At 48.5% G+C, this 72,089-nt stretch overlaps 1 protein-coding gene across 1 annotated transcript; it reads right to left on the reverse strand.

Moving 5' to 3' along the window:
* Positions 1–18,164: 18,164 nt before the first annotated feature.
* On the reverse strand, positions 18,165–54,044 carry LOC122377517. The gene is made up of 12 exons (XM_043357606.1): positions 53,841–54,044; positions 53,282–53,399; positions 52,880–52,979; positions 52,143–52,271; positions 51,487–51,769; positions 50,932–51,073; positions 48,915–49,189; positions 32,552–32,764; positions 21,930–22,069; positions 20,452–20,574; positions 19,063–19,204; positions 18,165–18,799 (listed from the first exon to the last, which is right to left on the reverse strand). Exons 2-12 carry the CDS (start codon positions 53,382–53,384, stop codon positions 18,443–18,445), a joined length of 2,007 nt encoding a protein of 668 aa, XP_043213541.1. The 5' UTR covers positions 53,385–53,399; positions 53,841–54,044; the 3' UTR covers positions 18,165–18,442.
* Between the last annotated feature and the right edge of the window lie 18,045 nt (positions 54,045–72,089).

The following is a 72,089-nucleotide window of genomic DNA, read 5'->3' on the forward strand; positions in this document are numbered from 1 at the left end:
ATATAACCGCTCTCAGCGAACATGTCCGCTGAGAGCAGGGACGACTACACTGTTATGGGACACTCCTGTTATGGGTTACTCCTGGGAGGGTGGTTAAAAATGGTTGCGGATAGGGGTACCCGCGAAACACCGGTTTACTCGTCGGCCTCGGGTTAAATTGTTTTCAGTGTGGTATTGAACTTCATAATGGAGATAGATGTTTTTATCTTGCCTGAAACGATCCCTTGTGCGTTCCAAAGGCTTTGCGTTGCAACTATGCATTAAAAATAACATGCAGATTTTAAAAGCAGGTTCTGAGGCATTCACGCTCTTCTGCTGCTTTCTCTGAAAACGCTCGTCCAAAACAGAAAAATGTTTTTTTTTCGACAAAATCTAATTTCGAGTGCAGTATCGTCAATCAAACAGGTGCAGTGCATGACGTTGAGCCATGCAGCGTTAACTGCGACTCCGGAGTCGGAGTCGGTAAGATTTTGGTGACTCCGACTCCGACTCCGACTCCTACTCCAGCTCCGACTCCGCAGTCCTGCCGGGAGGTATGGGCCGGTGCCATGTTTCATATTCTTTTCTCGACAATGAGAACAATACTCGTAGCTGGGTTCTACCTTGAGCTCTCTTAGAGTCCAGGTACCGCATTAGCGGCCAACAGCTCACTTCATGGAGGACACTTGGGCATACCGTAAGGTGGGGCTATAGCCCCACCTTACTGTCTCAAATATATTTGAGACAGTGGGGCTATTTGAGACAGTTTTTAAAATCGCTATAAAATGAAGATCGTTTGATTTTTATGTGATATTTTTGCTCAGGAAGGTGTGGAATCGAGCAGTAAATCGTCTGAGCAAAAATTAAGCATAAATTTCAAACGGTTTTTATTTTATAACAATTTTAAATACTGTCTCAAATAGCCCCATCTGTCTCAAATAGCCCCACCTTACGGTACCTATATGTATTTTGGTAAACTCTAATCATGTTCCATGAAATAAGACAAATAATGTTTTCTGCTCGAATGTAATTTGTACTTACATTTTCGAACTTGTGCGACAAAAATAAAACTTATTGAAGAGGATAATTGGCACTGAATATTAACAATGATACAGTCGTCACGAAATGTGTCAACTAGCGCGATTGAATGTCCTCTCAATGAAAGCATCATTCATTGATTTAGGATCACCAGGGGCGGGTGGCCCGAACCTCCCGGCTAGGACGCCAGAATGCGCGTAGCATCCCAGCTCATAATCTTGTAAGAAAGCTTCAAATTGTTTATCCAGTCTTACTTTGCATGCTTTAAACTTTATGTCAGCTATGGGCTGACATAATATAAGGAGCCTGGTTTAAATTTATCATGAATTTTCTATATGTAGTGTACCGTATTTTACTCGAAGAGGGCAAAAACGCATTATCACCACTCATTGCCAAAGAAGACTGAGGAAGATTTTGGAAATCACGTGGGATATATAACGAAATGGCTGCTACCAGTTTTCGCGGTCAAATGTGTAAAAATACGCAACACTTCTTCAAAACTGCGATGGCCCGGGGGCCCATACCTCCTGGGTCTCCCTACGTAAGTGAAAATCGCAATCATTGTGACGCGTATTACTCTAAATTAACTGCCCACTTTGCTACATTCAGTGCCATATTTGTAGATATAAATGCAACTCACGTCTGGACCATTGCGCTCATGACTTCACTTTCGAGCAATATTTAAGGCGGCATGTCGCTTTGAAGGCCTTTTTCTGCCGTCATTACTGCGATTAACTGTCGTTAACATTCAATGGTTCATGTCCATGTAGCACACTGACAGTGTTATCGGGGCACGAACTCATAACTAACGCTCTAATTTTCACGTACCGTGACACTGGGTCGCCAATCAGACCCATACAAGGTGCACCTCCTTCGGCTGACGTTGCACCGTGCCTTTCCCACCCCACAGACTGAATTTATTTGGAAGGCTGCCTCCCACTTCCGGCGGGCTCCCGCGCTGCGATTTTGGCGCGCCGGGCGAGCGGAGCGCGCGGACCGACCTCCGGGGTCTGAGAGCCGAGAGGCGGTCCAGTCGTGTTGGTAGTACGGGCACGGCGCCGCCGGAACGGCTATAAATTACACCAATAACAGGCGGCCGCCGACAGGCCGGCCGCCACAGCGCGCAGAGCCGCCGCGTGGAGCCGCTGCTGAGTTGAGCCGCTGAGCTGAGCGAGCCTGCCGAGCCTCTGAGCTCAGTCCTATGAGCTACTGAGCTGACCTCACGGAGCAGCTATAGCTGAGTTGACCTCACACAGCTGATCCGTTGACCCCACCTCAGCTAAAATCGGTGTGATCGTCGGAGAGAAGCTATGAAGGTCATACTGTCTTGAAAGGCATGTGCTAAAGGTCATGCAATGCCAAATTTTACGCAGGAAACATGAAGCGATCAAATATCAAAAGCCAAATGCCATTCACGGTTCCTACCGTACCCCATTCCATTCGGTGGGTGCAGCATCCGATCACTGATCACCGTTCCACGCGTTCCGTGTTCGACACGAGTTGTGTTCGCCGCTCACACGAGCCGCCGTTCATGCCAAGGGGACGTCGTTCAGCGCTGTGGATCATTACCTCAGCCGGCGGCTGAACACAGGCGCTTTGGCCGGCCGCTCGCTAGTTGTCGGCCAATATACATGACGTACATTCCTGCTAGATTGAATTCTGTCAGGAAAGAAACGCATTGCACGCCGTCCTAAATCATGCCGGGGGCGGCGCCGGGGCTGTCGGCGGGCCGGTCGTGAACTCGGCGGCCGATCATGATTCTGCAGGGTATCAGCGGCCGGGCGGGCCCGCGGAGATTGATACTGGCCGGGTAACAATGCCCGCCCTGTGCCGGCGGCCGCCCGCGCCTCCTCCGGCCGGCCCAGCTTCCCCTCCGCGGCCGGCCGGCCAGACAGCGGTGATATGCAAAGCAGAGCTGAATGGATCTAATGCAGCCCTAAACGAGCTCTAACTCGCCGATAAAAGTCTGGCAGGCAGGTGTACGGAGCATCGCGCCCCGATCGGCCTTCGGGAGATGACGGGTGGGAGCTGCCGCACAGCGCTCCCCGCACTCTCTCCGCGGCTCCCGCTGCTCCGAGACGGCCGCTCTGTACTTTCTGTGCAGGCTATACACCATCATCAAACGTCCAACGTGAGTGGAAGAACGTGATCAGCCGAGGGCCTGAAGGCTGGAACAGTTTTCTCATATAATCAGGCCGTGCGTAAGCTAATGTCACGCTATCAACGTGCATGCGCCTGGGCTTGTTGACCTTGAATATATGCTGCCTGTAATGGTTAATGCCTTCGCAGTTCGATAGGCACTGGCTACATGAATATTTTATAATGTAGACATGCTAGCACACCTCACTTTTTATAGTTGTAAAATGACTAATGACATGTGCTGGTGAAGTTATGTTTAACCCTCGCCGGCACAGGGGTGGGGGGGTTGATGCAACACCCCTAAGGTTTTTCGCGAATAACTCGCGTAAAAAGCGGCCGATCGCGACGAAACTTTCAGTACCCTCGCATTGATCAATTTTAAACCTACCCTGAAAATTTCATGACCCTGAACCCAATGACCTTTGACCTGTGACCTCTTTTTTGTGACCATGTTTGGCCGAAATCGCGGTTCGGCGCATGTCGGCTCGCATTAGCCGCGCGTTTGCAAGCTTTTCGTGGTTTCAAACGTTCAAACATGTGATTTGATGTTGCTCCCATGCATTAGGGTGGGTGTCAAGGTCACCTGAAGGTCAGGTCAGGTCATTGACCTTTGGTGACCTCGGGTGACCTCGGTTCACTTTTTCGAGTTTTACATGTTTCTAGGCTAGTTTTTGGAGCTGAATTCGAATTTAGCAACCATTTGAACATTTACGAAGTAGTTTTGGTGCCTTCGTAACATGTTACGAAGCTGTCCGAGGCGGTTGACACGTATTACGAATACCCGTCACAACCCCTACCGGTTGACCTGACCTGACCTGACCCGACCTGGTCTAAATGCTTAAAGATGTCATCTCTGATCAAAACTAACACGATATTCGTGATCAGCACCCTGGAAAACCACATAGCAGCCACACTTTACGACTTTCTAACAGGTCCCGATTTTCCCGGTTTTCGGGTCATTGACCTGACCTGGAAGGTCACCCGATGATCTAGGACCTTAAAATTGGGTATCATCGGCTTCCTCTCGTGACGGGCAACACGCTCGTTTTTTCCGCGAAGCTCTAGCTCGATCAGGGGCCAAACGCGAGGGGGGGTCGTACCAACCCCCCCTTGTGCCGTCGAAGGACTCAAAATGGCCTGTGCCGGCGAGGGTTAAAAGTTTAAAATATTTAACCCTCGCCGGACCTATTGGTTTTCTACATACGCGCCGGCCGAGGGGGGGGGGGGCGGGTACGACCCCCCCCCCTCGCCGTTTCGCCCCTGGTGGAGCTAGCGCGTCGCAGAAAAAACGAGCGTGTGCGCCGTTACGAGACGCAGAGATTGGTACCCGAATTTAAGGTCCTAGGTCAACCGGTGACCTCTGAGGTCAGGTCAAGTGCCCCAGGGCACGGTTCAGTTTTTGGTGAATAACTTCGCCAAAAACGGCCGCAGAGCCGCGATTGTGGCGGCATCGTGTTCGCCTTGCTCAGGCGCGTCGAATGATATACTTTTTGTTCCGGTCAGGTCAACTTAGGGTGTTGACCTCAGGTCAAGGTCAGGTCAGCACCCCCAGGTTACGAAGTAGGTCGAAAGAGGTCATGTCGCATATCATTCGATTCGGCAGGTCTTCCTGAGTCCATTGGTGGCTTTCTCGACTCGCTAGCTCAATTTGATCGGGAGTTATTGACGAAAAACTAATATGACCTTGATGACGTCATAAATGACGTCACGCAAGGTCAACATTGCAAAAGTGACGCATCTAACCTTGCAAGGAGTGCATCAAATCACGATTCTGTGTGCTTGAGATAGTTGGAGATCGTTCCCGGCGCCAGAATAGCAGTTTTCATTTTTCCTCATTGACTTATAATGGTGAGGTCACGAAAATGACCTGACCTCACATGACCTTTAGGAAAAATCCGAGATATACAAGTTGTGAGACTCATAATGGATACTAGATCCTGCAAGTTTCATTTCCCTGTGACATCTCCTCTGGCAGTGAGGGCGTTGCGAAGTTGCGACATCTGAAGACCGTGCAGAGGTTCACTTATGACGTCATAGGTCAGTGACCTGACCTGACCCAAAAATGCGGTTGGTGTCAAAAGATGCGGCTTGGATCAAAGGTCAGGTATGCCAAGTTTCAGCTCTCTATCGCCAGCGTGTTCGGAGCTATCGCGAAAAAACCCTAGGGGGGGGGGCGGCACCCTCCCCCCCTCGGCCGGCGAGGGTTAAAATTGTTTTTGTCAATGCGTATTTTTTTTTCAGATTGAACGTATAGCCATGCCAAATAATTAACAACTTTTTATAGAATATTCTGTCAGCTTTATATAGCTTTAAAAGCTTAGCTTTAAACTAATGTCTCCTTAGTACCTATACGCTCAGTTTTATCATGTGGGTACATCTTTCTATTCCAGTGCATTCAGATCAAGTCACAGGTGCCGAGTCTACGAAAGGGCCGAGATGCGCGTATGGTTTCCTCTCGGTGCCTTTGAACTGCGTCGGGCCAGCAATGCGATCACATAAACCGATCAAACGACTGATCATTCCATTGTCAAAGTCGCAGAGCAATGTTGTTTCTCAATCTGGCTCGCTGGCCGCCCATTCACTGCACCATCGAGGTCCCATCCTTGACCGCGCCGCCGTACGATGGAATCAATGCGGCCTCGTCAAACATCAGCGTCAAATTCGTCACAGCCGCGGCGCCAACGCCGCACTTCCCGCGGCGATCAAAGTAAGCCGCAGCTCTCCCTTTAGAGCAGCGCCCGACACTAAAGACGCAGCTCAAACTTCTCAATCATCGACCCAAGGCGCGGCCGCCGGTCATTCTCCACGCTAAGGCTGCTTTACGTGAGATTGTTAAGAACGGGCTCGGGTTTATTTAGTTTTGTTGATAATCAAGTGCGATTGTAAGCGATGGTGTACATAGAAAGGGAAGACCAGAGCGAGCAAAAGTAAGCGAGCGAGTGAGTTAGTTCATTAGTGAGTGAGTGAGTGAGTGAATGAGTGAGTGAGTGAGTGAATGAGTGAGTGAGTTAGTGGGTTAGTGGGTCAGTGAGTGAGTGAATGAGTGAGTGAGTGAGTGAGTTAGTGGGTTAGTAAGTGAGTTAGTGAATTAGTGAATGAGTGATTGAATGAGTGAGTGAGTGAGTGAGTGAGTGAGTGAGTGAGTGAGTGAGTGAGTGAGTGAGTGAGTGAGTGAGTGAGCCGGTAAGTGGAAAGTGAACGTTCTGCCGCCCCACTGGGTTGTGTAAGCCTATACAACATAAACTGCTGGCGTCTCTGCGGTGCCGGTCGGCAGCTGACGCCCTGACAGCGGGGTCCCTGGTCAGGTCAGACCCGGGGGCGGTGTCAGCACCGATTTCCCACAACTGGCCAGCTGTCCCCCGCGGCGTCCCGGCGGTCCTGCCCCCCCCCCGCTGTGACCTGACCTTGACCCGACAGAGGCGCCGAGACGACCGGCCGTAACTCCGCAGAAGACGGGCTTGTAGGAGGGGCGCTGCCCGTGACCCTGCAATATCAGGCAGCGTAATGATATGACCCCATAACCCTTATGAAATAGACGCTTATAACCTAAGTCCTTAGTAAGGGATGTTATCATATACCCATGCTACATTTTTGTACCAAACTTTATTATATCATTGCACCATATCTAGCGGATTGAAGACATGGCTGTCAAGCAAGTGAAGTTTGTTCTTTGCCTTCTTTAAACAATCAATCATTAGCCATGCGATTATGCATCCATTCTTTTCGGGTCTGTTAAACCCAACGAACTTTGATACATGCAGTAGTTGACCATTGTTGTAAATTCAGTACCTATGTATGTATTGATCAAAGATGTCTATTACCGCCTAGCCTTTATCATCAAATATAAGAACAAATTGTGAGGATAATATAATGAAATGCCCATTAGGTACCAAAATTGCCCCTCTGATAGCTTCACGTCAACGTGGTCGTGGATGTAAAATCGCGATCAATAACCGTCAAACCATGACCGTTCCCATGACAAGTGAGGTGGCTGAATTCAGCTAATGGAATCGGCGCACGGTAAACTGTTCCCAAAGCCGCGTCCAAGAGACAGGTGGTGAGCATTGAACACACTGTGTGATGATACAATATGGTGGCGACAGCTGTCAGCTAGTAGCAGTCAGACCCAGCCATCAGCCCATCTGACTGTTCCTCGTTAGAATCAGGTATGCAATGCACATCACACAGGTTTCCACTAATTTGGGTCTCCACAGCTCGTTTTTACTCGTTTCTATGATTTTTTTATCATCCACCATCCGTCCACCGCCCACCGCCCACCGTCCACCGTTCACCACCCACTGTCCACCGTCCGCCGTCCACTGTCCACCGTCCACCATACACCGTCCCATCTGTCGTCTCTCCACATAAGTGGTCGGTGGTCGCTGGGGTGCATGTGTTTAGCGTCGCGTAACAATGGCGCTGGGACACGCGACGCTGACTGCGGACGCGCGGAGAACGTCTGTGAGCGGCCGTTTAGAAACGATGCAACGGTAGCTCTAGCTGGATACATGAATGGGCTCGGAGCTGTGCCGTGAAGGTGGATCAGTGTCTATTTAGGGGGTGGATTATCTTCATTCGTGTGGATGACGAAAGTAAATAGCTACATAGACGAGGTTTCTAATTGAAACGGGTCTAATGATGCATAATAACTTTAATGACGTAACATTACTTCCGACTTCGCTGAGCCTCAACTTGAGTTGCGGTTGGGTGCGTTTGTATCAATAGGTCAAACCCACTAGCTAACTCCTACACTCAGAAAACACTTTGAGAACATTTTTGAATAAGGGCTCATATGAGTGCCAAAACAGGGCTCAAATCTGTATGATTTTAAAATCGGGATCAGTTAGGCGCCCTTTTCGGGCTCAAAGTACATTAGCCCCGAAAGCGGCATCAGTTCGTCTTCCTTTTCGGGCTCAATTCGAGCTGCGTTTTAGGGCTCCATACGACATTCCGCCATTCCGTCTTTTGCTGTTTTCAGTGCCATGTGTTGGTGTACCTACCGCCGTGATTTCAAAATGAATGGTAAGTTATTAGTTATCAGTTATCGCTATCTTTTAGAAAAAATCAAGATGTTGATGCTCATGCCATTTTAATCCCTTATCAATTAAAATTGTGGTGGCATTTGTTCAGAAAAGGTCTGATCTACAATTGTGGCGCCGTTGATACGAATACGCACGGGTTTGATTATTCGTTTTTCTTGTATTTGCGCCACATGAAAGCATCATATCTGGATTCAGGATGTCAAATAGTGTAAGAATGTGCAAACATTTTGTCTGGTTCTTCGTGATGATGTGATTGAAGCGATGCTTTCAAGGGTAGGTAAGGATTTTGTTACTTGTTCATAATGGTTATCTTGATGCTCAACTAAAATTAATCCTAACCTTGCCTACTAACCTATTAAGTTAAACTTAGTACCAATACCTACCAACCTACAACCTATTTGGATCTTTCATATACTTATAACATGCTGCTGCTTCTGCTAACATGCTGCGGAATGCTGGTTGACATGATGGAATGCTGGTATGACAGTGTTCCATGTTTCAGAATTTTAGGTGAATAACCATACATGATGGGGAAAATGTTTTCATCCTAAAAATATGACAAGTGGCTTTATTTCATCTTTGCTAAAAAAATATGTCAAAAGTTTGATTCAACAGCCAGCTGCCAGGTTACGCATGACTTGACAGTTGATGCATCTACTCTACATCATTTCATTTCAGATCCTGTGAAGGTTCTGACAAAATCTGAGGTAAAAATGGCATTATGCAGTTTTGCGGAAAGACTAAATCTATCTCATTTTGTCTTCAGATTTTTTTTTATTGGGACACCCAATTGAAATCCAATTTTAGAACACTGTGACACCATGCCTGTGTGCCAAGTAAGAGGAAGGGTCTACAAGTATACATCAAGATAACCAATTATGGACAAGTTGAGACTTGAGTCATGAGCTCTTATTTGTGGTTACAATACCTTCAACTGCATGATTTTGCACAACTTCCATACAGGCATCCAGACTGGAAAAGGTTCAAGTCCATACTTATTCTGGTGCTTGAATATGGCAGTTCAAAGATGGAAGGCATATGATGCTACAAAATGAAAAAAATAATTCAACTTACAAAAAATAGGTATTCATATCTATCCTAAACTAAACTAACCTAAACTTACCTAACCTAATCCAACCCAACCCAACCACCCCAACCAGCCCAGCCCAGCCCAACCCAGCCCAGCCCAGCCCAGCCCAGCCCAGCCCAACCCAACCCAAAACCTACAGTCTAAAACCTAGAGCTAAAACCTGCAGCCCAAACTGGAAAACATCCATATGGTACGCCGGACGCCCGTGAAGCCGTCATGCGCCGAAGTTCGGCGCAAGCTATTTTGCAATTTGCGCTGAAATTTCTGCATTATTTGCGCCGAAGGTTAGTGCCCTTTTGCGTCAAAATTAAGCCACTTATACAAAAAGCACGTTTACATCTGCTGGCCAAGGTTTTATAAACCAGACAGAACGCTCTGGGCCTTAACCACTCCTGACTCCCATGTTTGAGCGTCCAAATTAGTTGATGTTTCCATGGAAGCTGAATACCACAATACGTGTAGCGCACTGTAGCATCGTGCCGTGAAATAAGGCTCGGGACGGAAGTTCCGGGGTCACAAAAATTGGTGTGGCGGTGTTGTCGCGGCTGGCGGGCTCCAGCAAGGGGTTTAAGTTTACGACACCACTCTTGTTTCAGGAGAGGTGTCAGCGATTCGAGACTACTTGGGCATGCGGGCAGCGGGGTCGGCGTGGCTGCCTGCGGCTGCGGCCACACATCTTGGCGTCCTGGAGGCGGAGATGCTGATGGTGGCATGAGTCATCACTGGCTGCCCGATTTCCATGCTCCAAGACTCGCCGTGAGGGCCGAGGCGGGCGTCGTGCCGATGGAGAGATGAGGAGGGATGCGCTGGCATCGCGCCTACTGGCGAAGGCGCTCTCCCTCCCGTCGGAGGACCCGCCGCGTCGTGGCGGAAGCCCCCCCCCCAACCGTGACTGAAGTCAGTGACCGGCTGGAGAGAGCGCGGGGGAGCGGTGTGGGACCACTGGAGTGGCGCTGCCCGCCGAGGCGCGCTTATCCACGAGACTGCCCCCGTAGACGCCAACAGACGGCGTCACGGTCCACCTGGACCTGCTGCCGATCGGGGCGTCCGCGACAGCGAGGAGGAGTGCTGCGGAGGCGTGACTGGGAGCGCTCCCCCAGCGTGCGACGTGGGCCTGGGTCGACGGGTCTGCGACCGGGGGAGTAATAGGAAGGCGGCGCTGGGGTCCTCACCGAGCACCCAGACAGTACAACATTGGTACTGCGGGAGGCGGCGGGGAGGATTTGCTCCATTTACCGATCTGAGATGGTGGCGCCCAAAACGGCAAAGCAACATCTCCTGAAGCACCCGTCCTTCGAGGAAGACCCCATAATCATTTGCTCCGACTCGCAGGCGTCGCTGGCGACGCCACGAGGTGGACAAGTGGCCCAGACACCCCCCCCCCCTCATCCCCTAGGTGCCGCCATCTGGGAGTATATGATGGCCCTAGTGGCTGTAGGGGGCCGAAGAATCCACCATAGAAGGAGGGCGGCGATAGCCCGATTAAGCTGGGCGTCCAGTGGAGCCTCGGCTCTATCATGGGCATTGGGCAAGGACTCTGCGAGCACCCCCGTCTCCTCCATCTTCGACGGCACTCCAGTCAGAAAGCTGTCCCCACCCGAGTTTCCCAGCAGCATGGGCCACATGAAACCGAACAGCGCCGAGCCGCTCGACGCTGAGGACCAGGCGAGAGTAACAGTGAAAAGGTGAAACGCTCGAAACGGCGCGCGCCGCCGGCCGAGGGCGCCGAGCCGGCCCAGGCCGGCTGCGGGTCAAACAGAAGCCGTCTCCGCGGCGGCCGCCCAGTGACAGCGACTCGGACTGACGTCGAGGCACCGCTGCCGCCTCCGCCGACCAACCCGCCGCCCAGCAAGGGCAGTTTGAAGGCGGCTGCGCCGGTGAAGGTGGCGCGGCCTGGCAGGGGCCGCGGCCGGCCCACTCCCAGCTACCCGTCCCGCGAGGTGCTCAGTACCACCGACTCGTCCGATTCTGAGGCAGCGCCGTCGGCGGGCCGCCGCCAGCAGTGACGACGACCGGCTGGCGGCGTTCGCGCGGGACTTGTCCGACTCCTGGTACTCGGACTTGCCGCCCAAACTGGACGCCGGCGGCGTGAGCACCAGCAACGCCAATAAAAAGTCCACCATCATCCGGCTCTTCTCGCACCGTGTCAAAAGGACTACGCCGCGCGGCCGGCCGGCCAACTCGAATGAGCGCAGCGAAGGGCACACGTCCCCGACGGCGGCACTGGCGCCTCCCGCCGCGCCGCTGCCGGCGTTGCTGGCAACGCCGATCCAGGCCCATCGATTTCTACTGTTTTGTTGCCTACGTGCCGCTGCCGCCGCTCAGCCAGCACAATGGCGTGCCGGTGTTGCGCTGTCGGATCGAAAAGCGGCTCGTGCAGCGGACGGACGGGTGCGGCCCGCGCGATGAGCCGCCGCCGCACACCGAGCTGCGCCGCGCGGACGTGAAGGTGGAGCTGGCAGCGGCCTGCTCAATCCCCTCAACGGCGTCGACCGGCTCTCCGGCGATTTGCGGTCAGAAACGCCGCCGCTTCTGGGACCAAGGTGTCAGAGCGCGGCGCTGCCCGTGAGACGTTAAGTTAGCACAGGCAATGTCGTCTGCACTCCTTGCAGTTCATGTTGAATACACAACCATGTTGCGAAGTAATAGGCGCCGGGTTTTTCAGTTCATAGAACTTTTTCCCTGGCTATTACACCCCACAACCGAACACTGACACCTTGCACAAGTATGACTGTGTGTATGAATGTTAATAAATACATGAACCAATGTTGTGTTTTCGGTTCCAGTACCTTCTTTGGGCACCTCGGCAACAAGTAAGTAATCCGTTAGCTTTGCCACACCTAAGATAGGCTCCCACGTTGTTATTTGCTCCCGGGTTAACATAAACCGGTTTAACGTAACTTTTGCATCCCGGCCAAAATTGCCGGTTAACTGTCCCACCGCTCGAGACTGGCGCTAGGCTGGCCGAGCAAAAAAAAAGTTTGTCCGCGGCTTCGTCTTATTCGCAGCTGCTGGACACGGGGGAGGGGGGAGGAGGGGCTGCATCGGACGAAAAGCGGGCTCTGGTATTAACTGGATTTTTTGCCAGCTGGCGTCGTATGGTGGCGCTAGCAGAGCTTCTTACATATCAATGCTAGATATAAAAGAATGAATATTTACCAATCAATTTTTCATTTAAAGCCATTTGAAATATTTATGTCCATCCTACTACCGCGCTTAGGTATATCTAAAATTAAATACCTTTCGTGCGTCGCCAGCTGGCCAGCCAGCTGACGCAATCCAGCTTTTACCAAAGCCCCGAAAAGCGATGACGTGAGCCCTAATATTGGCTTCACCACACAATTTGAGCCCTCAAACTGGAATCAGGTGAGCTCGAAAATGGGGATCAGGCTGAAAACTGGTATCATAGTGAGACTAGTTTTAGAGCTTGACACCGATAATGGGTACTGACTGAGCTCTGTTTCTGCGATCAATGATACCGATTTAAGGGATCGTATGAGCCCATGTGGCGCTAGCTCAGAAAGTATTCTCGAAATGTGCTGTCTGTTTTGAATATGGTACATTAGCCCGAAAACTGGTCTCTGAGCCCGAAAATCGGGACACTGTTTTCTCAGTGTAACTCAAAAACTAACACTAACTCACTAACCTAATTAAAAAGCAAAGGTCTGATCATTTAAGATAAATAATGGAATCAGAATGTTTTGAATGGAAAGGTAATGCTAGAAATATTTCAGTCGGTAGTCTGCATCCAGTCGGGTGTGATCACGTCTTTGAGCTACAGCTGAGGTAAGTGCGCACTGCGCACCCATTATCCAGATACGAGCCACCACGCATTTCTTTGTTTCCTGGCTGGCAGACGGATCGACGAGAAAACAGCCACTTGTACTCGCTTAGAATTTCAGATGAGGCAGAAAGAAGCAGGGGTCAGCCCCGAGAATGAATGGGCACGCATTCCAGGCCGGGTGGGGCCGGCGCGCTGGGACTGCGCAGAGAAGGGTTTCGGACGCCACTCTGTTGCGGTACCCGGGCGGTCGGTGCTTTGTGTGAAACCACTGGAAGTCGCTCGTCAATTCCCGCAGCCATTGTGCATCCGCCTCGTTTGTTCTTGGTCAGGTAAACCCTAATCTGGGCCGGCCTGTGACCGAGGAATCTCGGCGGCCCAGTCCATGGTCGCCCACTCAGGCCTAAAGTGGATACTTCAGCCCGCATAAGCCGCGTCAGTGGAGTCGAGGATCGTGCTGGGGCACGTAGAGCCAATTAGCAGCGACAGAGAAACACCTGTACGGCCATTAGTCTAAATTCCCCGCGGATATAAACTTAAGAAGAGGCGGCTGCACCTGCGGTTCTTCCTACAAAAACAAATTAATTTGTTTTCGCAGCCGCTGCCTACAGCTATTTGAGATGGCATCCATACGGGCACTTATTTAGTTAGTCGGTGGATTTAGGATAGCCTCGAATGGCTAACGAAATAGCCATCGTTGCGTCACAAGAAGCAGCGCCGGCGCCGGCTCCGTGACAGATAAATTGCGTGAGATTACGGCCGCCTGTGACAGGTGCCGCACCGGCCGTCCTGCTGGCCTGTATTCACTGGGCGCTGAGGTCGCCAATTAAGCCATCTCGTCTGATGGTCGGTAGGTATATACCTGCCGATGCCCGGCGGGAAGGGCACACCCTCGGTACACATCTCAGCGCGGTGGCAGCGCGGCAGCACCCCGACAGGAACATTTACGAAACTTTAACGGAGTACGTGAAGCCGCAGACCCTGAATGGCGTGAATAGGTATGTATTCTGCTATCGAGCACGGCCTTCAGGTGGCCACGAAGGGTGCAACCTTCCAGATATATCCGCCCGTGTTCCCTCCATCGGTTGCGGTTTTAAGAACCCGATAAAGGGCAGCATCGTTAAGCTCAATGCTCGATTTGAGCTTATTTATTTATCTATTTATCTATTTATTTAATTATTTATCCATTTATTTATTTATTTATCTTTTTATTTATTTATTTATTTATTCATTCATTAGTATTTCGTTTCACCTGACAAACAAGTGGGCATCACGACAAGAACTGATAGAAAGAAACACAGATAAAAGCAAAGCTGCAAATCATAAGACATTTAATACAACAACCTCGATAACATTTGCAGCTCGCACTTACCCATGATTTTCACAAAATTCAAAATGCACATTCCAAGAAGACACATCACAGTGCTACATTCCTTATCGCTTAATAGACCAGCATCCGTGATCCGCTTTATTTTTAACCCGGCAGGCAGTGGACCTCCAGGCCACCTTCCGCGCGGTGGGGGGGGGCATTTTTTGCCCCCCCCCGTATCTCCAAAACTACTGGACGGATCCGGAAAATTCAAACGATGTTCGATAGCCCTGTCAAATTTGTTGAAGGAAACCAAATTTCATTGACCTCGGGGTCACCGATGACGTCACAGGTCAGGTCAAATATAAAATGTTTCATCGTTCACTGGTCTTCTAGAGAAAGCGCTATAACACCAAGGAAAACGCATTTTGTCGAAAATCAGCCATAGGGCGTCAGTTCTCTAGTACATATGTTGCTATTAGAGGTCACTGGTCATACCAGGTCAGGTCACAGGTCAGGTCAACAAGGGTCACCAAGGGTCACCACATGAACCAAACTTTACTAAGGTTGTGTGATGCATGTTTTATGGCCAATTTTTCATTTCCAACTAACTCAATGGTGTTGGTTATGAGACCATCAGGTGCAATTTAGGTCACTTTCTGGTGGAGGTCAGGTCAAGGTCAAGTCAAAAAGGTCAAATTTCAAAGTTGATAGTTTTGCATAAAATGGGTATTGATTCGATGCAGCCCGTCACGGGGAGTCTAATGGTGTTCTTTGTTTTGCGCTACGAGGTCTAGAATTGCTATAAATTGAGTTTGAAAATTTGACGTCATCAATTTAAACAGCTTTTTTTCACTATAACTTGGCCAAAAAAGAGGTATCGATCTCAAATTTGGTTTGTAGATAGAAGAAAGTAGGGACTATCACATATATTCATGTTTTTTTCGAAATTCAGAAAACTTTTTGGATTATTCGGTTATTATATTCAAAAAATCTATTTTTGATATTTCGGGGTGAAAATCCAAAGACTTCAAAAATCGGAGATAGCAGTTTTGTAGCCTTTCAATTGTACATCTTTTATGTCTATAAAAATTTTTTCTGTACTTCTGAAGCTGTAGGCCTGACAGCTCTTCCCGCGAAACCTTTCTTTTTTTTGGTCGAAAATGGCAGAAATGACGTCACTCTGACGTCATTAGTGGCCAACCTATCATAGCCTTTGGAAAATTTTTAGTCACAATGTGCAATAGCTGTTCACGGGAGGGTACTGAAAGTTTGGTGACGATCGGCGCAGCGGTTCTGGAGATATAACTGAATAACAACTGGAGATAACAACTGAACGTTGTTTCCACACGTGCTGCGACTGAACCCATTTCTTCGGACGCCGGAGAACACACTGGCCGATTACACTCGGTCGCTGTGTTGGTACACTGGGGGACAGCCACGGCGGCAACTATATGTCGTTTTCATCAATCCCAAAGGCGACAGGGTGTAGTACAAATTCGATGACGACGCGGTGTTTAACCCTCGCCCTGGCAGGGGGGGGGGTCGATGCGACCCCCCTAAGGTTTTTCAAAGATAACGTAAAAACGGCGGCGCGCAGCGCCGCCAAATTTGGCACAGCCTATGGGGCAACCTTTTTACATACGACCTGAAAATTTCAGGTCCGGGTGACCTTGGGTCAGGTCACCAGGTCAGAAAAACCGGTACAAGGTCATGGTCAAATTTCAATTTTCTTTTTGCACCTGTCCAACTCACAGTTTTGGACTGATTTCCTTCAAACTTTCAGGATGTGCTAAGTTCACCGAGTTTTACAACATATAGTTCGGGTTTTTTGAGGTCACTGACCTGAGGTCAGTTAGAGGTCATTACGTCGTAATGTTAACCCTCGCATGTGTGCGGCGTTTGCCAGCTTCTAATGTGTAGGGGGGGGGGGTCGGTTGGACCCCCCCCCTTGCCGTTTGGCCCCTGATCGAGCTAGAGCTTCGCGGAAAAAACGAGCGTGTTGCCCGTGACGAGAGGAAGCCGATGATACCCAAGTTTAAGGTCCTAGGTCATTGGTTGACCTTCCAGGTCAGGTCAATGACCCAAAGTCGGGAAAATCGGGACCTGTTAGAAAGTCGTAAAGTGTGGCTGCTAAGGGGTTTTTCGGGGTGCTGATCACGAATATCGTGTTAGTTTTGATCACAGATGATGTCTTGAAGCATTTAGACCAGGTCGGGTCAGGTCAGGTCAGGTCAACCAGTAGGCGTCGTGACGGGTATTCGTAGTACGTGTCAACCGCCTCTGACAGCTTCGTAACATGTTACGAAGTTACCAAAACTACTTCGTAAATGTTCAAATGGTTGCTAAATTCGAATTCAGCTCCAAAAACTAGCCTAGAAACATGTAAAACTCGAAAAAGTGACCCGAGGTCACCCGAGGTCACCAAAGGTCAATGACCTGACCTGACCTTCAGGTGACCTTGACACACACGGGAGTAACATCAAATCACATGTTTGAACGTTTGAAACCACGAAAAGCTTGCAAACACGCGGCTAGTGCGAGCCGACATACGCGAAATCGCGATTCCGGCCAAATATGGTCTCGGAAAAGAGGTCACAGGTCAAAGGTCATTTGGGTCAGGGTCATGAAATTTTCAGGGTAGGTGTAAAATTGATCAATGTGAGGGTACTGAAAGTTTCGTCGCGATCGGCCGCTTTTTACGCGAGTTATTCGCGAAAAACCATGGGGGGGGTCCATCCGACCCCCCCTACACATGCGAGGGTTAAGCCTATGGGAAAATACTAAATTCGGAAAATACTGGAGATATCCGCTTCGTTCTATCACTTTTGTGCTTTGAAACTACAGTACTTAACAGCAGGTCACTTGGTGCTTCTTTGTTTGGTGTACTTATCCATGGGTCAGGTCAAATGAGGTCAACTGAGGTCAAATGACGTTTTTGCCAATAACTTGACACATAATGACGCTAGAGCTTAAAAATGGTATCATTGTGTTCCTGGTGATCAGCCGAATCGAATGATATGCGATATGATGCAATTTAGTTAGCTTGAACTTAATTTATTAATTTAAGTTTACTTAAAATTTAAGAAAAACTTTAAGTACACTCAAGCAAGCTAAAAAGTATATCGTTCGAGGCGCCTTGACGTGCTGAGTTCACTGGTGCTTTTTTGCTATATCTTAATTAGATCAAAAGTTATAAGCGAAAAACTTTTGACCTGTTTTTAGCGAAATTTTTACATTTATACCCCCCAAAACCCCCCCTAAATATTGACCTAGAGCAACCAAATTTGCACAGGGGCGAGAACTCCAGGGGGCCCACCTACCTACCAAATTTGGTGTTTCTAGGTGCCATAGGAGCCAATCGCGGGGGGGGGGGTCGCATCGACCCCCCCCCTGCCAGGCCGTGTTATGAAAAATGCCCTGCCAGGGCGAGGGTTAAGGCGGTATGCTTCCCTTATCTTTATAAGGACGAGGAAAAGCTCACTGTGCGTCGCAGCACGTCTCACGAGTGCCTAACTGCTCGATTTATTTATGCAAGTCGTTATCATGTCGGGATAACTTCAAGTTCAGGGTCTCAAGAAGACGACACTTACATACTGGGCTGGAGAAGTCGATCAGCTCAACGCATGTCATTGTGCAGTGCATAGCCTATATCATGGTCATTTATGCCCTTGCTGCCGTACTAAATGGCTTTTTCTCCGCGTGAAGTGATGTCGGCGCTGACTTCGGTAATACTCTTTCATATTCAATGTGTAGGTAGTAAGTACACGAGCTCAAAACTATGTGTTAAAAATGATAGGTATATTTCCTTTAACATCATTGTTTCTCCTCAAACATCGGTTGCCATCATTCAGTATTAGCAAGCATCGGTAAACATCGGTTAATATTGGCTAACATGGGTGAATATCGCTGGAACCTTAAAATCGGGTATCATCGGCTTCTCTCGTTACGGGCAGCACGCTCGTTTTTTTTTTCGCGAAGCTCTAGCTCAGTCTCTAGCTCAGTCTCTAGCACCCAGTCTGCCGGCCGGTGACACAGTCCCAGTTGTTCGCTTCCCGGACCGATCACCCGAATGTCGGCCCTCGGACGCTGAGGCCCAGGTAGCCGCCGTAGCCGCCGGCCGTGTCGCCCTTGTGGTACAGTCCGAGCCCCGAGAGCCAGCCGGCCGGCCGCGGCGCCACCGGCTGAGTGTCCAGGAACGGCAGCGTCGATTGCGCCGCGTCCGCGTCCAGGTTGCTGGCCTCGAATTGGACAGTCTGCATGCCGGGCCGGCTGTCGGGCCAGCTGGGCGCCGCCGAGTGGGTGGACGGCACGGGTCCTGAGCGCAGTTTGAGCCGGGACACGCCGACGGCCGGAGGGTGGCCATCCAGCCAGCCGCTGGAGGAGGCCACGAGCGCGCCCGTCTCGGAGATGTTTGTCACCTGGGGGCGCGGCCGGCGAGTCAGAGCAGGGTCACATCGCCGGGATCACATCGCCGGGGTCACAGCGACAGGGTCACAGCGACAGGGTCACAGCGACATGGTCACAGCGACAGGGTTACAGTGACAGGGCCATGACCAGCACTGGGGTCGACTTCACCTGTCATTGGTGGTGGTAACAAAAGTAAGCAAGTAAGTAAGTCAGAGTGGCAAATCTCGCTCGTCTGATCACCCGGCGACCCATCGGACACAATGGCACATCCCACCTGAGCGCGGACGGTCAGATGGCCGCCGACGATGTGGAAGGCCGCTCCGGTGAGCACCTGGTTCTCCTGTCCTCGCAACTCCTGCAGCAGCACACTGCGCTGGGAGTAGGAGAGTCGCACGTAGTCGCGACCTTCCTCGTCCCTGTAGGACGGTACAAGGCACCGGTTAGACGCCTTTTAGCGCGACAGACGAGCGGGCGCGACAGAGCCCTGCACGTGTGAAAGTACGGTGCGGGATCTCCCCTTCTAATCGATCCCCAACGATGCACCAAAGTCTAGTGCAATTGTCCCAGCCGTTGCTGCGATGATAGAACCAGTCCCAGCACTTGTGGACGTGCAGTAGCACCCAAACCATGAGGTATTGACATTAATTGCCTGAGAGGCGTCCATGGAGCAGCAATGGTCACGCCATGCTGTGGATTGCTCATTAAATACATGGTGAAGTAGTTTGGTGAAGCCATTGGTGCAAGGCCATCTATAGAAGGTACAGTCACTCCCCCGCCGACCAATCAGAGACAGATCCTGAGTGACGTCACCCCTGATGCTCGCAAGGGGTACTTCATTCCTTTACAACGTAAAAATGACTAACTTCATTTGAAGATTATTGGTGACACTCTACAGATATCGCTCAGCCGTTGATGTCATTGAAAAGTCCGACCAATTTTCTAGCGATAAAAAAGAGCAGCAATATGCTAAGAAATGGCCGGTTTTAAAGATATAGACGATTTAAAAATCCTCTGCAGTTGCAGGAAAACAACCTAAAAACGCATCGGGCTTATATTTTTACTATGAATAAATCATTTTTCAGTAAGTTTTTAGATATGGTATCGATTTATTCAACAACTTTATTAAAATATTTTTATTACTTGGAACTTTATTTCAAAATAATATTTTCAAAAATGGCAACTGTTGGCAAGTAGCTTTGAATCGATTGTGGCGCACCGCGCCATTATTGTCCTGAGGCCCCCTTATGATGTCATCAAAAGTGGAGTGACATGGGCCTGCATTGGTGAAGTGAAGCAGAGGCAGCGAGGTCACTTAGAGCTTGACCCTTCCGCAAGGAACGAAATAGAAGAAATTTAATTGTATTCTTCGCATGAAAATGAAAGCTCACCATCTCTCATTCGGAAAACTTTACTTTAAACCGCGCATGACTGGGGTGTTTTCCACAATACAGGTGACAGGGGGGGGGGCTCTACAATCTACACAGTCAACTTATTTAGTTATCTCCGAAACTATTGAGCCGATTGTCAAAATTCAAACGGCATCTGAAGACCCTGGACGGAAAATATGTCAATGGTCTGTTGAACCGTGACTGCTAGGAAAAGGTGTCGCCATCTCGTCGAGCCGAGTCGGGTGAGGTGATTGTTGTGAGAGTAGCGCGCTCACCGGTCGGTGTCGATACGCCGCGCGATCGGCTGCCACTGGGTGGTGGACGAGTTGACGTACCCATCCGCAGCGGCCTCAGCCTGCTCCAGCTGGATGTAGAACACGTTGTCCAGCTTGACGAGCCTGAAACAAGCAGATTGACCCGCTCGTTGTAAGCGGGTCTTTCGTGTCCGGTCTCACCGTGTGGGAGGTTATGGTCTTATTTCAGCAAAACCCGCTAATGTCATGAATACTCTATTATCATGCGAACAGAGAGCTGCTGATATAAAAATACCATCAATTACCATTTCCGGTATTTTTAAAAAGCCGATCAATCTCTGTCTGTTGTCTGTCTGTATGTCTCTGTCTGTATGTCTGTCATGCTTGCTCGAATACGCTGCTATTAGTTGATATGTTAATTTGTGTGTTACCTATGGTGGAATACGTTAACGGTTAAATAGCTGTTGCCTGGGGGGGGGGGCGTTAAACGCCCCCACTTTTTTCGTCGGGCCATAGCATAAAAACGGCGCGCCGCAGGCGCGCCAAGTTTTGGGTACCTGTAGGGAATTGGTTGAAGTTTATTGTGACAAAGTTTCAAAAAAATCGGTCGGAAATTTTTTGAGATATTGAGGTTTTAGTGACGTCATGATTTCTGAGTTTTCGACCAAAAACGGCATATGTTCAAAAAATCATATAAAATCACAGAATAGACATACAGACATGCCGTAAACGCCATTAGACTCCCAATACCATGAACAATCAAATGGCTATCTTCGATCATTGATTATTGTTCCGCATTTTCCAAAATCCTGAACTGAATCTTGGCAATTTCTCGTGACTACTTCACGACCATGATACATGCATTTCTTAAATTGAACTTTTTGAGCCAAACACGTACAAATATGATAAAATGAATGTCACCATCGTGTTCTACGCCCCAAATTACCCATAAAACATGTGTCACAGGCTGCGAATATCAGTCTCGATTTTCGGGGATATGTGCTTACCCGGTTGACCTGACCTTGACCCTGACCTATGCTTGACTGACTCCTACATTGAGCTGACACTCTTGTAGGCCTTATATGATGGATTGTGCACCGTTTTGACAGAGTTTATGACGAGAGGCGCCCATTGCGAAGCCCTGAAGTCGATGCTACTGAAAGCTCGATTTCAGGTGTTTGACCTGACCTTGACCCGACCTGTGACATCAAAATTCAATTTTAAAGTACTCATCTGAAGCGTCTCGTCGCGTTCTTTCGTTTGCCGCCTCGTGCGTTTCGCTGCGCCTATCGGTTCTCGAGTTATCGGCTGGGGGCGTTTAACGCCCCCCCCCCCCCAGCAAACGGTGGGTGGCGGAATACCCCAGCAACTGCCGGGTTAATGGCATGTGCCAAAGAATGCGCGAGCCACCGTCGTTATCATCAGATAGTTTTAAGTGACCCTCTTTGACATACCGGTGACTTGCGGCATCGCAGCTGACCCCTGCAGCGTGACCTCACCTGACCCCTGTGACGATCTTGTTCTGGGCGACGTCGGCCGTTGCGGGCAGCAGGCTGAAGTAGCGAGCCGAGTCCGTGTCTTCATCGCACAGGCAGAAGCATGTTGAACAGTGCACGAACAAGCCCCATAAGTCCCACACCTGCAGTACGGATGTAGGTCGCTTTATTACCTCCACACCCAATGCGTACCCTGCATCATACATTTTTGCCCGTTGCCAACGGGTCAATGACTCAATATACAAATGATTTAACCCACGCCAGGTCGGTGCTCGACGCCAACCGCACCGGGCCTGGGGGGGGGGGGGGTATCAGAGCACTCCCGCCCCCTTCAAATCTGCTCCTGGGCCATGTAGCGACACGTGGTAAGCGCAATTCGAAGCGGCATGTTTGAGGAGACGTTCGTCCAAATCAGGCGCCTTTGAATTTTTCCCATTGGCTTTGACTTAAAATGAATAGGGCGCAAAACTGACCTGACCTTAAGTCTGTGATTTGCCTCCCCAGGGGGTCCGGAAGCGGTGGGGAGTATGTTTAAAAAAAAATATGGTTTAATAAAATTTCGTCCATCGGGGGTGTTTTTCTTTCCGAGATGGTTGCCGACCTGCGCCGTGCTCTGGAACAACCTCAGGTGAGTGTTTTCGGCTGGTAGATCCTCAAATGGTTGATTAACGAGTTGATTTTCTTGCTGTTTGATTTCTCTCTTGTTCAAACGTAATTACACACCCATTTTTCAATTGATGATCGGTCCGTTGGCTTCAAGCTGACCGATTCCTTTCCGCCACCGTTCCTTGCACCTGGGGCTCGTCACAAACAATATTTATAATGAGGCTGGCTTGTCGCTTGTCAACATATAGTCTTCCTGCCTGGGATGGTGTCTGCATCGTAAGGAATTTTGGGATGTGGAGGTCTCCCTCTATCAACAATTTTTTATGCCTCCCGTAAGGGTCAGCCCTTAGCCACCGTCTAATATAGATTAATTACTGATCAATCCCTCTGTTTCTCCCCCTTTTCTTCCTATTTAAAAAAAAATCACTTACATCCCCGTTTGAGGTCACCTTTATGCTGAGGGTCAAATCTCCCGCTGGTCCTTACTCTACCGATGCATACATCAATCTGTTCACCGACGCACACTTCCTTTCATACAACGCTCATCCCGCTACAATGAATTTCCTTCCGAGTTGACCTTTCGGCCCCTCCCAGCAATAATTCTACTCCCTCCAGCGGTGCATAGAAGTGCCATAAACGTAAGTTTTGCTTTTTTTGGATTCCGTGCTAAATGTAATGGGAAAAAATAATTATTGTCTCAATCTTACCTCACAACGACTTATTGCGCCCTATTGTAACCTTGGATCTCTTGGTGCCCGTCCTAGCACCCTCCTTTGGCCCCTCTCGGCCCATTTAGCCTAGAACCCTACATCACTTGACCCGGATTACTTGTCTAAAGGTACGACGCAGTGTAGCGACTGGTTATTAGCGTTCGTCGACGGGTGTGACTGGTTCTTTCTCTCCTGCCGCTCGCGGCACGTCTCTGTTTCCCTACTAAAACCCCGCGGCCGGACGTTGGTTACTGACCCTTGCAGCCCTTCTGTGAGAGACCGTCTTACGCGTTTTCACCTAACGAACCGGTGGACACCACCCCTGCCGCCCCGACGACCGCAGTCTCACTGGGCTCATAGACAGGTACAGGTCTCGCGAGATTAAGCGGTAGGTTTTGCACTTTTACATTTCCGGTTATATCTCAGAAACTAATCGATCTACGATGAAGCCATTTTACACGATCATGGCCGGCTTGTTACCCAACAAGTCGATCGCATCTTCAACACTTAAAAGCTTAAAACGACGAAGATATAGCCTGAAGTACACTAAATTTTCTAGGTGCAAAACCTACCGCTAAAACCCGCGAGACCTGTACCTACTCAGTACTCTCATGCAGTCATGGCACCCGCAAGTGGCGCCTTGAATCATTGACCGGTGTGATTCGAAAGACTCCATGACCGAATCTATCCTGCAATTATATCCGACCTGAACTGAATTCTGCCCAACAATAGTACAACCACCCATTCTTATTGTGCAGTGAATTCACACTTGAACCTCACACGTGGGTCTAGCAGGGCAAACAAGCGAATTGTGTGAGGTGTCTTACAAAATTTTACAAAAAGGGCAGTCAATATATCATTTGAAATTGAACCGAGTCCGGAGAATCAAATTGAGGCAATCTGTGCGCACACATTACTTACCAGTTCGCCACAAATACTTACGAACGAAGAGCTGTTGCGATAAGACTCGGATCAAATATTAAATTCATATTGCACTGTAAAAAAATGTCACGAGCCAATTCTATGACAAGGAGTGGGTTACACGGTCGTCCATTGTACCTTGCTGTTATATATAGGGACATTATCAGCCTGAGAGTTGTTAGTTAAAGAGTGGCCTCGTGAAACAATTGGTTACAAACGGTAACCTAATAACTTAAATGCTTCCCTAACACCCCTTCCTGCTTATCAACAGATTTCGCGCTGTGTCGGAAAACTACGCATAGTCTCATAAGTAAATCCGCCAGAAGCTTGTTGCATGCTAGTTACATGCGTGTTTCATTATCGTGTCATATCATTATTATGTCGGCTAATGAGGCACCGCCCTGCACGTGCTTTAAATATAATCCTGCGCACACGCCACCTAGTCGGAAACTCATCATCGGACTAGTCCTGGTAGGGTTTTCGTGTTGCCGAATGAGGCGAAACGACTTTGATTCGGTAGTGCCTCATAAATTCCTGCTACGGTGAGCAGCGACGAGTCTGAGACTGCTTCTAAAACGCGTCCTTCACTTCCGGCGCGGGGCCGTCATTTCCGGCCGCCATTGTTCAGTTCTGCGGCTGCCGGCGGTTGGTGCGGTTGTGTTGTGGCACGGTGCGTTGTGAAGTTCTCGGACTGGGATATTTCGAAGGTACGTTATATTGTATGATATTCACGTAGCAATGGGCGACATTTTATTTATTTTGTAATATTCTGAACACATGTTGCGTCATAGAATTCACCCCTGACCGTTGTGGGCCACTGTTTCGTTTGAATTCCGACTATTGGAAGACGGACTTTCTTTCAGTTGCTGTCTAGCATTTTTTCCAAATGTGTAAGCTACACATATTGCCTCACATTGATTTATCTTATACAAAAGTCAGTTGATGTAGATAATAAAGCCATCCTCACTGATATTTTAAAATCAGCAGTTAATTTTCTTTTCTGTTTGCAGAGCTGCTTAAAGTTGTGGGAGACTGAGGCATGAAGGTATACCGGAAGCCAGCGATATTTCTGTTGGTAAGCCTCGCCCAGAAAAAAAATACTTGCTTGAATCTGCGAAGTATGGCAAATATTTGATGGACTGCACAGTGCACAATGTACCTGACATGGCAGGATCAACTTGCTCACTCGCCTGTTGTAAGTGCCGTTGCGTCAGAGCCCGTGGAAGTGCCCGATCGTGTCTCATGCAACCGTATTATTTTGTGAATGTTATTGGTGGTTACTCGAATCAGCTTTTGCACCACTCCACTATGATATTGTAATATGTATATTTTAGATATTTTGTATCGTATGCTAATAAGTAATAAACGTTATTTTTGGTTATGTTTTTTTTTGTAACGTGGCTGGCACGCTGTCGTGGCTGTCGGAGGGGCGGCTGGGGAGAAGGGGGGGGGGTGACGCAATTGAGCTAGTATTACTACTGGGCAGCAATAGCAGGCGCTAGCTGGTTGGGTTACCAGGCGAGTCCTGCTAAGGAGCCTGATCGGCGTACCGATCTGCTGGTTTTGCCCTCGTTTTCAAACGAGGTACCGAATAACGAAACGAGGGGCTGACACGGGGGTGCTCGGTTTATGAGGCGTGGGCTTGTCAGTTACTAACGAAACAAGCTTGTACCCTCTTACTAGCTAAATATGAGGCGATTTTTACACGTCGCTGCATGCTCATTTTTGCGCCAGCGGTTATCCTACAAGGGGCTTGTAAGATTTTTTTACAGTGTGGTAACGCCACCCAATTTAGAATGAAAACTGATAAATTTCCTCAATCCACGCCGAATCCACGCTGCGGCAAAACCCAACATTTGAAAACCGGCGTTGTTCAAGGTTAGGGGATTGCGAGATCAAGATATGCCAACCGAACACGATCAAGTCACCGATATCAAGCTTCCGAAAAATACATCTCATACACACTGTTACCCTTATCAACTGTTGAAAGCGTAGTGGGAGCATTGAGTGTGGGAGGCTGTCGCATCAGCGCCGCGGGCAGCATCGGCCGGCCGCCGACTGCCCTGTCCTCTCCGGGGTGGACGGAGACCCACGTCTGGGATACGACTACGAGCGTCCCCGGCGGCCGTTTGTCCCAGTTCTGGGGCCATGCCGGCGCGTCGGACGGCACGGAGGGGAGTCGGGTCGTAGCCATGTGACTGCACGGTGGTGTATAACCCGCGCCCTGCTGGGGTTTTTCGCGAATAGCGCCGCCGTTTTTGGTACACCTTATCATACATCAATTCTACACATGTTGTGAAAATTTCAGACCAAGGTCATTCAAGGTCAGGTCACCAGGTCACTTGAAGTGACCTAACCTAATAAAAAGTTTCAATGTCTGTCATAGCTATACCGAGTGATCGATCGCTTTGAAACTTTCAGCGATTGCTAAGAGCAATAGCACGTACAAAATGTTGATCTCAGAATTTTGATATCGATGACCTAAGGTCAGGTCAATTTTGCGACCTCCCCATTATAAGTCAATGGGAGAAAATTGAAATGCGCCTCTTTTGGACGAAAGACATTATAAACACTCCCAAACACTGAATTACAAGTGGTTTAGACACACTGAACATGAAAATGGTGTCCGTGACCCCTGTTTATGCCCTGAGGCCATCTTAGGTCACGAATGGTATCTAACAGTTTTTCGCAAATAACTTTTTATAGAGGCATGCTAGAGCGATGAAAACGCATTAGATGTGTTCAGCTCGACGATACGGATCGACTGATATGCAGCATGACCCTTTCAGGTCAGATCATGACCTTGACCTGAGGTCAAATTTTCAAGTCGACCTTTCAAGGTCAAGTTATAGTTCAATCGATGCGTCTTGACAAGAGGAACACGATGCCGGTAAAAGTAAGCTCGTGCAAGGCTTGGGTCAAAAGTTATTGCAGAAAAACTGTTTCCAAAAAATCGGCTATTTTTGCAGTCTTTGCCCCCTGCAGGCAAAACCGTTGACGTTAGGTCAAATCTGAGAGAATTACTCAGAAAGGGCGTTAATAGGGCTATCGAATGCGCTTTTCTGCGGCGCTGTAGCTCTATTGGTTCCCGAGTTATACGTTGTCATCTTGGAAATTGTCGACATTTGACTTGGAAATCGGCGAAATTTTGCCTTCAATGACCTCTGGTGACCTGGCCTTTGACCTGACCAAAAAATTGACTGAAGCGATTTCGTCATTATTTTTGACGCTCTTTCGAACACCGCCTTCCGCGTATCGCTACGTGGCCCAGGAGCCGAGTTAGAAGGGAGGTGTTCAGACCCCCCAGCAGGGCGTGGAAATCCAGGACCCCCAGCCGGGCGCGGGATAAGGTCGTTCGATGAATACAGATTGACTTGTATTGGAGAAGCAACCTTTTACAGAAAGTTTAAAGGCGATGGTTTATTGGGTGTACATAGCTATAACGTCTAACGAGCATTCTAACTTTTCAGAGGTGAGGTGACCGGAGACAGATGACCTCACCTCGAGCTATCTGCAGTCTGCACTGTAAAAAGATGTTTACTAATTTACTAGTTATCCCGTATCCCAGGGGCGTAGGAACGTCATGAAAAGTGGGTGGGCCGCCCTGTCAAGGGGCCTCCTTTTCCAGGGGGCCTCCTATTTTCAGGGGCCTCCAACTTTTGCCTCGTCCTGCTGGCTGCTTTCAAGTATGACCTCTAAATCTAGCTTCTGAGATCGGGCAGATGTGCCCAGGGGCGTAACCGCTTAAGCGAACAGTGCGGAAAGTCCGCACCATTTTTAACCCGCGCCCCGTAGGGGGGGCCGAAACGGCCCCCCCCCTGTCCTTTTCGGTCGATATCTCCTAAACGGCTGGAGATATCGCCACGAAACTTTTAGGACCCCTCCGGGCATCAATTTTACACATTGTGACCAAAAATTTTTTTCAGAGGCTATGATAGGTTGGCCACAAATGACGTCAGAGTGACGTCATGTTCTGTCATTTTCGACCGAAAAAAGACCTTCGCGAGAAGACCTGTCAGGACTACAGCTTTGAAGATACAGAAAAATGATCAAGGCATAAAAGGTGTAGAATTGACAGGGCTACAAAACTGCTATCTCGAATTTTTGAAATTTTTGAGTTTTGACCCCCAAAAATCAAAAAAGCATTTTTTTGGATATATTCGCCAAAAAATCCAAAAAGTTTTTTGAGTTTCGAAAAAAAACGGAATATATGTGATAGTGCCTACCGTCTTCTATCTACATACCAAATTTCAGATCGATACCTCGTTTTTTGGCCATGTTATAGCGAAAAAACTGTTCAAAAATGATGACGTCAAATTTTCAAACTCAATTTTTGGCAATTCTAGAACTCGTAGAGCAAAACAAAGACCACCATTAGACTCCCCGTGACGAGCTGCATCGAATAAATACCCATTTAATGCAAAAATATCAACTTTGAAATTTGACCTAATTTGACCTGACCTTGACCTGACCTTCACAAAAACGTGACCTAGGCTGGCCCCAAAGGCTGCCTAACCCACATAATCGCATTTGTCATGTAAAATGGACCATAAAACATGTATCACACGACACATTCATATTGTGACCCCCGGTGACCTGACCTCGCTGTGACCTGACCTGGTATCAGTGACCTCAGATAGCAAAGTATGTGTTTGACGAACAATGTACCATCGATGGTTTTCAATAAATTACCAATTTACTCGCTTTCACAGCACATTTCTTGAATTGCCTGTGAACGGGTAAAATCTGACCTTTGACCTGACCTGTGACGTCATCGGTTTGACCTAGGTCAATGAAATTTGGTCACAAGGTAGTTACCGGGTGGGGCTATCGAACGCCGTTTGAATTTTGAAAATCGGCCGGTAACTTTCCGAGATCTTAGGGGGGGCCGAAACGCCCCCCCCCCCTACGGGTGGTAGGGTCCGCCGGTAGCCCTACGGGGCGCGGGTTAAAACTTGTTCTCCCTCCGATGTTTTAGAATCTATTTGCCGCAAGCGGCGCATTACCCCTGAAAACCCTTACACAAATGTCTTCCTCATAGGCGCCCTCTTTAGCATATAAGCGCCCTATGTACACTGTACAGTCATCAGAGACATCCCTATATGTCCCACAGTCGCCCCGTTGTCGCATACAATGTGCGCTTATCATAGGCGTCTCTCTTTTATGGACACTTGAAGGCGCCTCTCTTTGCCATGCCGGCGCCCCTGTTTCTTATGAATGCACCCCCATGGCATTGATCAATTGCATTTGCAGACCTCTATTGCATGTGGACGCCCATATATGTAGGCCTCAGAGACGCCCCTCTTTCGCATTGAGGCGCCCCTATGGGCTTCATAGGCGCCCCTCTATTGCACGTAGGTGCCCTACTGTCTCAGAACCGCTCCCCTTTGGCATGTAGACGCCCATCTTTCGTACGGAGGAGCCGCTGTGGTTCTTAGAGGAGACGGCATGGTGCTCCCAGACGCAGATGGGGCTCTCGGAGTCGACAGTGTGGGACCTTCAGTCGCTGATGGGTGCCCGCCAGATGTGGACCCTCGGAGACGCCGGTATGGGGCCCTCAGAGATGCCGGTATGTGGCCCTTAGAGACACCGGTGTGGAACCCTCAGATACTTCAGTGTGAAGCCCTTACAATTGCTGGTGTGGAGCTATGAATGCGCTGGCTTAAATCCCTCAGAGGCCCGTACATGGACATTAGAGCTCAGTGAGAGCTTGTGTGGTGCCTTCAGTGGCCTTGTGGAGCCGTTAGACATCAACATGGTGCTCTCAGGAGCCGGTGAGTCCTCAGAGTCATAGACATAGACATAGACATAGACATTTATTAAGGCGATCCACAGTGCTTGTGGCTATTACCACCTCTCGTCAAAGATACAAAGTCATAAAAAGTATGGGATGGAACTTACACGCACACAGGTGAATGGGTCAAATCGATAAAACGTCACAGTACGGTATAAAGTAAACATTAGTCCGGTGGTTTAGATAGGTAACGTTTGAGGTGGTGAGGGAACCCGGTCACAGGAAGCTCAGTTAGTATCGATGGTAGTGGGTTGAAGAGAGCAGGACCGCGACAACAGAAGCGCCTCTTCCCCATTTCGGTACGTGACCGGGGCACATAGAGGTCGCGGTCCTGGCGAGTCGTCCTGGTCAGTGTCCCCAAGGCTTCGCGCCTATTTGCGACAGTAACAAAGCCCTCGGCTAAAGCTTGGGGCTCGCCGTGATTGCGCACCTTTTGTACGAGACAGAGAGTGTGATAAGATGCCAGCTTCTCCGCGCTGAGTCAACCCAGCTCCTCAAGCAGGTGCGATACATGATCATGCTTTTTCACCAGTGTGGGGCCTTCAGAGCTCCGAGATACTGGTGTGGGGCCCTCAGAGGTGTCGGTGTGGGTCCTTCAGATGTACCTATAGAGCCTTGAGATGCACAGGTGTGATGGCCCACAGAGGCGCCGGTGTAGGGCCCCCAGAGCCACCGATATATGGCCCTAAGAGACACTAGTATGACCCTCAAAGGCGCCGCTGTGTGGCGCTCATAAACACTGGTGTGGAGCCATCACAGGCGGGTGGAGCCGTTAGAGGCCGGAAAGGGCCCTTCGATGCCTACAAGGAGCCTTCAGAAGCCGGCGTGGCACCCTTATGGGGATAAGCGTGTCTACTTAGGAGCCCTTGAGGTGCTCTCATGATCTCTGTGGGGCCCTATCGAGCCGAAATATGGCCACGGCCAGTTGCCGCCGCATGGCTCTTCGGACTATCATTCTCAGGGGCCTCATCTGCCTAGTTTGAATAGAAGGGCCTCTCAGACCATCAGTATCATGGGCCTCCTCTGGCTAGCATAAATTAGAAGGGCCTGTTAGACCATCAGTCCTATAGGGACCTCCTCTGGTTAGTATAAATAGAAGAGCCGCTCAGACCATTAATCTCAGGGGGCTCCTGTCGACAGTATAAATAAAAGGGCCTCTAAGACCACCAGGGGCCTCCCTAGAAAAGTGTAAATGTGGATAGAGGGCCCCCTCAGATTCATTAGGAGTGGACTTCTCTGACTATCAGTCTCAGGGGCCTCTTGTGGCCATTATGAATATAAGAGCCTCTCAGACCATCGGTCTCAGGGGCCTCTTCTGACTAGTGTGGATAGAGGGCCCTCCCAGACTACCGGTTTCAGGGGCCTCCAGTGGCCAGTTATATGAGCAGAAGGGCCTCACAGCCATCAGCCTCGGGAGCCTCTTCTGACTGGTGTGAATATGAGGGCCTCTCATACCATCAGTCTCAGGAGCCTCCTCTGCCTAGTGTGAATATAAGGGCTTCCCTGGCCATCAGTCTCAGGGGACTCTTCTGACTGGTGCCGGATTGAGGGACCTCCCAGACCGAAAGTTTTGGGGGTCTCCTGTAGCCAGTATGAATAGAAGGGCCTCTCAGTCCATCAGTCTCATGGGCCTCTTCTGCCTGGTGTGATTATAAGGGCCTCTCAGGTCATCAGTTTCAGGGGCCTCCTCTGACTACAGTGTAGATGGATAGACCTCCCAGACCATCAGTCTCAGGGGCCTCTTCTGACTACTGAGGATAGAGGGGCCTCCTCTGACTAGTGAGGGTAGGGGGCCTCGGCTAGACCGCCAGTGTCAGGGGCCTATTCTGACTAGTGTGGATGGAGGGGCCTCCCAGACCATCAGTCTCAGACCTCTGACTAGTGTGGATAGAGGGGCCTCCCAGACCGCCAGTGTCAGGGGCCTCCCCAGACCAGTGTGGATATTGGGACCTCCCCAGATCCACGAGGGCCTCTCAGGCCATCAGTCTCAGGGACTTCGACTGACAAATATGAACAGAGGGCCTCCTTGGATCCATCGCGGCACCTTGGAGTCCGTGCGTGGGGATTCGTGGAACTTATTTTTACCGAGTTTGTTTATTCTGGAAGGTGACGACGTCCTCTCAAATCGAGACGAGGGGCCTCGAGTAAAAAGTGGGTGGGCCAAAACACATGGTTGGCCCCCCCACCTCGAAAAGTGGGTGGGCACTTGCCCACCTGGCCCCCCCTGTTCCTACGCCTATGCCGTATCCGGCCACTTTTCACTAATAAAATGCGAGTTGACTTGGAGCCTACTCACATTTTGTTAGTAAAGTGAAGTCTACTCGCATTTTGTTAGTGAAAAGTGGCCGGAAGAAATTAGTAAACATTTTTACAGTGTGGGTCTGACATTTTGACAACATGCGCGGAAAAGATGAAAAAACAGGTGTGTCAAAAACCGCCGCCGCCCTTTTCGAGATATCCGTGGAAGCCCGCAGGGGGTGCCCGAACAGCCCCCGGCTCGGTGCGTGCTAACACAGCCATAGCATGTCGTAAAACACAAAATCAGTGTGTCTTCGAGACAAAAGTCAATTTGCTTCCGGTGCAGAGTGGCTCACCTCGGATGTGTCGATACAGCTGCCCAGTGCGCTGTCCTCCTTCCGTCCGTAGATGCGGCCGTCCGAGTCCTGGATCCAGTTGTACCGTCGGCCCGTGTTGGGGTCCGCGTTGCACAGCGTGGCCGCCGACATGACATAGCGACAGTCGTGCAGTGTACCGCGGCAGGGCCGTTTCTTGCAAAGCTTGTACGATGAAGAGCAACTATCAGTGCACTGAAAACAATGTCGTGACTTAGCCCACGCCCTTATTGGTGTTTTGCCAGCCCCAGCCGCTAGCGTATAATATATAGGGGAGGGGAGGGCCTTGGTACTTACCTAACACCTTGCCGTTTGGCCCATGACCATTGACCAGGCCAGAGCTTCGCGGAAAAAAACGAACGTGTTGCGAGTGACGAAAGGAAGCCGACGATACCACATTTTTACTCGCGCCGTCCTGGTGGTCTGAGTTTTCCGTGCTGTGCTAGGGGAAGGGGCGTTTTCACGCCCCCCACATCTTAAGTCTAAACTCGGCTCAGCTGGGCCATATAGCAACACATTTGAAGCGGCATTTGAAAGAGCGTAAAAAATAATTCCTTCGGTCATTTTAAGGTCATGTCCAAAGTCAGGTCGCCAGAGGTCATCAAAGGTCAAATTTTGCCTGTATTTCAATAATTTTCGAAAAGCCGGCACCTAACCCGCCTTTAGCTGATGGAGGGAGTTTAACTTTAACCTGCCGACTTTTTGCAATAACTCGGAAAATAATCACGTGATTAACCTGACATTTGCTATAGCTTGTCCTGCATCAATTTTACATTGGTTGTAGAAGTTTTGACCGAATTCATTGAAAGAACTTTGAGTTATGACCGGTTTTATAACGTCACTACACGCCAGTTTCGGCCGAAAAGAGGCATGGAGTAGGTATACGCTCTCTAAAAAGCGTAGGGGAGAGTGGGGCTAGTTGTTACAGGGGTAAGTTGTTACAAAGGAAATATCTTTAAAAGTACTCTTGATATGGCGCCAATATTTACGCTAGCAGAAAGGTTACGCACATTTTACATGTCACTGCAGGCTCAGACCTGGTGGAACGCCATGTCGCCCTGTAGGCGCACTGGGGTAAGTTGTGACAGCAAAAGTATTTTTTGCTGGCCAACACTTAGGGTCGTTTTTTTTTGTCAATGTTATTTGTGTAAGAATGTTGAATGTATGTTCACAAAATTAAGCGATGATTTCTTTTGTAAGATCACCAAGTAAAACGCACTAGCCTCTTCATGTAAACAAACATTTGAGTTCAGTCTTGTGAAAGTCGGCCGCCGCAGGGCCGGGGCATGTTTAAAGATGGCTACCCAAGACTGCTTATAGCGTGCTCCATTTCACCTGGGCGTAAATTTCGTGCAGAAAATCAAACTCCGGTCAGTATGGCAATGCATGGTGCCCTTGGCGTCGCAGTAAAGGCAAATCAGAGATTGAGCCATGTTTAATGAGCCTTTTCATGCGTGTGGAGTACAGTAATGGTTTATGCTTTATTGTTCTTGCCTTTCAATGAGAAAGGAAAGCATGTTTAGTAGGTATTATCCATTAGGGAGGCCAACGATCGGTTCCGATAGGACGGCCAATGACCGTTATAATGATAAAGAAACTACGAAAAAAGAAGTGTAACATGTTACCCCCAGGGGCGTCGCCACGGATTTTTGAGTGCGGGGGTCGGGTTTCCGGTCTTCGTCTTGATGGGTAGGGGTGTTTTTAGCCAAGTTTTTAGCCACACTCCCGGTTTTTTCGTGTGCACGGAGAAAAACCTCGGCGCAGCGCCGCGAAAGCAGCGGTATATCTTATTGTACATCATTTTTGCATCGTGCATAAAAATCAAGCAGAGGTCACCTGAGGTCAGGTCACAATGTCATGTCAAGCTCTGTTTTAATGCCTCTTAACCCTCGCCCATGTAGGGGGGGGGGTTGGTGCAACCCCCCCCCTGAGGTTTTTCTTAGCTACACGCCGAACCGTTTCAGATAGCCTGCTCAAATTTTCAGTACCCTTTGGGGCATCCTTTGCGCAACTTTTGGTAAAAAATTTTTGTCAAGGTCATGTCAGGTCACGGAGTTATGACGTCATAAAGGGAACAACCTCCGGTCAGATTTACGCTAAACTGGAGATTGCTTCACATTGGTATAAATGTCGACTGACCTGACACACTGATGGATTGTTTTAGAATCACAACTGGCTGATTTGACATTGGCACAATGTCCGTTGACATTTTGAAGGTTAATAAAGGTCAAGGTCAGGTCAGTGACCTCGGTTGACCTGTAATGACTTCTTGCACTTGTATGCCTTTTCGGGGTATTTTGATGCCCTGAATTCGAATTTGCTATCCATTTCAGGCATCGTCGGTTGTTTCTTGTAGTTCATTTTGGGTCAGGGTCAGGTCAGTGACGTCACACGCCTGACGTGACCCAATGCACAAATGACCTTGCAGACTTCCGATGCTCCCAACGCATCATTTTTAGAGTTATGACATCGAAATATACACCAAACGATAGAGAATTGATCAAGAATCACGATAGTGAAGGTTTCAAGTCGATATCTCTTACCGTTTTGCCACAATCGGCGCGGAAATATGAAAAAGTTGGATTTTTCCGAAAATTTGACCTTTGACCGGTCATAAGTACCTAGGTCAAATGTTGACCTAGGACCAAAAAATATACCACCAATCGCGAGATCTCGTTGAGAGCAATCCGTTGGTCTTTTCCGCTAAGCTCTACGACGCTCCGTTTTCAAACGCCAGGGGGGGGGTCGCACCACCCCCCCCCCCCCTGCATGGGCGAAGGTGGCAAAACACCGTTTACGGGCGAGGGTTAAAACTGCAATCTTGTCATTCCTATAGATTATCTCCTGACTCCTATAAGTCTGAAATTTGGTGTAATGAATGGGATTATAAGTGCCAACAGTTCATGAATCTGGGATTTTACATCTGAGAAGCGAAGTCAGGTCAAATAGGTATGTGACCTCACCAATCATGATAAGATATGGGAAAAAGCACGATGCCCTCTGCTTTGAAAGAATATGCTAAAAACGTTAGATACTGTTGTAGCCATGGCACCTTGTTCATTTTAGTGATAAGGTGCAGCTAATGACCAGTGGTGACTGAAATGGTCAGTCATTAGGTCATCAAAGGTCTCTAACACATTTTCGACAACAACTTTTGATGGAGACGTTGTAGAGCGATGACAGCACCTGGAGTGTGTTCAGCTCAGTAACACAGATCGATCCATATGCAGCAGGTTCTTTTCCGGTCAGGTCATGACCTTTACCTGATGTCAAGTTTTCTATTCAAGTTTTTAAGCTCAAATTGTAAGCCATGCGACGTGTTTCGACGAAACAAAAACGATGGTGATAACATGAATATCATGCACATTCACTGAATCATAGGTTGTTACAGAACAAATGTTTCGGCAAAATCCGTCAGTTTAGCTGTTTGGACTCTATGGTACACAAGCCATAGACCCGAAGTCATATCTGAGGCGAAGTTGGCGAAAGAGCTTTAAAAAGCTATCGAATACGCTTTCTGTGTTGCTGTAGCTCTTATTCGTATTTTGCGGGTCGCTAAGGTAAAATGTTTACCAACGTAACGCATAAGGCATGCTTTCGGCCCCTGATCGAGGTAGAGTTTCGCGGAAGAGCGAAAATGCTGCCCGTGATGAGAGAAAGCCGATGATACCCAATTTCAAGGTCTTGGCCGGGTCATCTTAGGTCAACGCCCAAAAGTAGGAAAAATCTGGCCGCCTGCTAGAACTTAGTGAGCCGTAGCTGTTATCGGGGTCCCGAGTACGAGTTCGATGTTAGTCTTGAACAAAGATGATGACTCCATGCATTTTGGGTAGATCGGGTCGGGTCAGGTCAGGTCGACCATCAGGCTTCCTGCCGGCCATCTAGAGTGGGTGACTGACAACCACCAACGATAGCTTCGTAACATGTTACATAACCATCATTTATCAAAACTACTTCAAACGGTTCAAACGGGCGCTAAACTCGAAATCAGCCCCAAAAACCACACTTGTAAGTGGAAGCAAATAAAACTCAAAAAAGGTAACCAAGGTCATCCATATTCGAATCATGGGGCCATTTTTTTTAGAATAGGTGTACAATTCATTAACTCGAGGTCACTGGAGGTTTCGTTGCAATATACTCCTTTTTGCGCGTCTTATTAGGAAAGCCCCAGAGGGATCCACCATCTGACCCCATTTCCCCTATGCAGGCAGGTCCGAGGGTAGCAGGGCTGAGGCTAGCCAGGTACCTCGTAGCTACTGATACGTCATCCGACGAATCGACTGCAACCATTATTTTGACAACCAGACTAACGCTTGGGTCAGTTTTGACGCGCTCGCTCATTTGAGGGATAAAAAGGGACTAAAATCATATTAGAAAAACAGAAAAACACGGAACAAATAGTGCATGGACGCGTTTCGATTATTAAATCTTCATCAGCATGACATCACAGAGAAAACAAGATATAGCACACAAACATTCGAGCTCGTCACAGTGCAATCGTCTTGATTTTAAAAATTCATGCATATGACATATTCGCTACTAATCCACCTGTAGGAGAATATCCACGAAAAATGATAGCAAAATAGATCACTGACATACATATGACACATGGATAACATCAAATTTGTACAGAACGATCATGAACAAGTAGGTACTTATACAAACTAATGACGCGTCTTCTTCAAACTATACATCGCCGCTGGTTTTGCCCATTTCATCGAACCCACCCTAATATTAATCGTTTCGTTCATTGCTATAAATGCCGCCTCTGTCGCCTTCCGATTGTCTTTGTTTTTACATAATGCTATAATTTCCGCCCCACCCCATCTTGGTAAATGATGTGTTTTCTGAGCATGAATTACTACCGCGCTATGTTCTGCGTTGTTTCGCATGTCCCGCTTATGTTCCTTTAATCTAACGTCTAAGCCCCTCCCGGTTTCCCCTATATATGATTTGTCACAAGAACCACAAGGAATCTTATACACTAAACTTTTTTCTTCTCCATTTCTTTTTGTGTGGTTTTTTAGTATATCCCCTACCTTTGTTCCCGAAGAGAAAGCGATTTTAAATCCAGTCATTTCAATCTGTTTCGATATCATCTCGGCTGGTTTCGAATTGGGAAGTGTTATATATCGTTCGGTTTTCTTCGTCTTTGTTGTCGCGCTTCGCTTTCGAATATTGATAGCTTTTCTTTTCAAGTTGACTAGAAATCCTTTGGGGTACTTTAACTTCGTGAACGATGCCATGATGTGCTGAATCTCTTCATCTATAAACTCTTCACTACAAATGCGATACGCTCTAAGGAAAAACCCCAAAACAATCCCACTTTTAACCCGATCATTGTGTCCAGAATAGAAATGTACGTACGACTCTTTGTTTGTAGGCTTTCGATACACTTTAAATTTTGGCTGACTCCCACGTATGATCACAGTATCAAGAAATGCAATCGTCCCGTTGCTTTCTTTCTCAAGTGTAAACTGAATCTTTTCCTCTACCGAGTTAAGTCTATCAAGTTTGTCCTCTAAGTTCGTTTCTTTTGGCACTACTACGAGGATATCATCAACATAACGCAACCAAATTACGCTACTGCCCATGATGCCCTGATAATGGTGCTTTTCGAGCCACTCCATGTACAAACATGCCGCCACCGGACTCAGTGGTGACCCCATGGCTAGTCCCCTATGTTGACTATACTCATCAGACTGAAATTGAAATCCCCCAAAGTTAAGGCACATTGCAAGTAATTTCAAATAGTCATCTTTTGGCACAGGTAACTGTTCGGAGTCCATATTCGCTAGATGACTATTTGAAATTACTTGCAATGTGCCTTAACTTTGGGGGATTTCAATTTCAGTCTGATGAGTATAGTCAACATAGGGGACTAGCCATGGGGTCACCACTGAGTCCGGTGGCGGCATGTTTGTACATGGAGTGGCTCGAAAAGCACCATTATCAGGGCATCATGGGCAGTAGCGTAATTTGGTTGCGTTATGTTGATGATATCCTCGTAGTAGTGCCAAAAGAAACGAACTTAGAGGACAAACTTGATAGACTTAACTCGGTAGAGGAAAAGATTCAGTTTACACTTGAGAAAGAAAGCAACGGGACGATTGCATTTCTTGATACTGTGATCATACGTGGGAGTCAGCCAAAATTTAAAGTGTATCGAAAGCCTACAAACAAAGAGTCGTACGTACATTTCTATTCTGGACACAATGATCGGGTTAAAAGTGGGATTGTTTTGGGGTTTTTCCTTGGAGCGTATCGCATTTGTAGTGAAGAGTTTATAGATGAAGAGATTCAGCACATCATGGCATCGTTCACGAAGTTAAAGTACCCCAAAGGATTTCTAGTCAACTTGAAAAGAAAAGCTATCAATACTCGAAAGCGAAGCGCGACAACAAAGACGAAGAAAACCGAACGATATATATAACACTTCCCAATTCGAAACCAGCCGAGATGATAGCGAAACAGATTGAAATGACTGGATTTAAAATCGCTTTCTCTTCGGGAACAAAGGTAGGGGATATACTAAAAAACCACACAAAAAGAAATGGAGAAGAAAAAAGTTTAGTGTATAAGATTCCTTGTGGTTCTTGTGACAAATCATATATAGGGGAAACCGGGAGGGGCTTAGACGTTAGATTAAAGGAACATAAGCGGGACATGCGAAACAACGCAGAACATAGCGCGGTAGTAATTCATGCTCAGAAAACACATCATTTACCAAGATGGGGTGGGGCGGAAATTATAGCATTATGTAAAAACAAAGACAATCGGAAGGCGACAGAGGCGGCATTTATAGCAATGAACGAAACGATTAATATTAGGGTGGGTTCGATGAAATGGGCAAAACCAGCGGCGATGTATAGTTTGAAGAAGACGCGTCATTAGTTTGTATAAGTACCTACTTGTTCATGATCGTTCTGTACAAATTTGATGTTATCCATGTGTCATATGTATGTCAGTGATCTATTTTGCTATCATTTTTCGTGGATATTCTCCTACAGGTGGATTAGTAGCGAATATGTCATATGCATGAATTTTTAAAATCAAGACGATTGCACTGTGACGAGCTCGAATGTTTGTGTGCTATATCTTGTTTTCTCTGTGATGTCATGCTGATGAAGATTTAATAATCGAAACGCGTCCATGCACTATTTGTTCCGTGTTTTTCTACTTGTCTCCATAAATAAAATCATATTGTCATGCTGATGTTCTAGCCCACAGTTTATTGACCTATAAGCAATAGGGACTAGGGAGCTCTTGAAGCGATTCTGAACCTGACGTTGTATTTGTTGATGTTGCTGACGCCAACTTCCCTGACATGATAGCTAAAAAAAGCATACTCAGCATCGCCAAAAGTGGGGGGGGGTCGACCCCCCAGTTCTGACGAGTGGGGGGGTCGCGACCCCCGACCCCCCGTCGGCGACGCCCCTGGTTACCCCATATCGTGTATCAAGTTGCCCCACAATTTTTCAACTTACCCCAAAAATCTTGCTTTGGTTTTCTGAATTTCACATAAAAGTGAATAGTCGTAAAGAAGTGAAAGTTTGCATGTGCTTTCCAAATTGATTCAGCTAGCATGTGACCAAATTTGGTGCAATTTCATTGAATAGCTTGGCCACTAAGTGCAGAAGACCAAAAAGTGTAACGCATAGCCCCACTCCCCCTATTGTTTAAGAGTTGCAAATAAAAACCATCAAGGGCACCAAATGAGTGTGCCACAAGTTGGCTATCTCGGATTTTCAAACATATTAATTTTTTGTCGAAAAATTTCCCAAAAAATGATAATTTTGAGTTTGAAAACATTTCTCTAACATTTTTATTTTAAAAGAAAAAAAAACGGAATATAAATAACAGGGCTATGTGAGACGAACCGCTATGCCAAATTTCAGCAAAATATCTCAATATTTGACCCCCAAATCTAATATTTTTCCCCACAGTATTGTGTCCAATGATGACGCAATTATTTCATATGTCATTTTTTGAACCAATAGGCATCGTACATGCACGATGGCATCGCATCGTACGAATGACATTGTTGGAATCCTTCAATCTGCATCTGTTAGACACCTCTTTTTGTTGAAACTGCGCAACTTCAAAATTTGACCTTTTTAGCTGACCTGACGTTCACCCTTACCTAATTGCAAAAAATGATGTCAAACGTCATAGGCGATGTAACCATTGAGTTCTATGGCCAAAACTGCTTAGAAAACATGTGTCGCATGCCATTTGCATTATTTTTAAAATCAGTGACAACTTTTGACCTGATCTTGACCTAAAACAAATCCTTGTGATTTCAGCTGTACCGTAATAGCTTCACCAATCAATTGGTCCCATACAAGCCAAAATTGGGCTCGGTATCTTCGATACTGCGTTCGCTAGAGCTGACAGTGTTAACCCGCGCCCCGCTGGGCTATTCAGCCATACGCGCCCTGCTGGGGGGGGGGGCAGATTCTGCCCCCCCCTGTCTAACTTCCGAACCGATGGTCGTAGAAAGACGGGGAAAACGGCAATCGAAAGCTCTCAACAAGGCGGATCTTAAGAGCCCAAATTTTTTAGCTTAAGTAGGTCAGAGGTCAGGTCAAGGTCAGGTCAAGGGTACAAAATGAAAGTTTCTACAGTATCGGCCTTGCACCGTAGTTGCCGAAGAATGGACTGAGACTGATTGCCCAAAACGTGTTCTTAGACTACCAAGACAATATTCGTTGCACACAATGTCATTCAAAGGTCAAGGTCAAGGTCAGGTCAGGTCAGGTCAGGTCACCAAAAACAAAATATAGAAAAGGGCATGTGCGACACATGTTTTATGGGTCATTTTACTCATGGAATTCAATAGGCCCACTCAGTAAGTGATATGGACCACCTCTGGATGAATTTCAGGTCGAGGTCAGGTTAAGGTCAGGTCAAGTGAGGTCAAATTTTGAAGTTAGTTGTTAAGGCCTAAAAAGGTGTCTATCCGATGCAGTTTTTCACGGCGAATCGAATGGTGCTATTTTTGTTTCCGTATAAGGTCTAGAACTTCCAAAAAAATCATTTTTCAAAAAAATTTGTGTGTCGTGACGTAATAAAATTTTGAATAACTCCCACATTTTTGAACCGATTCTTCTAAAAATTGGTATGTAGGTGCACATAGACCACTTCTTTGAAATATATTCCGTTTTTTTTCGATAAACTCAAAATTTTGGATTTTATAAATATTTTCCCAAAAAAGTCAGTTTTTTGAAAAATTTTGGCCAAAATCCAAAATTTTCAAAAAACCGAGATAGCCATTTGATAGACAAAGTAGAATCACGTATAACCTTTTTTGTTACGTCTTGATTCCTTTAAAAATGAAGATGTTAGCGGCGTTTGAAATTTTGCCGTTTTTGAGGCGAAAATGGCGAACATGACGTCACTAAAACGTCAATTTCTCAAAAATTTTCCGACGGATTTCGCTCAAATTTTCAGGGAACGTGTCAAATTGATGTATGATAAGGTACTGAAAGTTTAACGTCGCTGGCGTAACGCGTTTAGAAGTTATTGGCGAAAAACGGGAGGGGGGGCAGATTCTGCCCCCCCCCCCCAGCGGGGCGCGGGTTAACCCGCGCCGGGCCGGTGCTCTGAGATTCCGCGCCGGGCCGGGGGTGTCTGAACCCCCCTTCTAACTCGGTTTCTGGGCCACGTAGCGACACGCGGTAAGCGGCAATCGAAAGAACGTCCAAAATAAGGACGAAAACTCTTGGGTCATTTTTTGGGTCAGGTCAAAGGTCAGGTCACCAGAGGTCACCAAAGGTCAAATGTTCACTATTTCAACATTTTGGAAACTGCCGACGGCTATCTCGGAAACCGATAGAGCTACAGCGCCGCGGAAAAGCGCATTCGATAGCCCTTTTACAGACCTTTCTGAGTAATGTTCTCAGATTTGACCTCAGGTCAACGGTGTAGCCTCCAGAGGGCAAAAACTCCAAAAATAGCTGTTCTTTCGCAAAGTGTTTTTCGACAATAACTTTTGACTAGAAAAAGCCACGACATTTCTATTACCAGAATCGTGTTCCTCTCGACGAGACGCGTCGCATGAACTATAATTTGACCTTGAAAGGTCAACTTGAAAATTTGACCTCAGGTCAAGGTCATGACCTGACCGGAAAAGGTCATGTTGCATATCAGTCGATCCGCAACGTCGAGCCGAACACATCTAAGGCGTTTTCAGCGCTCTAGCACGTCTCTATCAGAAGTTATTAGCGAAAAACTGTTAGATTCTGTTCGTGACCTGAGATGACCTCGGGGACATAACGAGGGGTCACAGTTGCCATTTTACGGTTCAGTGTGTCCATTTTACCTACATATCGATGTTTGAGAGAGTCTCGAATAGTGTTCGTGCAAAACAGACACTTTTCAATTTTCTCCCATTGACTTATAATGGAGAGGTCGCAAAATTGACCTGACCTTAGGTCACCGATATCAAAATTCCGAGATGTACATTTTATAGATAATGTTGCTCTAATCAATCGCTGAAAGTTTCAAGGCAATCGATCAATCGGTGTAGCTATGACGAGCATTCTTATTTTTTTCTGAGGTGAGGTCACTTGGCGAGACCTGGTGACCTGACCTAAGGTGACCTGGGTCTGAAATTTTCACAACATGTGCGGAAAAGATGCACGAACAGGTGTGCCAAAAACCGCAAGGGGGGTGTTCAAACATCCCCCGGCCCGGCGGCGTATTCGCTAATTGTATTACACGAATCGGCCAACCAATAGCTTGCCTCCTGAGTGACGTCAGCGTGGCGTCATACTTTCGGTCCTCGCCCTGGTGGCGTCTATTGAAGCTAGGTTTTAACTTATTGACATTTAAGCTGCATGGGGTGCATTATCGCCGTGGCGAAGCGGTTAGAGTATCGGACTGGTGACTCAGGGGTAGGTGGTTCGAATCCACTCGGCGACTTCGATTTTCGTTTCATCTGTCATTGTGCGTTTTTTTTATACATTTGTAACGGCGTGCACCTAAGAAATCAGACGTAGGCATTCTTCTAATGAATATGTTGCATAAGATAGATATTTGCAGTCCAACCGATTGGTTCGGTTTCGGTATTTTCCAATGGTCTTTGTTTGTATTTGGTTTGGTAGCGGTGTTCTGATTTTTTGTGATTGACATCACTAATGCATAGTGCATACTATGCGAACGTAGCCAATGGAAAGACAAATGGTGCTGGGCGATGGCCATTCATTGATCAATATTTCTCACTAGTCACTGCCAATGGGTGATAGCACGCAGCATTGACAGGGGCGGCGCTGACCTTTTGAAAGTAGGTGGGCACTTGGCAAGGTAAAGTACCTAAAAGTAGCGAAACCTAAGATGAAAAGTAAAAATCGCACGCTGGTAAGCAGGCTATTAGATAGCTTTTCGTGTAAGAATCACCATGCACAAAAAAAGTTCGGCATAGCTGTTAGCGTAATCACGGGACGAGATAATCAGTTTCCAGCCGTCAGAGCGTCATCTATAGGAGCTATGCCCTAACTATAACTTTTACATTTCAGCCGCCAGGGGGATACCTAAGTCCTCTTACTTGGAATCTAGTTAAAGTCAAAAGATTTATATTAGACGTTTATGAAGATAACTTGGGACTGGTTGTTAAGTTGCATGCTCACGGCGGGCTGTCATCAATTTATCTCTATACATGTCTTATCTGATCGATGAAATAATACAGGAATCCGTTGTCATTCGAGTGTGTTTCATAATAGCTCTTCCGACTTTGACGAATATCGACAGTGCCGTAACAAAATTGGTAGTTCAGGTATAGACTGCAACTGCAGTTCTTTTGCAACTTATTCCTTAATCAGATGAACACTTGTCAGAGATTTATTGGGCGTACGATATTGGCGTGCGAACGTAGGGGCCAAAAATGCGCGTCTACGACCGACTTCTTTTTAAGAGAAAAGAACCGCTGAAGCAAGAATCGACCCACCGACCTATCGTCCATCACACCGAAACTCTAACCATTCGGGTACGGCGACACATACATGTCTGATAGCCATGTACAATGCAAAAATAGTCTCAACTCAAATCTAGCCTCAATGCATGCATTGTCGCGGCGGATGGCTATGACGTCGCACTAGAGATGTCGCTAGTTGATGGGCCGATTCGTGTAATACAATTGGCGAATACGCGGCCCGGCGCGGGTTAATATTCTCCATTTTGACCTTTGACCCTACCTTGACAGGTCACATGACCTCAAATTTCAAATTTCAGGATTGCATCTGATGCGTCTTGGTGAGGCTTTCCACCCTAATACATGGGAGCAGCATCAAATCACATGGTTGAACGTTTGAAACCACAAAAAGCTTGCAAATGCGCAGCTAATTCGAGCCGACATACGCAAAATTGCGATTCCAGCCAAACATGGTCTCGAAAAGTAGCACACAGGTCAAAGGTCATTTGGGTCAGTGTCATGAAATTTTCAGGGTAGGTGTAGAATTGAGCAGTGCGAGGGTACGGAAAGTTTCGTCGCGATTAACCGCTATTTACGCGAGTTATTCGCGAAAAATCCTTGGGAGGGTTGCATCAACCCATGTGCCGGCGAGGGTTAACCTTCCAGGCGGTGGGGGGGGGGGGGCATTTTTTGCCCCCCCCTTTAGTTTTTTCGGTATATCTACAGAACCGCTGCGCCGATCGTCACCAAACTTTCAGTACCCTCCCGTGAATAGCTATTGCACATTTGGATCAAAAATTTTTCCAAACGCTATGATAGGTTGGCCGCTAATGACGTTAGAGTGACGTCATTTCTGCCATTTCCGACCCCAAAAAAAGGTTTCGCGGGAAGAGCTGTCAGGCCTACAGCTTTAGAGATACAGAAAAATGTTTCAGACATAAAAGGTGCAGAATTAAAAGGGCTACAAAACTGTTATCTCGGATTCTTGAAATTTTAGGATTTTGACTCCAAAAATACAAAAATAGATTTTTTGAATATAATAGCCATAAATCCAAAAGTTTTTTTGAATTTCGTAAAAAACGGAATATGTTTGATAGTCCCTACCACCTTCTATCTGCATACCAAGTTTGAGATCGATACCTCTTTTTTGGCCAAGTTATAGCAAAAAAAAAAAACTGTTCAAAATTGATAACATCAAATTTTCAAACTTCATTTTTAGCAATTCTAGACCTCGTAGCGCAAAACAAAGACCACCATAAGACTCCCCGTGACGAGCTGCATCGAATCAATATCCAATTTATCCAAAACTATCAACTTTGAAATTTGACCTTTTGACCTGACCTTGACCTGACCTCCACCAGAAAGTGACCTAAGCCGTACCTGATGGTCTTATAACCAACACCATTGAGTTAGAAATGAAAATTGGCCATAAAACATGCATCGCACAACCTTAGTAAAGTTGCGTTCATGTGGTGACCCTTGGTGACCTGACCTGTGACCTGACCCGGTATGACCAGTGACCTCTAATAGCAAAATATGTACTAGACAACTGACGCCCTATCGCTGATTTTCGACAAAATGTGTTTTACTCGGTGTTATAGCGCTTTCCCTAGAAGACCCGTGAACGGTGAAACATTTTATCTTTGACCTGACCTATGACGTCATCGGTGACCCCGAGGTCAATGAAATTTGGCTTCCGTCGATAAATTTGACAGGGCTATCAAACGCCGTTGGAATTTTCCGGATCCGTCCAGTAGTATCGGAGATACGGGGGGGGGGGCAAAAATGCCCCCCCCCCACCGTGCGGAAGGTGGCCGGGAGGCCCACCGCCTGCCGGGTTAAGTTTCGCAAATAACTCGCGTAAAAAGCATCCGATTGCGACAAAACACTCTACCCTCGCTTTGTTCAATTTTACATCTACCCTGGAAGTTTTATGACCCTGACCCAAATGATCTTTGAACTGTGACCTACCTTTCGAGACCATGTTTGGCGGAAATCGCGATTCGGGGTATGTCTGCTCGCATTAGCCGCGCGTTTGCAGTCTTTTTGTGGTTTTAAACGTTCAAACATGTGATTTGATGCTCCGATGCATTAGGGTGGAATTCAAGGTCACCTGAAGGTTAGGTTAGTTCATTGACCTTTGATGACCTCAGTTCGCTGTTTCGAGATTTATATGCTTCTACGCTAGTTTTTGGAGCTGACTTCGATTTTAGCAACCATACGAACATTTAAGAAGTAGTTTTGGTGCCTTCGTAGCATGTTACGAAGCAGTCAGAGGCGGTTGACACGTACTACGAATACCCATCACGACCCCTACTGGTTGACCTGACTTGACCTGACACGACTTGGCCTAAATGCATAAAGACATCACCTGTGCTCAAAACTAACATGATATTCGTGATCAGCACCCCGAAAAACCTATTAGCAGCCCCACTTTACGACGTTCTAACTGATCCCGATCTTCCCGACTTTTGGGTCATTGACCTGACCTGGTAGATCAACCGATGACCTAGGACCTTCAAGTTGGGTATCATCCGCTTCCTCTTGTCACGGGCAATACGCTCGTTTTTTCCGCGAAGCTCTAGCTCAATCAGGGCCCAAACGGAATGGGTCGTGCCCCCTCCCCTCCCAAGTGCCGTCGAAGGGCGCAAAATGGCCTGTGCCGGCGAGGTTTAACCCTCCCCTTTGTCAGGTCATGTCAGGTCACGGAGTTATGACGTCATAAAGGGAACAACCTCCGGCCAGATTTACGCTAAATTGGAGATTGCTTCACATTGGTATAAATGCCGACTGACCTGACACACTGATGGATTGTTTTAGAATCACAACTGGCTGATTTGACATTGGCACAATGTCCGTTGACATTTTGAAGGTTACTAAAGGTCAAGGTAAGGTCAGTGACCTCGGTTGACCTGTAATGACTTCTTGCACTTGTATGCCTTTTCGGGGTATTTTGATGCCCTGAATTCGAATTTGCTATCCATTTCAGGCATCGTCGGTTGTTTCTTGTAGTTCATTTTGGGTCAGGGTCAGGTCAGTGACGTCACACGCCTGACGTGACCGAATGCACAAATGACCTTGCAGACTTCCGATGCTCCCAACGCATCATTTTTAGAGTTATGACATCGAAATATACACCAAACGATAGAGAATTGATCAAGAATCACGTTAGTGAAGGTTTCAAGTCGATATCTCTTACCGTTTTGCCGCAATCGGCGCGGAAATATGAAAAAGTTAGATTTTTTCCGAAAATTTGACCTCTGACCGGTCATAAGTAGGTCAAATGTTGACCTAGGACCAAAAAATATACCACCAATCGCGAGATCTCGTTGAGGGCAATCCGTTGGTCTTTTCCGCTAAGCTCTACGACGCTCCGTTTTCAAACGCCAGGGGGGGGTCGCACCAACCCCCCCCTGCATGGGCGAAGGTGGCAAAACACCGTTTACGGGCGAGGGTTAAGGTCCTGAGTCATTGGTTGATCTTCCGGGTCAGGTCAATGACCTAAAAGCTGGAAAATTGAGACCTGTAAAAACTTCGTTAAGTGAGGTTAAAATGTTTTTTTTTCGGGCTTCTAATGACGAATTTCATGTGAGTGTTGATCACAAATGATATTTTATGCCCTTCGGCCAAGTCAGGTCAGGTCAGGTGAGATCAACCAGTAGACGACCTGCCAGCAATCCATAGTAGGTGTCAACGGCCACTGACAGCTTCGTACCTAATATGTTACGAAGGCGCCAAAATTTCTTCGTAGGTAGTCTTTCAAATGGGAATTTGAAATCAGCTCCAAAAACTACCTCAGAGGCATGCAAAACTCGAAAAAGTGAACCAAGGTCATGAAAGGTCAATAGCCTTGCCCTGACCTTCACGTGACCTTAACACTCACCGTAATGCATGGGACCAACATCATTTCGCACGTCTGAGCGCTTACAACTATGAAAAGACTGAAAATACGTGGATAATGTGAGTCGACATACCCCGAGTCGCAATTCCGGCCAAACATGGTCTGAAGGGTCACAGGTCAAAGGTCATTTGGGTCAGGGTCATGCAATGTTCAAGATAGATGACTAGATGTAAAATTGACCAGCTTGGGAGTGCTGAAACTCCTGAAAGTTCCGTCTCGATCGGCTGCTTTTTGCGCGAGGTATTTGCGAAAAACCGAGGGGGGGGGGTCCGTTCGATTCCCATTTTAAGTGCAATGATGGCTGATCCCAGACGCCTTCTGCTCGTTTACGTTTGCCAGTCACCTTGTTACCCGTATACCTTTGCACTCTCGAGATTCGCACAGGCGTTATTTGGGTAGGTAACATTTTTATTTTAGCTTGATCAATATCATGAGAGATTTCTTTTCGGGGACGGAGCTGATTTTTGCATCACAGCACGATTTGGCGGTACTTTGCTGACCGGTTTGAGGTGCCTCGTTTCTCCGCAACTGACCTTTGAACTCGTGATGTCGAAGTCGGAGCACACTGTGTTGCAGATCCAACACCGCGACCAGTCTGCCTTTCTGTTTAGATACTTTTCGTTCTCCAAGTAGCCCTGGAGCAGCGCGGTGACCTCCTCGAAGGTGGCGCCGCGCTGGTGCGGTGCAGGGTCGCAGCGCCAGAACGGCGAGTCCAGGTGCCGCAGCGCCAGGCTGACCTCCTCCGCCAGTTTGGCAGAGGTGGCCTTGTAGGTGTCGGTGAAATGCTGTGCTTCGACCACAAACGAGCCTGCAAGAGAACAATACCTATCAATATAGTGCGGGCTCCTTATGTTCTGTTGGTCGACATATGGTCGGAGCGGATGGCTAGGGGAGAGTGGGGTAATTTGGCCGGTGGTGTAAATTGGCCGCCCCCACCTGTACGATGTCTAATAAAAGTGAGTGAAATAACTCTAATCTCTATTCATTTGTCATGGGTAGAGTAGAAATAACTGGAGGACAAATGTCAAAACTTTGCCCCTTGTAGTTTTATTCAAAATTAATAAAACGTTAATTTCATTAGAAAATGGTAACTTTTACTTCTGTTTACAAAGTTGTATAACATGTAGTATTTGGGCTAAAAACGAATTCAGACATTATAGCGCCATTCTTGGGGGTGTTCAGCGGTTCCAAGAGCAATTTTATCTAATTCCGTAAAGCCGTGATGACTTTATAGACAAAAATTTTCAGAATGGCAATATGGGGTAATTTGGCCGCAACTAGCGGGGCAACTTGGCCGGTGCGCTCATGGTCACTATGCTGGGACGGCCGAGTTTTCATGGTCAATTGTACCAAAATGACATGATTCATGACCAACTTTGACTGCTTTGATTCCTTACTTCCGATTGGTCAACTGTAAGAGCATGTGACGTCATCAAAGGTTACCAAACGTTTTCTGCTAATAAATCCTTACATAAAAATGGTACAGCCGCACAAATGGTCTCATTCTGTTCAGCTCGCCAAGGCGCATCGAATGATATGCATGATGACCTTGAAATCACGTGACCTTGAGGTCAAGCGACCTGATGCAACGTGACCTGAGGTCAACCTTTGACCTTGACTTCTCAAGGTCAACACATATATCTTTCGATGCGAACTGACGAGAGAATTACGATGGTACTCGAAGTTTTGGCCTAGCTTCATTACTTCAAAAGTTATTCGTAAAAAAACTGTGATCGCCTCTAGAGCCGCCAATTTGGCTATTTTGACTCCTGTGACACCTGAGCCAACCTCCAAAATGCGGCAAATGCGTCATAGGACACACGTCATTGCTGAATCTGAAGCTGACTCGCAATATAACAGAAAATCCCGACCGCAAACTAACACCGGCCAAATTGCCCCACACCCCCGGCCAAATAACCCTGCTAGTGGGGCAATTTGGCCGCCTTGCAGACCTTTGTAATACGTCACAATTTCAATATAAGTAATTACTCTATCATTTCAAGTTCACTGTCCAGTAAAGTAAAATGAATGCGACACCTGCCAGCGTTGAGAAAATGCAGAAATGTGTCGTCAATTTTAAGTTATATCGTTTTCTAAAAAAAGCGGCCAAATTACCCCACTCTCCCCTACCGAGATAGCATAGTTTTAGCCACCAATCCCGTTTTTCAAGGTTTAATGTAACAGCCAGCAGCCACCGAGTGCTCCTACCTTAACGTTTCGCCTGCTTACATCCCTTTATCACATTTTCACTTCGTCACCATCCGTTCCGTCGATTCAAACCTCAGGACAGTCACATCCTTTTCCTCCACGCCGCAACCCCTGATCCGGGCTGGACGGGCAACCTTATCCCAACCTTATTCGGACGGGCTCAGTCCCGGTGACTCTCTAGGGTGCCCGCCCAGACCAATTTCTCCCCTAATTTCTATCATCCTCCCGGCTCTGCAACAGTCACATTTGACCGAAAGAAGCCTAACCCAACAAAACAAAACAAAACAAACTTCGTCACCTTACCGTAATAACTTACCACTATTTTTGTGTCACCGTGTGTACCTTTATCAAAGAGTCGAAGCAGCATATAGGCAAACTGGGTCATCACGTAGTCTCTGGCGAGTACGGTGGTCACCATGTGGTAGAGGTGGTAGGCCATCTGCTGAGGGGACGTCCCCAATCGGCACACCGTGCCACGAGACGCCTGCAAACGCGGCCGGCATTAAAGCGTCAGCCATAGCAATGGCAGACATAAAAAGCCGTGCACCCACATAAGCTCTTCAACTAATGACCTATTGGTGCATCAGTGACACTTGCACTTGTTCCCATTCGGGGGGGGGGGGGGCACGTTTTCATTCGGGGACCAGTTGGGCCGATCGCCCCTGAAACTGGTGCCTAGGGTACAGCTCGGAGCTAGAAGGAGCCAACAGTTCGAAGGGCGCCACGCACAAATCTGCCGAGGGACTCATCTGGCACGTGCACAAGTGTGCCAGCGCTATTTCACTCGCTCGTTTGCCGCCCAGCCTAAGAACGGAATATCTAGCCAATTATGATTTGCTCACCGATGCACCTATCTAGTATGTACTTACCTTCCTACCGGTAGTCCTTCGCTCTCACCTCTACTACAGACTGAAATTGCCTGAAGAGGCCCTGCTTGATGGTGTATCGCCTTTGTCGGCCATTTCTAATGGTGGTCCATCCGCCACCTTTAGTGACGAAAGGTGCTGCCTTGCTAGACCACAGGGGTGTGCGAGTCTCCAGTACTACGTCCCGGAGTCTGTACATTGTCGTCTGTAGCGAGCGAGGAGCGTGGGACACCGCGTTGTTGGCAAAATCCAGCAGCGTCGAGTTCTCCACAGTGCTGGCGTTCCTCTGATACAACAGGAATCGGTCGTAGTTGCTAAAGAGAGAGAGAGAGAGAGAGAGAGAGAGAGAGAGAGAGAGAGAGAGAGAGAGAGAGAGAGAGAGAGAGAGAGAGAGAGAGAGAGAGAGAGAGAGAGAGAGAGAGAGAGAGAGCAGGAGAGTGAAACATTGACTTGAAACCAGAATCAATCGGTATCAATAGGTGCGTACTTTTGTCTCCAAACCGAATCATCCTTATGCAGATGACCTGTTTCATTTATCATGTTGATGACCTGACACATTAGTCTGTTGATGACCTGACACATAAGTCTGTTGATGACCTGACACATTAGTCTGTCGATGACCTGACACGTTAGTCTGTCGGTGATAGGCTGACACGTTAGTCTGTCGGTGATAGGCTGACACCTCACCTGTTGACGTCCATCAGCAGCTCTTCCAGCGTCTCCACGGTGAGCTCCCAGCTGACCCGGAGACCGACCGACTCCAAGTCTCGCAGCGCCGTCATCACCAAATTCACGTCGAACTTGAGGTCCCGAGAACTGATGGCCACAGTGGAACAAGAGACTGTTTTAACGGAAAAAATATATCACCGATAAGCAATAGCAGATCTATTCGAATATAAGCGGTCGGTGTGATTTTCGACATTTTTTTACATGAATATCTACATTATAATGTAGAACGAACGCAGACATCTTGCACATCGGCACTCTGTTCAATAGCATATACATACGAGTATAGTAGAATGTATATGCTTCTCAAGATATGAAACAATTAAATGCAATACAATCATACGGGTCACATAACGACTGTGCTTATATGAATCACGGTCCACACTAGCCGTTTTCACGACGGGCTATCCGGCGAATGCACCCAATTTGACCAAATCTGCACCTAATCTTTTTTACAGGAAATATTTTTATTTTGTGAATGTATTTCACTATTTCAGTGTTTTACTTGATGATACTCTCTGATAATATGACAAAGCAGGCATATAAGCAATTAGTGCAACCCTAGCTGATGCTATTACGAGATACACTTAACCTAATTTGACCAAATCTGCAACTAATCTGCACCAAATGTGCACCAGATGGCCGTCGTGAAAACGGCTACTATCGCGACTCGACCACATAAATACGAGTAGGCTCACATGTTGTCGAAGTGTCGTAGCAGCTCCTGATGCTTGTTGCCGCCGGTCAGACTGGATAGCGTGCTCCCAATGCCCACCAGTTTTCCGATAATGTCTAGTGCTGACGGCACGCGGTTATAAAGGGTTAATAGCAGATAACGAAAGGAAGAAACTGAAGAGGTCAAGCAGCCGCGCCAGTCTCGTGCGAATCGAAACATAGTTAGATGAGTAGAACTTCAGTGGTTGATATGGCATGGTCCGCAGCTATGATCATTCCTACATGTATATGTTACCTTGTTTACCACAAACAGCCTCGTATTATTTCTCGTTAGAGAGCTTGTGTGGTGTCCTACTTACACCAGGGAGACGGCGCTGCACCGTCCACGGCGCCACCTGCGACCAATATAGCTAGTAAATGCGTACCTGTTTTCAGACCCTTGGCGACGGCGGCTACTTTGCCATCGGCTGCTCCCGGCAGTGTGATGGCGGCGGTCGCCAGCAGGAGCAGCACGGCGCGCGACTTCATTGCTGCCTGCACACTCTGGGCGAACAGCAAATGATCACAAACAATAGTATCTAGTGGAGCCTGTCATGACAGTGCGCAATGAACATAATGATAATTGAACCGAACACCTTCCGAAATGGATCGTTATTTTCACCTGCCACCCAGTCAATCAAGGTGAAATCAGTCCATCGATCTTTGTAACCTATGACCGGTGTCGTCTTTATGAAACATTTCACTTGGTAGTTGGTTCACTTTCTGCCTTCTGGTGGGACCAATTCAGAAACCCTTGACATCTCGAGAAATGCAAGGTAGCCGGTAATAAATGTCGCGACTGGACACTTTCTAATTTTGAGTGTTGTCGCCATGTCGAACCCAATTTAGGGAATATTGCATTGAAGTGTCTATTTACCGTTTCAGGTGGCCGTCTATTTGCCTCTTTTCCAGTCACCTCATAAGATACGGCGCCCATCCACTGACCTGGTAGCTGCAGTGTGCGGCGGGATATCCCGAGACCCTGCAGGCTGGACCGGCGCCGAGCCGCTCCTCTTGACCACTGCCCCGGGCCTGGGCGGGACGCCTCACAGCTGGGGCAGCAGCGGGTGCAGAGGCCGCAGTCACGTGTCCCAGACACAGCTTCCCTATAGTCGGGGTCACGTGGTGTCAGTGATACGCCCACCGGATGGACCGCGGCTGTCGCGCAGATGGCCCCGGGACTGCAAGGGTAGTCCCCAGAGCGCTGAGCTGCCCCTCTCGGCTTAGTCATGGCACGTCCCTCGGGCCCGACAGGCCGTGTTTGTCGGTTTCATCGCCACACACATAGCCAGATATTGTGTGCATGGATCTGAGAAAAGGGATCGGGGATCTGATTCCATGATCCTGATCTCGAATCCAATGGAGTCGTATATCATATTCATCATACAGCTCTCTCATTTTGTCGGAGATTCATTGGGATTGTGGATAAGCTGCGGTAAGTCTTACCTGCATAAAACTACTTGGTAGGCGCCGAACACGTTTCACCAGCCACGAGGGAAAGACAAGCATCGTACCTATTATTGATCCGTCCTTGGTTTGTCTTCAGATCCCAATGACATCATTAGGCTGGGAGTGAGATTTCCATGTGGGATCCAATGGGGTCATGGGTCCAAATCTGCAGCTTGGCTCGAGATATACAGGGTGATCCAAAAAATTTGGAACCCCTAGCTTAAAATGTCTGTAAGTCCGAAAGTTTTCACTTTATTGACAAATTGCAAACACCATTAGAAAGAGCATTAAATCTTCTATAAAATCACGTCAAATTAATTTATGTATGTTGTAAAGCATTGACACACTATTAGCTTTTGGAATGAGCGTCAGAATTAGAAAACTGAGTGAAACGAAATCGCCAATTGTTAACAATGCACTGAAGTCCATTAGCACTCCATCTGTTGTTTTTTTTTTTTGCGAATAACACCACATCCAATTTCAATTTTATTACATAAAAGTTTACACAGAAGCACACCATAGAACAAATACACGCGTCCTAGCTTCCGCTGTTCATCACAGCATGTGCTCAAACCGAGCTCCGTTGGCCGTCACGCGGGCCTGCGGTCGCTTCGGGACGGCTCCGACGGCGCAGGCCAGCAGTCTCTGGGACAACTGATCCCAGCAGGCCGTCAGCCTTTCCTTCAGCTCCTCCTCTATGGTGCTGATCCTCTGACCTCTATACATAATTCGCTCCAGTTCGCTCCACACGAAGAAGTCCAAAGGGTTGAGGTCAGGACTCTTCGGTGGCCAGGCGTCTGGCTCGATGAGGGCCGGGCAGGCCTGTTCCAGAAACTCGACCACTGAGTGGGCCGTGTGGCACGGAACACCGAATGACTATTTTTTTTTGCGCCTGTTGAAATTTAAATTCCTTACAATAGCACGTGAATGAGCTATTTTTATTCATGAACCTCCAACATGCGACATGGTCAGAACAGCAAACCGCAAATCACTGATTTGCGCATAATGTTCGAAACCGTTTCAGTGAGTTTCGTGACACCAATTTTATAGGCATATAACTAGGGCAATATTTGTAATAATAGGTAAGTTCAATCAGCTTGGTTTTATAGAGAATTGAACGCTCTTTCTAATGTTCTTTGCAATTTGTCAATACTGTGAAAACTTTTGGACTTACGGACATTTTAAGTTAGGGGTTCCAATTTTTTTGGATCACCCTGTACATACATACACTGAGGTCACAAATGCATCCCTCGGGTTTCTGCCACATGGCTGCGGCCTTGATGGCTGTCTGCCCGCGGCAGGGGCAGCGGGGCCTGAGCCATGTGGACATGGGCTGACCGCAGTAAAAATAAACAACTTTTGACGGTGATTCCAGTACGCCTCGTGTTGAATTTCTCCGGGGAACACCCATGTTGCTGCTCTGCTACGCCTCATGATTTAGGGGAGGGCCTCATACGTATGGGAGGGCCGGACCATTATCCGAGGGGTGATAGGTACATCGGTATATCCGTTCATCAGCTTTGAAAACTGGTAAAAAGTAGTATATTTTAGGGACACATAGCGCCAATCAGTTTAGAACCGCAAACCGATTTGGACGGTTATGGTGTTGGAAAGCCAGCCACGCAGCCATCCTGTCGCAAGTCAGCATAGCCGTAAATATGCGATATGCTGCTTTTAATTTGGCGCAAAAACCTTTTAAAAAAAAAATGCCTATTTTAATGATTGGTTTCGGCCACACCACAGAGCTCTTTATATTTTTCACCATTTTTTAATGGCTCATGATGAATCAAAATATTCTTATCTCTAACGAGCCATCGTTAATTGTGCACAAACGTCACGATAACGACGTGACGTTATCTACCGTTGGGTCCTCGCCGGTATTCCACCGGCCTACCCTCCCGCCCCCTCCCTTGGCTGAGTGTCGGCCGTGCTCCCTCCCGCTAGCTGCAATCAAAATATTCTTATCTCTTACGAGCCATCGTTAATTGTGCACAAACGTCACGTTTAATTTGAGTGTGCTTAGTACGAACGGATGAGCTGTGTCGGCGTACCGTATGTCTAATAAGTATGTCCCCTGGTTTGACTCTCCCACGGACATTTTTAGACATACCTACCTACTATACCTACTATAGTCAACTAGTGTGACCACCGAACGAGCGCGCCCGGCCTCCGCTGGTGTCTGACAGGACAGAGGTCGCCAGCTTGAGCTGAATGTGATCGTGCTGACAACTGATAGGTGATGTCGGCCGAGGGCCGTCAGTATCCATCCGCCGCAGTGAAAAACAGCAGTGTTTCTGTGGCGGCGGGATCATGTGTTACAAGTTATGTCTGCGGTGGAACGGTCCGACATGGTGGTTATTGCCGTCCGACGTCCTATAATCTCACACCGTGCAGGCGGACCAATAGCCCATTGATCTCCTGGCAGAGGAGGCGACGTCTAGCACTGGGGACGACTTGTGGCGTTTTTTCATATCTGTGTGACGTCACCACACCCCGCCGGCGGCGGCGGCAGCGCGGAGGGAGCGCATGCCTCCCGGAACGGTCGTGGGCCATGCGCGCTGCCGCACGAGTGCAGTGGCCGTATGTATGTACTTACATACACTGGGTGGGTCCGTCCGAGCGAGCCGTCGCCCGCGGCGAGGTCACTCCCCCTCTCCCGTCCGCGCGTCCACTATCTGCCCGTCCCCTGTCCGCCGCCCGCCCGTTTTGGCTGACCGTCTTTGTCAAAACTGTCCACTCTTGCGTCGTCACTGCGGCAAATTGTGGCCGCAGAGGTCCCCTGCCGGTCACTACTTATTCCGAGTGTAAAACACGTCACACATACTGAGACAGGAATGGGCCTACAATCACCGGGTTTACCACTCGGCGCTCGGAAACTTGGAAATATTCATGAGTTTAGGCAAAAAAACGTGTTACTAAGTAACTCACTTTTGATTTGATTTATCCCAAGTCATACTGAAGAATAATGCACATCTGAATGCAATAATGAAAAATGACTTGAGATCGCTCGGGGTAAATCGTTTTTCTTTTTGCATGGCTTTTATCATTCTGCTTGGACATTTGTGTGATTAGTTCGAAAGTGTTTCCGTGCTCATTGATTCCGTACATAACTAATAACTATACCTACCACTTACCAGTCTTCTGGCACAATATATCATTGTAGCATTTCGAAATGCCATTAAAGTTAATCAAAGTGTGCTCTTCAAATTACATGAACCTCTCGTAACTTTGGATGTAAATCATGTTTGTTTGCCCGCACCATTCAATGGCTGCGAATTCCGTTGATTTAATGTCCTATGGAACGATCCACGACATAGACATCACAGCTCATTTAGAGACACATTTTGTTGTTCAACTCGCGTCTGATTGCTATGGATAGATGTCATAGATTGAAATGACACGGTTCGAAGTTGTCTCATGTGGCATATAGTGTGATTTAGGATATGTACTGCTATAAGAGCCATTCAGGCTATAGATAGTGCCCTTGAATAATAATTTGATGGCATATCGTATGATGCACTTGCTGCGATAGGTACCTAAGTACCTACTCAGCGAAATGGTAGAAGGATGGGACTCTTGTATCTGTACATGAGCAATGAATGGTCAAACATCGTATTGCTTCTGGTCTCTCTCTCTCTCTCTTTCTCTCTCTCTCTCTCTCTCTCTCTCTCTCTCTCTCTCTCTCTCTCTCTTTCTCTTTATTTTCCTTCTTATTCTTCGAACTTCCAGAACTTCCTTTTTGCGCAGCTGCACGGTAGGCCATTCTTTGGCAGCGAAAGATATCCGTATAGGAAACATTCAACCTCTCATGTCTCATATTCAATGATCACTTATGAGCATAATTTTTAGCATTCATTTCCTTGTAATTGCATTGTATCAATAATATCAATAATTGCATAGGCGATCGCTGAGAGATCGTCAAATGTGTCCGCTGGACGGGGATTGGAAGCGGTCCGCCCCATAATTCCCGAGTCAGTCATCACCGCCTGGGCGGGTGCCGGGCGGTAGGACAGCGCCGCGGCCGTGCAGTCGGCGGGGCGGGAGCTCACAACGGCCACTAACTGTCATAATGTCGGCCATTTAGCGGCGACTGATGGCGGCGATCGGCAGGCGCGCGGCGGCGGCGGGGCCCGCTCTGTAGGAGCCGGAGATGGCACAAGTGGCGGCATGTTCGCGCTGCGCCGCCAACCTTCGGCGGGCCACAGGGCCGAGCGGCGCTGAGTGACGGCCCCGACACGCCTTCAACAGCCAACCGCGGTGACTCTTCCCGTCACTGAAACTGCCGACCGGCCAACGGATCGTCCGACCTTGGGGCTGAGCCACGGCGGCGCGGGGTATCGACAGCTGAACGGCCGTCATCCGCCGCACTAGGGAGGTGTCCGAGCGTGTATTTATTGTCCGGACATGTATTTATTGTCCGGACATATAGCTATTATCCGGACATGTAGTTGGTACCAGCTGAACGTGGCACGGGGTGGTCTAAGGTCGGGGTAGGATATGAATTAGGTGTTTGGCTGCCATGAAAACGCGTCGCCTGAACCGTGGTTTGTTAGTTTATTTCAAAATATCGTGAGGATGCTCATAAACAAATAATGAACAACTGCCAAACAAAGTTCCCGATGCAAAGTTTACAGGATGCAGATGTTGATCGCAGATTGCGCTTGGTGCTGACGAGTTTTGGCCCGGCAGCTGCTGAGCCATGAGTATCAGCCTTCGGAGCTGGTGATCACTGATCAGCGCTGCCGGGCTGCTCAAGGCGTGTGGTGAGGGTGACGGCTGGGTCGGCTCGTGCTGACTGCTGTTGCTAAAGTTTTCGGCACTTGAGTAGGTATACGGCCGACCTCCGGCGACTCGGATCTCGACTCCTTGCTGGGAGAACTTCCTCTGAAAGGAAGGCGCATTGTCGCTGTCGTGCCATATGAAACATTCATGATAATTCTTACGCAGCCCGTTATTGCAACATTAAAATTGGCGTTTTTACGGCACGTCTCATCGCCTTAACGGTACGCAGAGTTTCAAAACATGCATTTGCGACGCCGTCAGCTAAAATACCATTTCAAAGGCCGCCGAACGTTGGTGCGCACGCGGCGATTCTAATATGTGTGGGCGGGGTTATCATATGGGGAGCTTTTTATGTCCATTTGCACTACCGTTTTATAACCGAGCTCAGTCGGGGCCAGTTACGGCGACAACAGGGGGCTAATGCACGGGGCTAGACTGCACCCACTGAGCTGGTGTGGTGTTTGTGCGGTGTGCACTGATTGGCTTGGAGCTCTAAGCGATATGCATGTATTCTATATTTCTGTTCCCTGTTATAGTCCGCCTGTTATCCGGCTGGTTTATGCGAGTGATGCAAGCCCTTCGTCGAAATAATGTAATATAGGTAGCAATGAAGTTATTGATATCAAAATATATCCTTTCCACGTTTATTTGTTGATTTGACGGTTTTAGGTATTAAAAAATTTCAATGTTTTGCAAGCCCTTATAAGTTTATTAAGCGAGGCATCTAACGGATCAGAAACATTTGGGGATACGGATCATCCAACCCAATGAGTTTGGCTACTGGCCCGGTGTTCGTTCCATAGAGATCTTATATACATAGAGATGACACGCCTATGTTAAAACACTTGATTTCGTGGCGATTCAGTGGGTCTTTTTAAGCAAGGTTTTCTGGGGTGCCATGGCCCGTGACTTGCATTTTGTAAGGATTCGGTCAAGGAGATTGTGTTCACATCCGCTTATTTTTAAGTACAATTTTTCTTTTTTGTCTAGCTGTGACGCTTTCGAGCGTTATTATTGAAATGAAATTAAGCATGTTTTAACCTTATGCTCGTATCAGGTACTGCATGTATCACCTCGCTGTCCGACGGGGGGTGCCGCCTCCCTATAGGGTTTTTTTCACGATAGCTCCGAACACGCAGGCGGAGCTGAAACTTGGCATACCTGATCCAAGCCGCATCTTGTGACACCAACCGCATTTTCAGGTCAGGTCAGGTCACTGACCTGTGACGTCATAAGTGAACCTCTGCACAGTCCTCAGATGTCGCAACTTCGCAACGCCGTCAGTGCCAGAGGAACTTTCACAGGGAGATGAAACTTACAGGATGTAGTATCATCCAGAGGTCTCACAACTTGTACATATATCTCGGATTTTCCCTAAAAATCACATGAGGTCAGGTCGGCCACGTGACCTCACCATTAGGTATAAGTCAATGGGGAAAAATGAAAACTGCTATGTTAGCGCCGAGAACAAACTCAAACTGTCTCCAGCACATGGAATCGTGATTTCTTGCACGCCTTGCAAGGTCCGATGCTTCACTTTTGCATTGTTGACATTGCGTGGCGTCATTTATGGTCACTTGGGTCATTGACCCTCGCCGGCCGAGGGGGGGGGCGGGTGCCGCCCCCCCCCCATAGGGTTTTTTTTCGCGATAGCTCCGAACACGCTGGCGATAGAGAGCTGAAACTTGGCATACCTGACCTTTGATCCAAGCCGCATCTTTTGACACCAACCGCATTTTTGGGTCAGGTCAGGTCACTGACCTATGACGTCATAAGTGAACCTCTGCACGGTCTTAGATGTCGCAACTTCGCAACGCCCTCACTGCCAGAGGAGATGTCACAGGGAAATGAAACTTGCAGGATCTAGTATCCATTATGAGTCTCACAACTTGTATATCTCGGATTTTTCCTAAAGGTCATATGAGGTCAGGTCATTTTCGTGACCTCACCATTATAAGTCAATGGGGAAAAATGAAAACTGCTATTCTGGCGCCGGGAACGATCTCCAACTATCTCAAGCACACAGAATCGTGATTTGATGCACTCCTTGCCAGGTTAGATGCGTCACTTTTGCAATGTTGACCTTGCGTGACGTCATTCATGACGTCATCAAGGTCATATTAGTTTTTCGTCAATAACTCCCGATCAAATTGAGCTAGCGAGTCGGGAAAGCCACCAATGGACTCAGGAAGACCTGCCGAATCGAATGATATGCGACATGACCTCTTTCGACCAACTTCGTGACCTGGGGGTGCTGACCTGACCTTGACCTGAGGTCAACACCCTAAGTTGACCTGACCCGAACAAAAAGTATATCATTCGACGCGCCTGAGCAAGGCAAACACGATGCTGCCAAAATCGCGGCTCTGCGACCGTTTTTTGCGAAGTTATTCACCAAAAACTGAACCGTACCCTGGGGCACTTGACCTGACCTCAGAGGTCACCGGTTGACCTAGGACCTTAAAATCGGGTACCAATCTCTGCGTCTCGTAACGGCGCACACGCTCGTTTTTTCCGCGACGCGCTAGCTCCACCAGGGGCGAAACGGCGAGGGGGGGGGTCGCCCCCCCCCCCTCGGCCGGCGCGTATGTAGAAAACCAATAGGTCCGGCGAGGGTTAAAGAAAGCGCGGTTTTGAGACTCATGATTACATATATAACTGCAATGAAAACCGTAAGACGGTTTGACAAAAGTCAGTTTGTCAGTTTGGCCAACATGTCTTATTTTCTTGGCCCTATTTTGAATATAATTATTAGCATGAGGCTTACGGTTTTCATTGCAGTTATATACTTGGGTCATTAGAGTTTTTCATCAATAACTCCCCATCAAATTGAGTTAGCAAGTCGGGAAAGCCACCAATAAACTCAGGAAGACCTGCCGATTCGAGTAATATGTACCTAACATGACCTCTTTCAACCAGCTTCGTGATCTGGGGGAGCTGACCTGCCCTTGAGGTGTTGACCCGAGGTCAACACCTCAAGTTTACCTCACCCGAACAAAAAGTATACCATTCGGCGCGCCTGAGCGAGGCGAGCACGATGATGCCAAAATCGCGGCTCTCCGACCGTTTTTGTTTTTGCGAAGTTATGAAAAACTGAATCCTGGCCCTTGGTCACTTGACCTGACCTCATGAGACCTTAAAATCGGGTACCAGTCCCTGCGTCTTGTAACGGCGCACACGCTTGTTTTTTCCGCGACGCTCTAGCTTCATCAGGGGCGAAACGGCGAGGGAAATCGTACCCCCCCCCCCCCCCCGTTTCTGTTTTATTGACGACGGGCGGTAATAGCCACATGTACACGTGGAATGTCCCGAATAAATTGTCTATTGTCTATTGCCCCCCCCCCCCCGGCCGGCGCGTATGTAGAAAACCAATAGGTCCGGCGAGGGTTAATGTATCATCGAATGGGAACATGCAACATATGTATATTTGAGCTTGCACCGTGCTCAGAAAGGTTCAGAACAGCCGTTTTCACGACGGTTGACCGAAAGCGCCAAACTTGACCAAATCTCAAGGAACCTACCCTGAAAATTCCATGAACCTGACCCAAATGACCTTAGACCTGTAGCCTTTTTTTGGGGGACCATGTCAGGGAGGCCATAAAACATGCATCGCACAACCCTAGTAAATAGTAAAGTTGGTTCATGTGCTGACCCTTGGTGACCTGACCTGTGACCTGGCATGGTATTATCAGTGACCTCTAATAGCAACATATATACTAGGCAACGTACGCCCTATTTTTAACGTACGCGAAACATTTTATCTTTGACCTGACCTGTGACGTCATCGGTGACCCCGAGGTCAATGAAATTGGAGTTCCGTCGACAAATTTGACAGGGCTATCGAACATCGTTTGAATGTTACGGATCCATCCAGTAGTTTCGGAGATACGGGAGGGGGCAAAAAATGCCCCCCCCCCCCCCCCACCGCAGGGAAGGTGGCCGGGAGGTCCACCGCCTGCCGGGTTGATGAGAGCCTGAATGAGAGAATGTTTTTAGGCGAGCTTTTAAGGAATTCAATAAAAACACAAAATGAAATCATGCTACAAATTTCATTGCTTACCTCAGGAATGAAATCAGCCAGGAAAGAACAGCAATATTTTTAACCAGTAAAACGCCTTTTGGGGCGACCAACGGAGCGAGCGAGAGGGTGGGCCTTGGACAAGGGAACTTGCAAGGGACACCTCCAACTAACTTGTGCACTGCACCCTACTAACCGGTCCCTAGCGATGTGCCAAATTTGAGCGCAATCGGCCTAGCCGTTCTCGAGATCTGGAAGCGGCACCCTGCACGCACGTGCACACACGTATTTTGCACACACGTGCAAAATAGGTCACAACTGACTTTTGCACGGCATCCTACTAACTGGTCCCTAACCATGTACCAAATTTCAGCACAATCGGTTCAGCCGTTCTCGAGATCTGGAATCGACCCCTGCACGTGCGCACGTGCAGCAGCACCCCAACTGTGGCACATGGATATGCATTGCCTAGTGGGTGCCTACCTACATACCAACTTTCAGCGCAATCGGCCAAGTAGTTACCAAGATATTGCAACAATTGCAAAACTGACACCTCTTCGTTTTGCACGTGGCACGCGCATAAGCGGTCACCCACATGAATCGAGAATAGTCCAATACTCGGTAGAAGGAATGAAGCAACCCTAGAAAAATCATCGAATATAAATCGGTCAGGTGGTTGCTGAGATATAAGCCTCGCAAAAGCGTAACCACGGCCGGCCGGCCGCTCATACTCAGAAATTTCCGTTAATCTACGAAAGACTACGCTTGCTTCGCTCGCTACGTAATAATTTCTTCAGACTAACAATGCCTCAGCCATATTGGCACGCTACTGGCTGAAAATAAGTTGCTTAAAAAGACCCACTGAATCGCCACGATTTTAAGTGCATGTCATCTCTATGTATATAAGATCTCTATGGTTCGTTCACCCATGTTTCTTAGTGTCCTTACACCCGGTGACATGTCCAGTGCCGCTGTCGGCGGCGGTAGGTCCCGGGTGCCAGGCGGGCGGCTCGCGTCTCTCCCGTTCGTTAGCCCGGCCGCCGCTCCCTCTCCACACCGCCGTCCATTGACTCCTATATGTAGAGCTGCCACCGTTACCCTGACTAAAGTCGACTGTGGGGGAGCTGAAGCCAGCCGCCGTTCGCAGGCGGAGCCGCTCCCCACACCGCGTCTTCCGCAGCCCCTCCCCGGGACCGCCCGACCGCTCTCCGGCCGTGCCATTTGAAAATTTAAGGCCCCGGGGCATGCAAATAGGGGCATCATTGCCGGCCTCCCCTCGTCTGAGATATATGGGCAATATCTGACAGGGTGAGGGCCAGAGAGCGGGCCAGATCAGCGGCCTTATTACTTGTGATGCGTTATCGCGAGCTGCGAAATTGGGAGGCCGCATCCGGATTTGATGTGTGATTTAGACCGGGGTGTGCCGGCTTCCCTTTGTTTACGCCACTCCAGTCGGGTGATATCAATCTGGAGGATGGCTCGCCACGTGCGCCCACCCCACACGACGGATTCCGATGGTGTCTATTATGTTGCCCGGATATGAGATCACACTTTATATGTCACAAGTTACGGATTCCGTCACGTGCGCGCTAAAAATGCGAGCGATATGCAGCTCAAATAGCTGACACTTTTGGTCCAGAGAAGAGCACGAGCCATTCGAAGCGGGATTTATGGAAATGCTACGAATTACAATTACTGAATTTGTTTTGGCTGTTCCACTTGTAAAACATAAAAGATACACATTGTGCGCCAACTTCATTTCTTGTGATTGTAGGACTTTTCGATCGTGTACGCTTCTTATGATCTGTACCTACCTATAATTAACGTAAATATAATTAACGTAAATCAACGTAAATGTTATATCGCAAATGTGAAGCTGGTAAAAATGAAAAAAGGGACAGCAACTTATGATAATGCAATTTCAGTATGCTGAAATAAAATAAAAGTAAATATATGATATTTATGCTAGCATTAAGTACAAATAACAGCATTGACTTTTAACGAGTTTTAGTGCTTCCTGCAGTGGTCGGCGATGTAGTTGTTATTTTAATGTAAGCACCTACGAATGATGAAATACGACTCGATATTAATTAAAAAGACGTCACTTAGGAGCTGCTGAGGCGAACGGTCGTATCATTCAGCGTAAATGAGACTTGTTGCCGGGGTGTGTAAATCTGTGCCGGCTGGCGACCGCGGATCGTTACTCACAGGTTCAAGGTGGGCCGACCGACCTGGGCGACCGACCTGGCCGACCGACGGCCGGTCCGAGCCGATCCGCTCAACGGGAGCAGACCTGGGCCCAATCTTACCAATGCCGTAAATAGAATTTGGCAGCCCTGGGCGGAGTTAACGGCACTGATTTCAAAGATATCCTTTTTATTTACATCCAGCTAATCTTGTCTAATGATTTTGATGGCGTGAATGATTAGAAAGTTTGCCTGAACGAATGAATAAGTGAATGTGGAATATGTAGTTCTGAATGTTACCAAATGCCGTGAATGCGCAAGCACGTCATTTGGTAAGATAATGGACCCAGGGATCGTGGCACCAGCATAATGCACCGCGGTTTTTGACAGAAGGCACACATTTCCCACTCATCCATTCTTGAATAACCCGTTCTGAGCTCTGGTGCAGTTCGGAACAGTCATGTCTCTTTACACGTTTTCGCTGAAGCTAGCACCGACGTGGCACTTCCCTCTCGCAGAAGTGTCCTCCGGGACCAGCCATGACACGTGCCCTCCTGTCCTCGAGATGGTATCGGCTTCTGATGGCGACAGGCCGACCCGCCGGCGCCGACGCCCGTCCGATCTGATAAACCGGTGACGGAGGCGGCGCTTCTGAGTAGCCTGCTTCGGGAGGGCAGGGATCACCCAGACAACGCATCGGTGGCGAGATATCGGCTCATCTGGTCGAACGCTTGCATGAATAGAAAATACTCGGTTATCCCGGGTGGCGTGGGGAAATGGTTATTCTCTCAATTAAAACGCGCAGCCAGACAACAGAGAAAATCGACAAAACCATTTCGAATTTGATAAATTGTTTCGCCGGCCGGAATATTTTACGGTTTTGCGGGCACAGCGACTCGATTATGGAAGTGGCGTTACCCCGCGCCCAGAAGACCATTGATCATGTTTCTGTCAAACTGGCTATTAGCTCCCGGTCTGCGGCGTGGGATGGGGCAGCAGTAGCAGAAACAACAGGGGGCTGCCACTCGAGGTGGGAGTGTGGGGCTGCCATTAACCCGTGACGCTGGATGGCTGGTGTGTAGGTAGGGCCTCACCACTTCATTCACTGGAACCATACGCCGACCGCCATATACGTGTTCCCGTGTACGGTTATGATCGTATTATGCTATATTATAAAACTCGACACGTAACGGTTCCTTTTAACCCGCGCCCCAGTGGCGGTCTCAGCCAACTTCGCCCTAGTGGGGGGGGGGGCATATGTTACCACCCACCTCTAACTCAAAAACTAAGAGGGATAGAAAGACGCGGTAAAAAGCAGTCGATAGCTCTCAATGCGTACGTTTGAAAGTATTTCAGTCATTTTTCACCTTAGAGCAATATTGGGGTCACCAGAGGTCATCAAAGGTCAAAATTTGCCAATTGTCATTATATTTTTCAGAAAACATGCCACTATCTCAGGAACTATGGTAGCTAGAAAAACGCATGGAACAGCAAATGATAGCTTTTGAGCTCTTCTTTTGAAAAGGTCATTATCAATATTGACCTCAGGTCAACGGTTTAGCCTCCAGAGGGCAAAAACTCCAAAAATAGCTGTTTTTACGAAAAGTGTTTTTCGACAATAACTTTTGACTACAAAAAGCCACGGCCTTTCTATTGCCAGAATCGGGTTCCCCTCGCCAAGACGCGTCGAATGAACTATAATTTGACCTTGAAAGGTCAACTTGAAAATTTGACCTCAGGTCAAGGTCATGACCTGACCGGAAAAGGTCATGTTGCATATTGTTAGGCCAAAGGCAGCGTCTCCATTTGGTAGGTGTATTGGAGCTTCCACAAGCAGTAGCGGCAGCAGCAGCAGCACAGCAGCACCCGCGCGTGGCGGCTCCCCGGCTCCGAATGACCGCCGCCCCCGGCTGCGGCCGTGACCCCGCGCCGCCGGTGGCAGCGGCGCGCCCAGCGGGAGGCGGTCCGCAGTGGCGCGCCCAGCAGCGCGCCGAGAGGTGGCACCGGGCACACAATGCACTAACACATCCTAACACACCTCCCCCCTAAATAAAATGTCTCTTATTCTCTACACTGTAAAGCACCGCGATGAAAAGGCTGCTTCGACCACCGGCAAGGCTGCGATCAGCTGCAGCCGTGGCATCAGCTGCTCGGTCTGCGGCGTTGCAGTCGGTGACGTCTGCTCTCGCGACGTTCGTGCTGGTGACGTCCGCTCTGGTGACGTCTGCGCCGGCGACATCTGGTACTGGTGACGTCTGCGCCGGCGACATCTGGTGCTGGTGACGTCTGCGCCGGCGACGGCGTCGAAAATCGAGCGCCGCATCTGCACCTCAGCGCTGGGACGCCAACTCACGCTTCACCCCCTCGAGGTTCAGGCCTGCCGATGACACGTTAGCTCAGAACATGTCGCACACTTTGGTCACACACAACCGAACAAGTCTGACGTGTGTATGTTTATGAATATTACTACGGCAAATTGCACAGAGATGCTGAAGGATTGACAATGACATTAAATGTTATCACTCACAAGCGTATTCACAGGTCGGGGTACCTTACCGGAGGCCGGGATACCCTCCCGTATCGTGTGACATATGGACTCGAAGTTTGTCCTGGTTGTTGTGCGCTGGCTGTCTCGTCAGGTATCCACGCGAAGGTCGGAAACGAGCTGTCCGCTTCTAACACCATGCTCGGTTCCTTGCTCTCAGTTTGCTTGTTTTGGTCGGACTGCCCCCTGCTGGCGCTTCGAATCGTTGGAGGAGCATCTGGGACGTGCGTCTCTCTCGCTTTTAAAGGCTTCAGGTGGTTGTGGTGTACGTTTGTCTCTTTTCCTCCCGGCATTCTGATCCTGTAAGTGACACCTTCTTCAACGGTACCCTGTTTTTGCACCACCGTCGCTGGACCTTTGTAGTACAGCGCCAGCTTCTGCTGGCCTCCAACGTTGGCAGTATGGTCTCTAACCCACACTTTTTGACCTGGAAGGTATGCAATCTCTCGTGATGACTCGCTCCGTGCTTCTGTCATATCGGAAGCGGCCTCATTGATATTTTCACGTACCTTTGCGTAGGCAACCCTGAGTTGACGAAGCTTGTTGTCGACATAGGTATCGACCATTGACAGGTCGCGGCGTGCACCGAACAGCTCGTCGACTGGCAATCGAGCTTCGCGTCCATGTACCAAGAAAAACGGTGTGAACCCTGTTACCGAGTGTTTGGACGTGTTGTAAGCAAATGTCAGAGATGCCAAGTGATCGTCCCAGTCTGATCCAAGTGGCTTGATGAATTTTGAGGTCATGTCTTTGAGCGTGCGGTTAAATCGCTCTACCATGCCATCGCTCTCCGGCCGGTACGGTGATGTCCGAGTCTTTTCTATGCCAAGGCGCTTGCAAAGGGACTGAAAGACTGCAGACTCAAACTGCCGCCCTTGATCGCTGTGGAGTCGTTCTGGCACTCCTTGTCTCAGTACCATGTCGAGGAGACACTCGGACACGGTCTCAGCGGTCTGGTTCGGCATGGCATAGGTGAAGACGTATTTGGTAAAGTAGTCCATTGCTACCAGAGCGTACCTGTTTCCACGCGCAGACATGGGCATTCCAGTGATATCGATGGCCACCCTTTCGAATGGCCTCGAGTAGCTGTCTGTTCGCAGCGCAGCCTGCATCTTTGGTGTCGGGCGACCTCGGCGCTGGCAGACCTCGCAGGATTCGCAGTAGTGCGAGACGTCTTTCGACATTCCCGGCCAGAAGAACCTCGCTTCTACTTTTTCGAGCGTTCGAGCGGTTCCCAAGTGCCCAGCGGTCTCATCATCATGCAGCATTTTCAATACAACGTCGCGGTACGTTCGAGGGAGGAGTAACACCGGTTCCTTTCCCTCGACACGACGCTGTAGCTTCACGACACCCTGCTCCATTGTCAGATGGTCGAACAACCGAGCCATCGTGCGCAGATTCTTGTTTCTTTTTCTCAAGTCCTTCCTTGGAGGGAGGTGACCTGCTTTTAGCCACTTTTGGACCTCACCGAAGACCGGATCGAGCTCTTGCTCACGCCGTAAGCTTTCGACGTCTATTCCGCTCGTGGCTTCGTCACGGGTCGTGGCCATGAGTTCGTTGACTTCCTCCTCCTTCTGGTCGACTACTGGCCTGGACAGGGCATCAGCATTTCCATTGTCACTGCCCTTTCGGTACCGCACATTAAAGTCATACGTACTCAGCTCGACAGCCCATCTTCCCCGTCGTCCTGTGGCATCCCCGTCGACATTAATCGAGCAGGGGATATTCTTCAGCGGCTTGTGATCGGTCAGCACCGTGAACGATGTTGCGGCCAGGTACTGACGGAAGTGTCTGATGGCCCAAACTATCGCCCACAGTTCTTTGTCGTAAGTGGGCCATCGGCGTTCACTCTTGCTTAGTACCTTGCTCGCATAAGCCACCACCTTCTCCTCACCGTCGACCGTTTCAGTCAAAACCGCTCCGACTGCGGAATTCGATGCGTCGGTTGCGAGTTTAAATTCTCCTTTGCATGTCGGCAAAGCCAGAATCGGGGAAGATGTCAGTTTGTCTTTGATGCTTTCGAAGCTTTCGGTTAGCTCCTGGGTCCATTCAATGTCGCCTTTTTTCTCTGCGGCTTCTCTAATGGGTCTCACGAGGTCAGAGTAGTTGGGGACAAATCGGGAGTAATATCCCGCAAGTCCCAGGAAACTTTTCAGATCGTCGGCCTTCTGTGGTTGCGGCCAGTTACGCACCTTGTCGACGTTTCCCGGGTCGGGTTGCACGCCAGCCTTTCCCACCTTGTGTCCAAGGAACACCACCTCATCTCGTGCGAGGCAACATTTTCGGGGTTTTAGTTTCATCTTCGCTGCTCTGATCCTTTCAAAAACTTCCTCCAGGTTCTTCAGATGAACCTGTTCTGTCTCTCCGAAGACGATGATGTCGTCTATGTAAACGAGACAGCTCTTGGAGTCCACTCCAGCCAAAACCAGCTCCATTAGTCGCTGGAACGTGGCTCCAGCGTTCTTGAGGCCGAAGGGCATGGCTCGGAACTGATGCAGGCCTTTTCCTGTGCTGAAGGCCGTTTTCTCGCGGTCCTCCTCAGCCAGTTCTACCTGCCAGTACCCTGATGCCATGTCGAGTGTGGAGAAAATCTTTGCTCCTGCGAGACTGTCGAGACTTTCGTCGATGCGTGGGAGTGGAACCGGCAAGCTCTGAGTTACTGCGTTCACTGCTCTGAGGTCGACGCAGAATCTGAAGCTGCCGTCTTTCTTCTTGGCCAAAACAATTGGTGAACGCCAGGGACTCGAACTTTCCTCGATTACTCCTTCTTTGAGCATCTTTTCTTTCTGCCGTTCGACTTCCTCCCGGAGTTTCATCGGAATCCTGCGGAGATTCTGGCGTACTGGCGCTGCATCGCCAGTTTCGATACGGTGCTGGAGCACCGTTGTCTTCCCGATATCTGCGTCGTTTTTGCTAAAGATGTCACTGTACCGCGTCACCAGACGTTTCAATGAGGCTTTTCCACCCTCAGACAGGACTGTGGCGTCGATGTGGAGGTTGGAGATGAGTTCATCGAGCGTCCCAGCGCAGGGCTCCGCTGAGGCGGTAGCGGCGCTGGGCACGTCGTACACACCTTCTCCATTTTCCTCGATTGTGAACAGAGTGCCGATCTCAGTGCCAGGTGGGATCGTGACCGCCTGTGTTCCGACGTTGGTTACTTGGACGGGAATCGTCGCCTCTTCAGACACTGACCCGATGATACGGGGAATCCTCCATTCCTGATTGTTTCCCACAGGTAAGGGCTCCATCACCCCCTGCCAGGTGGTCTCACGAGTAATCTTTACGCCACCGTTTGGTATTTCGACCATCATCGGAGCGAGCCGTTTTGATCTGGCGGGTACCGTGATCGCAGTGCATGTAACCACTCGGGATCGATGTGGTCGCAGCTCTGCGTACGTAGGGAGAGGAATCTCCAGGTCACCGATCCTGAAAACTCCCGATCTGTCGTCCAGAATCGTTTTGTGCTGGCAGCAGAAATCTCTTCCCAGCACCACCTGGTAGACTAAACCGGGGATCACCATCATGGTTTGGATGAACTGTCTTGTCTGGACCTGGAACGTGACCTCGGCTTGACTGCTAACAGTTATCTTCTCTCCACCTGCCTGTGTGATGGCTCCAAAAGCCCCTTTACGGAATAAAGTTTTGTGGATCGCTGTCTGAGCGAAATCCTGGCTTATCATGGACGCATCGGCGCCTGAGTCGACAAGGGCCCACACCCCTCTTCCTTCAACCTCGATTTTGACTACCGATGCTCGTTTAGGGCTGCTTAGCTCTTTCTCCTCTCTGACTGATGCCCGCCCAGCAGCACCAGTCAACGGTCGTTTCCCTGATGCATACTCTGCTGTGTTGTGGCTGAAGGCTGGATTCCCGTGGCGTCATTTTGTTTCCAACAGTCGGCAGCCCAGTGTCCTTGTTTCCCACAATTCAGGCATGTCATCCCGAACCTATTGCGTGGGGTGCTCGAATTACCGACGCCACCCGCTGCTACCGGCGTTCTCCAGCATGCAGATATCAAGTGGCCATGCCGTCCGCAGCCCAGACAGCAAACACCTGGCGAGATCGCTCTTGGTGTTGTCCCTGGCTGCGTGCGTCGCTTCACCAGCTGCGGACAGTCGCGCTTGAAGTGGGCGGTATCGCCGCACTGGTAACAAGCGCCCTGTCGGCTGCTGTTTGACGGTTGGTCTCCGATCATCTGAGTCTTTAGCCCGCTCAGC

Source organism: Amphibalanus amphitrite, unplaced genomic scaffold (assembly GCF_019059575.1).
Source record: "Amphibalanus amphitrite isolate SeventyFive unplaced genomic scaffold, NRLGWU_Aamphi_draft 000046F_arrow, whole genome shotgun sequence".
In the NCBI taxonomy this organism is placed as follows: Eukaryota; Metazoa; Arthropoda; class Thecostraca; order Balanomorpha; family Balanidae; genus Amphibalanus; species Amphibalanus amphitrite.

Excerpts from the sequence above, each read along its gene's own strand:
- LOC122377517 (XM_043357606.1), bottom strand. The coding sequence starts at position 53,384 with ATGAAGTCGCGCGCCGTGCTGCTCCTGCTGGCGACCGCCGCCATCACA. Across the intron at positions 20,575-21,929 it reads AAGATCGTCACAGGGGTCAG|GCTCGTCAAGCTGGACAACG; the intron begins GTGAGGTCACGC and ends TGCTTGTTTCAG. Across the intron at positions 18,800-19,062 it reads ATCTGACCGTCCGCGCTCAG|GTGACAAACATCTCCGAGAC; the intron begins GTGGGATGTGCC and ends CCGCGCCCCCAG.